Source organism: Cenococcum geophilum (genome assembly GCF_001692895.1).
Source record: "Cenococcum geophilum 1.58 unplaced genomic scaffold K441scaffold_32, whole genome shotgun sequence".
NCBI classification, from domain to species: domain Eukaryota; kingdom Fungi; phylum Ascomycota; class Dothideomycetes; order Gloniales; family Gloniaceae; genus Cenococcum; species Cenococcum geophilum.
Window position 1 is genome coordinate 1070328 of NW_027137590.1, and position 69686 is coordinate 1140013.

The 69686-nt window shown below is 42.2% G+C and overlaps 12 protein-coding genes across 12 annotated transcripts; 7 read left to right on the forward strand and 5 right to left on the reverse strand.

Annotated features, from left to right (window-relative positions):
- Positions 1–4490: 4490 nt before the first annotated feature.
- K441DRAFT_570287 (uncharacterized protein) lies at positions 4491–6173 on the reverse strand (the record flags this gene model as incomplete). The annotated part of the gene is made up of 3 exons (XM_067643910.1): positions 4491–5740; positions 5791–6087; positions 6146–6173. The coding sequence occupies 3 exons, from the start codon at positions 6171–6173 to the stop codon at positions 4491–4493; spliced, it is 1575 nt and encodes a 524-aa protein (XP_067501975.1).
- A 1782-nt stretch (positions 6174–7955) lies between these two features.
- K441DRAFT_697875 (WD40 repeat-like protein) lies at positions 7956–10906 on the forward strand. Its single transcript, XM_067653015.1, has 10 exons — positions 7956–8304; positions 8366–8387; positions 8460–8539; positions 8588–8662; positions 8726–8845; positions 8911–8931; positions 9017–9178; positions 9233–9292; positions 9353–9459; positions 9764–10906. The coding sequence occupies exons 1-10, from the start codon at positions 8254–8256 to the stop codon at positions 10665–10667; spliced, it is 1602 nt and encodes a 533-aa protein (XP_067501976.1). The 5' UTR covers positions 7956–8253; the 3' UTR covers positions 10668–10906.
- An 11591-nt stretch (positions 10907–22497) lies between these two features.
- K441DRAFT_663146 (uncharacterized protein) lies at positions 22498–23154 on the reverse strand. The gene is made up of 3 exons (XM_067649152.1): positions 22953–23154; positions 22774–22854; positions 22498–22708 (listed from the first exon to the last, which is right to left on the reverse strand). Exons 2-3 carry the CDS (start codon positions 22852–22854, stop codon positions 22586–22588), a joined length of 204 nt encoding a protein of 67 aa, XP_067501977.1. The 5' UTR covers positions 22953–23154; the 3' UTR covers positions 22498–22585.
- Positions 23155–25852: 2698 nt separating this feature from the next.
- Positions 25853–30570, forward strand: K441DRAFT_570253 (ankyrin; the record flags this gene model as incomplete). The annotated part of the gene is made up of 8 exons (XM_067643907.1): positions 25853–26275; positions 26432–26882; positions 26933–27006; positions 27118–28221; positions 28273–28479; positions 28519–29419; positions 29466–29564; positions 29624–30570. The coding sequence occupies 8 exons, from the start codon at positions 25853–25855 to the stop codon at positions 30568–30570; spliced, it is 4206 nt and encodes a 1401-aa protein (XP_067501978.1).
- A 777-nt stretch (positions 30571–31347) lies between these two features.
- K441DRAFT_663149 (uncharacterized protein) lies at positions 31348–32519 on the forward strand (the record flags this gene model as incomplete). Its single annotated transcript, XM_067649153.1, is given in 4 exon segments — positions 31348–31419; positions 31500–31566; positions 32330–32388; positions 32402–32519. Coding segments are annotated over 4 exon segments (228 nt in total), but the record flags the coding sequence as incomplete, so codon positions are not given.
- A 1674-nt stretch (positions 32520–34193) lies between these two features.
- Positions 34194–37517, forward strand: K441DRAFT_697877 (uncharacterized protein; the record flags this gene model as incomplete). The annotated part of the gene is made up of 5 exons (XM_067653016.1): positions 34194–34306; positions 34422–34999; positions 35056–35457; positions 35507–35801; positions 35855–37517. 5 exons carry the CDS (start codon positions 34194–34196, stop codon positions 37314–37316), a joined length of 2850 nt encoding a protein of 949 aa, XP_067501980.1. The 3' UTR covers positions 37317–37517.
- Positions 37518–37957: 440 nt separating this feature from the next.
- K441DRAFT_570524 (uncharacterized protein) lies at positions 37958–39212 on the reverse strand (the record flags this gene model as incomplete). Its single annotated transcript, XM_067643922.1, has 3 exons — positions 37958–38379; positions 38433–38860; positions 38911–39212. 3 exons carry the CDS (start codon positions 39210–39212, stop codon positions 37958–37960), a joined length of 1152 nt encoding a protein of 383 aa, XP_067501981.1.
- Positions 39213–41673: 2461 nt separating this feature from the next.
- Positions 41674–42216, forward strand: K441DRAFT_678997 (uncharacterized protein; the record flags this gene model as incomplete). The annotated part of the gene is made up of 1 exon (XM_067651211.1): positions 41674–42216. One exon carries the CDS (start codon positions 41674–41676, stop codon positions 42214–42216), a length of 543 nt encoding a protein of 180 aa, XP_067501982.1.
- Positions 42217–43048: 832 nt separating this feature from the next.
- Positions 43049–44418, reverse strand: K441DRAFT_697880 (uncharacterized protein; the record flags this gene model as incomplete). Its single annotated transcript, XM_067653017.1, has 3 exons — positions 44226–44418; positions 43940–44173; positions 43049–43856 (listed from the first exon to the last, which is right to left on the reverse strand). Exons 1-3 carry the CDS (start codon positions 44336–44338, stop codon positions 43049–43051), a joined length of 1155 nt encoding a protein of 384 aa, XP_067501983.1. The 5' UTR covers positions 44339–44418.
- A 163-nt stretch (positions 44419–44581) lies between these two features.
- K441DRAFT_570289 (eukaryotic type KH-domain (KH-domain type I)) lies at positions 44582–45737 on the forward strand (the record flags this gene model as incomplete). Its single annotated transcript, XM_067643912.1, has 2 exons — positions 44582–44641; positions 44775–45737. 2 exons carry the CDS (start codon positions 44582–44584, stop codon positions 45735–45737), a joined length of 1023 nt encoding a protein of 340 aa, XP_067501984.1.
- A 55-nt stretch (positions 45738–45792) lies between these two features.
- On the reverse strand, positions 45793–47425 carry K441DRAFT_614764 (NAD(P)-binding protein). The gene is made up of 3 exons (XM_067645696.1): positions 47224–47425; positions 46860–47171; positions 45793–46806 (listed from the first exon to the last, which is right to left on the reverse strand). The coding sequence occupies exons 2-3, from the start codon at positions 47031–47033 to the stop codon at positions 45946–45948; spliced, it is 1035 nt and encodes a 344-aa protein (XP_067501985.1). The 5' UTR covers positions 47034–47171; positions 47224–47425; the 3' UTR covers positions 45793–45945.
- Positions 47426–48257: 832 nt separating this feature from the next.
- K441DRAFT_679001 (uncharacterized protein) lies at positions 48258–48850 on the forward strand (the record flags this gene model as incomplete). Its single annotated transcript, XM_067651212.1, has 2 exons — positions 48258–48693; positions 48753–48850. The coding sequence occupies 2 exons, from the start codon at positions 48258–48260 to the stop codon at positions 48848–48850; spliced, it is 534 nt and encodes a 177-aa protein (XP_067501986.1).
- Between the last annotated feature and the right edge of the window lie 20836 nt (positions 48851–69686).

A 69686-nucleotide genomic window follows, 5' to 3' on the forward strand; every position in this document is an offset into this window, starting at 1 on the left:
GGCTAGATAAGCCGTTTACTCTATATATTAAGCTATAAGCCTAAATAGGCTAGCTATTTTCGCCTTAAGATTATATTTTAGCTACCTAGGTCTGTAATAAGGAAGGGGATATTATACTACCTTCGTCTGTTAATATGGAGGTAAATCCGCAAGATAGTTATAATAGGTGGCCCTATTTATCTATTATACCCACAAATAGAAATTAGTTTAGGTAGTTCTTTAATAGGTATATTTAGAAAGTTAGCTAGCTTTACGGCATACTAGGTGTCTATTAAGGTAAAGGTATTTACTTTAGAGTTAGCTAAAGTAGAGGTTAAAATTTAGTATCTATTGCGGAATAAAGTATAAGGGATAGTATAGCTTCTTTTACTAACTAGCTAACCTAGATTAATATCTAATATCTTAATCCCTTTTAACCCTAAAGAGAAGTCTTCCTCTAGGGTTTCTCTTTTTCTAACTCCGCGCTATTTTCCTAGATTAATAGAACCTTATCTACTTTTACGTTTATTAGGTAATCCTTTATATAGTAACCTTTCTAACTATAAGAGAAGTAAGCTCCTTAATTACTAAGGGCCTATATATAGGGGTTGCTATATATAGGCCGAGTATTCGCTAGACCTATAGTAGGACTAGCCATATAGCTAGCTATTAAATTAGTAGTAGGCTATACGGGTGGTGCTATAGGGGTTGCTAATTGTGCTAGGGTATTATAGGCTGTTTTTATATTGCTTATAGTCTAATTTAAAGGGTTTCTAGTTTTATACTATTTAGCACATACCTTAATTTAGTGAAGGCCTTAGTTAATAGCCAAGCACTAGTCCGTAAGTTCCTTTAGCGTCTATATAGTAGTAAAAACTAGTAGTACGGCTCGCTATAGGTCTAGGGTAAGCTTATTAAATAGGTCTAGCATTAAATTTTCTTAAGGAATTTAAGCTTAGCTAGCTAAGTATAAAAAGCAGGTCTAAAAGGCCGAGAAGGTCTCTGTCGTTTTTATATTTAGGCTTTTATAATTAAGTCAGGCGTTTTATACTTTAAAGGGGTCCTTAAAAATAGAAGATAGGTAAATAATTATCTCTTTTTTAGAGAGAAAGGGGTCTACTAAGTCCTATACATACCGCGGATGTAAGTACGTCTATATATCCCCGCCGGTACGGCTAAAGACGTAGGCTATTTTAGCCTAAGTAGTAGGGAAGTAGTCTATATTAACTTTAAGCTTATTTTATAATTAAAGCTTTCAATTATTAAATATAGGGTTAGTTCCGTCTATAAGCAATAGGGGGTTTATAACCTTTATAGACCGCAACAATGCTAATGCTATATATTAGGCTAGAGCCTTAAGGACTATAGTAAGTCTTTAGGTGTCTAATAATTCCTTATTAGGTGTAAGGGGTTCTCTAGCTTTAAGCAGCTCTTAAAGTTATTTAATTTTAGCATTAGCTACTCTAAGCTCTACCTAGGAATTTAAGTTAATTACTGTTTTACTATTAGAGGTATTTAAGGGTCCTATAGCTGCTTTACCGGCTATTATATTTCTTAGCATTATAGTACAGTTATTAGGGTAACTTTTAGTAGGATTCTATAGGGGTTCTAGTCTATGCGTATTTTATAGGTCTTATTCTTCTTTTTTATTCTTCTGGTTTTAGTAATATTCTTTAGGTCTAATTCTATATTCTATTCTAGTTTATAGTCCATAGATATATTTAAGTTCCTTTTTAGAAAAAAAGGGTAGTTAAGCTTTAGATAATATTAGCAACTTAATTAATTAAGGTATAAGTACGGCAAGAGGGACGCGCAAGCCTATATAATTGGTAGTTTATAAATAAGGATCTAAAGCTAGACAAAGAAAAGGAGACAGAGGGTAGCGCCGCTTAACGTTATATATAATCATCTGGTTACGTAACGGCAATTATCTAAAACTATATAAAACTGTCTGCGACTGTTTACAACTGTCCGCTATAATTTACCAATATCCACCAATATCTATTAGCCATAATCTACCAGTTTCCACTAGCGCCGTAACAATACTTATCTTTTATATTAATTTAGGTTTAAGAATTATATATTATTTTATAAGCGTATATTGCTTAGCGGCCTCTTCTATAAAGAGATATAGGTTATTTTAACTTTTATTAAATATTAGAAGATTAGGGAGCTTTTTAGATTTTATAATAAGTTAAGCTACTATTACTAGTTTACGGTTATTTTAATTATATCCCTAAGCGGTATTAATATTAAAGTCTTTAATATAAGCGCTTTAATATTATAGAGTTTTTTACGGATTACTTTAATTAATTACTAATATTAGCCTTCTAGTATAGCCTATTACTAGGCTAAAGTATCTATAAAAAACTATTATATTATGGCTAACTATTCCCTAACTAGGACTATAATACTCGTAGTTAACGCGGGAGATTTAAGTTTGTTTACTATTTTAATAGTAGTTAAATTAATATAATGTAATATAAGGGTGTGAAGAGGCTTTAGAGTAGATTTAAAGGAATAGTATAAACCCTATCTAAATCTAAGAATATAGCTCTTATTAAAAATAAGACGTTATATAAAGAAGAGAGAGGAATATTATTGTTAATTCTTAATTAACGTCTAATACGGTCCTAATTAAGGTCTTATAGACTAATTCCGCGAGGTAAGGTATAAAAAACCTCTTAGGGAGACGTAAGAGATAATACAGTATATACCTACAAGTTAGCACCTATACTATATTAACGGGAGGAAAAATACCATTAGGTTACTACTCTAAGACTCCTATCCCTTGCAACGTTGGGTCCTACTAGAGGTGGTCCGTGCGTGAATACTAGAATCAGAGCTACATAACTCCAAGATTCTTACGATTTGATTGGCTAGAGATTATTGATAAGAATAGGGTATATTTCAACGTTGTAAGGGATAAGGGAGTGTCCTAATCGCCTATCTTACCCTGTCTATTACTTATACCATACTTCTACTTAAATTAAGAATATCGTAAAATTAATATTATCCTACCCTTGCTCCCATTTAAATGCCCTATATATATATACACGTCTACGGTCTTTCTACTTGTAGTATAATTTCTACCCTAAAGGAATAGCGGGATAAATATAAGAACTAGGTATCTTTTCCTAGGGCCCTAACCTAGGTCCCCTATATATCCCTAGCTAAAAATATAGAGGAAGACAGAATACCGCGCGGTAAGTCTAGGCTATTAGGTAGGATAGGGAATAAGAGGCTTATTATAGACTTCCCGGGGCGTATACGGTTCGCGTAGTTACCGTGCCGTATAGGTGCCGTATAAATAATTATATACCGTATGGGAGGAAGGGAGGACGCCGAATATAGATGCCGTGACTCAAGTCGTAGTTTCGATGTATAGACGTAATAACCGTTTTTGAAGCTTCCGTTAGGGCTCATCCTCCCAGCGAAAAAATTCTCCACGCCACCACCACGTCGCAGCGCCAGCTGTACACACATCTCTGCATTTTGCTCTGGTAGTCTATTAACACGATCCTAATGGAACGCCAATGTAACTGCCGGGTTCCCGGGCTCCACCGCGTGGAGGTGCAGAGGCCGATTTTTGTGGAGCCCAGAGAAAGGAATATAGGAATCTTATAATTAAGTAGTTAGGGGTCTTAGCTAAGGGCAAAGGAGCTAAAGTTAAGGCCTTAAAGGGTATTAGGTAGAAAGGCCAAGGCCGGTATATTAAGTAGCACATAGAGGGAGAGGATTAATTTGGTTTGATCAAGCGTAGATTGCTTCAAAAGCGGTGGATTGGGTTAAGTGGCCGAGCTCTAGGGGCCCGAGTTTATATAAACTGTAGGCCAGATAACGAAAGAAGCGCGATGATGGCCCTCAATAACAATTGACCTCTGAGTTGGGGCAACGCAATTCCCAATGCACACGAATCCATGCATTTGAGCTACATATAAGAGCTTTAAGTAAGCTGGAAAAGCTCACCAAGGGAAAAGCTCTACTGAAGGAATCGACAAAATATAGCCAGCATTGGTCCAGTGCGTCCAACAGAAAAATGTCTCAAATCCAAGCGTCGTGAGAGCCGTCCAGCGCCGTCAAAAGGTACGCATCAGCTCGCGAACTAGTGTATGCAGTTTATGTAATCCCATAGCGTTGTCAGATTGTCGTGACTGAGGAACTCGGTTAAGGCAGGCAAATTCAAGTAGTCTGACGTGCGGGTGTTTGAGAAAGACAGCTTTAAAGTTCTGTTTATTATCTTTTCCTTCGCAGGTTGAAAGAGGCCCATTCTCTCCAGTCCTTCCTTCCCCCCCGTATCATCACATTCGTTAATCTCCCAATAAAACCCAATCCCACCGAGAATCCGGTCAATCGCCCTCGCGCCTTGCTGAATCGCTTCCATACTTCATCGTCACAACAGCAGTCAACAGCAAAGCCGACCACCCAAGCTCAAGAGTCCGTGTGACAGTCATGAATAACGCACGGGCGGCGTTCCACGTCCTTGTCCCTTTCCAGGGAATATTCACGCATCACGAGTACCGCGGCACGCCGGCGCTGCCACTCGAGCTGGATCCGGCCCCCAGGCCCGGGTCGCCGAAGGGATCGCGTCCGCTCGGCGAGAACTGGTTGACGCTGCCGGAGCCCGACACGTGGCTCGACGGTGCCGCCGAATGGTAGTCGCCGAGCTCAGGTTGCCAGATGGGGAAGCCATCGAGTGGCTGGCTCTCCCCGATCGGCTTGCCGCGAGAGTAGTCGGCAAGGCTGCCGTTGATGCCGGTGAGGGCCCATGCGAAGACGGCGACGTCGCGGATACTGTTCATGAAGTCGACCTGCGACGGGCCGGCCTGGGCGTGGCCTTGTTGCGGACCGCCGTAGCCCGCAGGCATGGCGGGATGCACGGCACCCAGAGGAAAGGGCGGAGGTTGAGGCAATGGTGGGAGGAACATAGGCTCTGGAGCCCAGGGTGCCGCGAATGTCCCGTTGCGGTATTGTGGTTGCGCGACGGGAATCTGAGGCTGCGCTGTTGGTGGGATCATCGGACGCGCCCGGCGGAGACAAACCACGAGTCCGTCCGAGGTGCACGAAACCACTGCTTCGAGTTCGATGGGCTCGTTATGGTCTGATGCTGCGGATTCTGGGGACGACGTCGACGAGTGCGGGTTGCTGGCGTTCCCTAAAACACCCTCGTGCGAGTCCGAGGGATTGATGCTGTCGCCCCAGTTTGTTCGCGATGCAGAGAGGCCTTCGTCACTACCGACATCAATACTGTTAGAAGGATTGCCATGGGAATTCGGTTCATCAGATGATGTTCCCGACAGGCCTCTTAGGTCAATTCCACCCTCGTCTTCATCATCGTCAGATATGACGTCGGTCATGGTCTCGTCCTCACTCTCCGATGTGTTAGTATCGGTGTCGGACGTGTCGTCTTGCCGCGGATCGCGAAAAAAGAAGCGGAGATAGGCAATGGAATCATTACCCTTGGCCGTCTCCAGGCATCTGACGGCATCTTCCAAGCAGTTCTCTTGAATACAGTAATAGAAGCTTCGGCCTTTCATGACCTCGCCAGAGATGCCAATAATCTGTTCAATGCCATTTGTGGCGTACATAACAGTCAAGGTCCGGGTAAATCGATTAAGGAAAAGCGCGGCACGAGGCTCGTGGGTCTGTTCCTGCGGGCCGAGGGTGAATTTGCTGGACAGGTGAGATAGCATATGGTATCGAGGGTCCTTCGGAGAGGAAGAGAACAAGCGCCGCACCATTGGCGCCTCGACAGCCCTCTCTGTGGCCAAGATTAATGAGTGAAGTAGAAACGGGACGGGATTTGCATACTTTGGCTGCTCATTCCACGTCGATAGACGCTGGTGCAGCACACCATCACGTCGTAGACGACCGAGAAGCAACACTCGCAACCAATCCACTGGCCTTGGCGGTTCTTGATTTGGCAATAGGCGAGGACAGCAGCTTTGTCGAGCTTCACACCTCGACTGTGGAGCTGCCTCGCGAGAGGAATCTCATCGGGGTGGAAAAACTCCCAGCAAGACCTGTTGACGACTTCGTCAGGAGTGTGTCCGAGAATGTCCACAACAGAGTCGGAGCAATAGAGGATTCGTGCATCGTGGGTGAGGTCTGCAGTCGCGCGAATCAGCAACCTTTCTGATATCTCGCTAACCGAGTGCTAACTAACCGTGAATTGTGATGAAGGTGGTGTCCATTTTTTCTAAAGTGTACCCGTCGAGCTGGTTGGGCTGGTCGAGGTGTGGCGTACGGGACGAATTCCGCGAAAGACTTCAAAGACTTCAAAGGCTTCCAGGCTTCCAGGCTTCACTCCAGACACTTCACGACTCCAGGCTTCACGACGCCAGGCTTCACAACTCCAGAGCTGCTGTTGTCCAGAGGTCGAATCTAATAATTCGCGCAGGACCAGCGGTGTGAAAAAAGGGACAGATGTGTCCGGTTGATGTATCTATAAAGGTACCACGAGGGATCGATCATGTAGTGGTCGTGTTCTACAGTCGCGGTATGCTGTATGCACCGTCCGTTCGCAAAGTGTCAGGATAAGGTTGTTGGTGTGACGGGAGACAGCGTAGTACTGGTGGAGGGTTGGACCCGTTTCCACAGTTGAGTTGGTCAAGGGGACTCGGGGTCACTGCCTGGCCGCCGTCGGAGGTCGGAACTGTCGAGACATACATAGTCGGATTTCAAGTGTTATACAGGTTATGAGGATCTGAGCAGGGATTGGACGGGAAACTGTGATAACTAGATTATCTCGACGAGGCGTCCATAGACGTATGAAAATTGAGAAATTGGCGTGGCCTCGTTGGTCGCTAGAGTTTGGGTTGCAATGCCTGTCAGATGGATGCGCATTGCAGGCCGAGTCCTTGCTCCTCGGACGAGTCCATGGGTGGTGGGCGAATGGGATGGCGGGGTGCCTGTGGAGTGCTTGCCCTACTCTAGAACGCAAACGGGCAGAAGTTGCCGGGGGGAATTTGGGGGGGGGAACTTGAAGGGGATTTGGGGAGGGCGCAGGGTGCAGCAAGGCGTGCGACAGTTCTGCAAAGTGCCAATTGAGCAATTGAGCGGAAGAGAGCTCTAGGCCGGCTCATGGCGTGCAGTTCATACTGGTGCGTGATGAGGCAGGGCGAGAACTCGCTTCTACCAAGCCGCCAAACCAGGAATTTGGGGGACTTTGGAGCAGCTTCACTGACGGCGAGCAAGCCCGCCCGCACGCGCTTAAAATATATCTTGGCGCAGATCATAATGCAGCCGTTGCGCCTTGTCAACGCCTCAGTGTCAGCTCACATGGTGGACAAGATGGCCGTCGCAGGTGCCCATTGCCGTTCTAGCCTGACGGCTTCGCGCGGCACGGCTGCGGAAGTCGTGCCAGGTAGTCCAGCGTGCCAGTAGTCCAACGTGCCAGTAGTCCAACGTGCCACAAAGCCCAAAAGCGTGGGAGACAGAGCCAAACGCCTGGGGTTTGCCGGTGAGCCCAGCAGCCGGCTAGTGGCATACTGTAGTCTTTCTTCGCTCTAACCCAGCACTTTCCGCTCACGTGTACCTAAGATAACTACGTAGAGAGTCTAGCCCCGACAGGTGGTATCAAGACGCCAGGGAACAAACCGTAAGCAGAAGTAAATAAATGAAACGCCTCTAGCTCGTACAAGCAGTGAAGCCAACGCTCTGGCCACAGGCTGTCGTAATTCGGACGTCGGAAGAGCGCTGGGTTGTGGTGGGTTGCGGTGAGTTGCGCCCGGTTGCGGCCGGTTTAGGTAGCTGGTGTGTACCGCAAGTCGCAGTGACATGCAAAGTTGAATCGCCGATGAGACGAGAATGATCGACAGATCCGCCTCCAGCATTTCGGCGCTAACCCCCAAAATCGCCTCGGCGAACGTCCACAATAGCCAAAGCCAACAACCACCCGGAGCCTATCGTGCCCAACACACACACACAGACACGCAAAACAACCTGCCCGCTACCAAGTAAACAGGATAATTCTCAATTCCCAATTGGACATGCTTTGACCCATCCGTTGTGGCTTGGGGCGAACATTGCTTCCTCTTACACTTTTCGCCACCCTCGCTCTGCACAACCCCCTCCCCCCAAAGATACTGGTTATACTCCCAAAGTGCCCTCTTCTCCGCCCCGCCACTGCAATTCGCTCGTATTCGTCTGCAATATTGGCCAGGTGCAGGCTTTTCCACCTCACCATCCTCTTCAAGACCCAACTGGCTTTCTGCACCCTGCATTAGTGACCACACATCTGCAAAAGGCCCAAGCAGACGGCGCTATAACGAGATGCATACACAAGGCGACTTGCCCTCGCTTAGAGCGTCAGTGAGGCTGGGTGTACGTACCCACAATCTTCCCCTCCGATAGGTAGAGTCTCTAACATTGTATTACCTGATAGGGTAAGGATTCGAAAATCGCAAGTCAGTCGCTATATCGTTTTTATTTTTATTTTTATTTTTTACTTCTTGTCAATGCGTACTCATTCTATTAAGCTCCTTGGTATGACGTCAAATTTTATCCCTATACATCGGCTGGCGTTGGTCCGGTCTTTGCCGTCGTAGGGGATCGAGATGTTCGTCCACTTTCTCCTCCTCTCCGTGTATAATCTTATACTGTCTAGACCGTCGTATGTCGCTGTGTCTTTGAAAAGGGTAAAGCCATCGAAGTCATTCGTTGGTTCAAAGATGACGATGAGGTAAAACTTTGCCTTCTTCATACCTGGAGGAGATCGCAAACTAAATCAATTCTCCGGAGCTAGAACGCCTCGTTGAATAGTGTCGAGTGGTCGCAAAGCCACAGTGGAGACCCGTTGGTATGCATTGCTGGCGGTGTTCCGAAAATTAAGATCCTGAATGTCAAGACTGGTGAGCTGGTTACGGTATGTCCGACAGTGAATTCACTGAGATCTTCTTCCTGTCGAGGAATGGGCTGATGGGAAGGTAGACTCTTACTGGACATGGCGCTGTGAGTATTTCCATTCCATTGATCTAGTTTACAAAGAGTCAATCTTCTGTTTCGTCTTCGTTCTTCTGTTTTAACATGATTCTAGTTAATCAATGATCTGGCTATTTCGCCAGTTTCCCCTCGAATACTTGCATCTGGGTCTATGGACCATTCGATACGAATATGGAGTCTAGATCCTGCTCATGCGAAGAGTCCTACCGCCGTGAAATGTGGTGGAGAAGGACACAAGGAAGGCGTGTTGACTGTGGTATGTTATGGAAATCAAACAACTTCTTAAGCAGCGACAGCTTACCTTCATCAGGCGTTTCATCGTACAGGTCGATATCTCCTTTCTGGTGGTATGGACACCATCGTCAATCTTGTCAGTTCATATTCATGGATCATACCCAGGAATCTAGAACTCGGTCACTAATTCAGACAGTGGGTAATACCTGAATTACCAGACGGGAACACTGGAACAGACAAACCAACCCTCATCCACTATCCACACTTCTCAACAACAGAAATTCATACAGATTTTGTTGATTGGTGAGTGGTAGTTAGAGCACTCTTCTATTCCTTCAACAATGCTGTTTTTCGTAGAGAGAATCTCTTGTCCTTTTCTTTCGCAATCACTGTTATAAACCACACCCGCTTATCCCGAGCAAAACATGTCGCTCTAAAGATACGATTCCACCATCACCGCTCTCACAAGCCCTTCAGCACCCAAACGCCATTCCCCACCAACCCTCCAAACCCACCCAATACCCCCCTTCCTCTCTCACCACAAAAAACCCCCCAAACCCCAAACCCCACCCTCTCAACCCAACTAACCATCTCCACCCACCCGCAGCGCTCGCTTCTACAACGACCTAATCCTTTCCCGCTCCGCCAAAGAAAACAAGCTCCTCCTCTGGCGCATCGACCATTTCACCAGCTCCACGCCTCCCCCCCCGCCCTCCGCAGCCCCGATCCCCTCCTCCGCCACCGCCACCTCCACCGCCAACGACTCTAGCGGCACCCGCTCCGCCTGGGGCGGCCGCTTCCAGCGCCTGCTGCAGTTCGACGCCCCGCACACGAACCTGTTCTACATGCGCTTCGGGCTGTTTCATGAGCACGGGCAGAGGCCCGCGCTGGGGCTGGGGAACGAGCGGAGTCGGGTTTTCTGGTGGGATCTGCAGCGGCTGGAGGAGGGGCCGGCGGAGGGCGAAGGCGGGTTTAAGGTGCCGGGGAAGAAGGGGAGGAGGGATGGGCCTGGGGGGGGAGCCGGCGGAGGGCTGTTGGGGCTGGGAGTGGGTGGGGGGAGCAGGCCCGGCCTGGGGCGCGAGGAGAGCATTGCGAGTAACGTGTCGCATGCGAGTTCGGCGGCTGTGTCGTCGGCGGCGGCGTCGGCGGCGTCGTCGGTGTCGGCGGATAATGGTCAGGCGGCGGCCGCAACCGCGGCTGCTTCGGTTGGTAATCCGGCTGCTGCGCCTGCGACTGGGTTGGGTGATTTGGCTAGAGAGAAAGAAAGGGAGAAGGAGAAGGAAAAGGAGGTGGCGGCGAAGGAGGGCAGAGTCGTGAAAGCGAGTGTTGGCGTTGGCGATCCGTTCCATCCCATCCCTGCGCATAAGAGTGTTGTGGTGGGGAAGGTGACGTTTGCGACAAGGCAGATTAGTTGGAGTCGTGGTGGGGAGTGGGCGGTGGCTGTTGGGGATCAGGGCATGGTGTGTCTGTTTCGGCGGTTGGAGGATGGGGCTGGTGGGAGTGCTTCATAAAGGAGAGGAAGTGGGGAATAGGTGGGAAGGGGGGAAAGAAGGAGAACAGGAGAGAAAGGGTAAAGGAGGGGGGTTGGGATGGGTCACGTTGAGTCAGGAGAGTATTGGTGGTCTTGGTTAAGTCTGGAGATGGCTTGACATTCTCAATCTAGACCCGCGCTTTTCAGGCCGAGAGAACATGCCAGCTAGATATCCCTCCCTTTCATCTGATATGTCTGACTCGTCTATCCAGCCCAAATTTCACCCTTCCATCCTCTTTCCCCACTCTAACCTCTTCGTCGTCCCAGATGCAGTGCCGATTTCCAAGGAGAGTAACCATTCACATATGTAACCAAATGCGGAAGTTAAGAGACAGCTGTGAAAACAATTCCCGGAATTTAGAAACCGAATCCCATGATGATGTCCCCCCTCTCTAAAAGATAAAAATACCAGAACGAAAACGCATGTGACTGCCTGGAAGATGCTGTGTCCTTGCCAATCGCAAGCACACCGCCTCTCTACACCTCTTCGTGAGAGCGCGCCGAGCTATAAAGAGGTGGTGTACTTACTTGTAGGTGTTAGGTTAGCTTACACTGACCATCATTGCCGGAATCGTTCTTGATGCTCTTCTTGATTACTGCATGGTCCATTTTCCACAAATTTTTATCCAGCTCAATCTCATCAGGATCTACTTTCTCGAGAAAGTATATCATGATATCGGAAACATTCTTGACGTCTTCCCAATGTTTGTTCACGTAAATTGAATCGTCTATCAAAAATACCTGAATACAGTGTGTTCGACAGGCAAGCCGCTCAACGAGCGCGCCTGCGATTGATTGATTAATAATCAATTAATCGCAACCAGGAATTGTCATTAAGTAATTAATTGCAACTATGAATTCTCATTAAGCGCCTGCGATTGATTGATATAAAATCTCACTAACAGAGGTGGTTCGTGATAGACTTTTGGTGTTGAGGTGTCTGATTTTGATGAGGTGTGCAGCAATTAAATACGCCAAGATTAACAGGTTTAGCGTAGTCTGCCACTAGAACGCGTTTTATTAGCTGTATTTGCTTGCGCCTATCCCCATAGAGTTTTCTTAATTGTCTTCCAACCTCCATTACCTTAACTACCTCTAATACTATGTCTCTTAACCCCTTTCAACGAGCTAAACGAAGGCCTAGAACCTCGCCCTTACCCTTACTATCTTTATCATCATCAAATTTGACACCGTTAACGCGTAATTCCCCTATTCTAATTAACGACGCGCCTAAATCGCAGGGTAGTGAGGCACCTAAAATACCTACTTTACCTTAACCAACTCTATTAAATACACGACTGGGCAACGCTATAGCTTCTTATATCTTTACAATTAAGTAGGACGAGCTTCGCTATGATTTAAATCTATTAAAAGAACCTTGCTATTAAGCCAGGCACAAGCGGCACGTTAATACTGGTTTTACACCCTCACTAATCTATAGGCATGGTGCAGATATTAAGGATAAAAAGGGTAGGCGCTGGTGGGTTTATAAGCTCTGCTATATCTCTAAACAATACTAGGAGGGCGTATATCTATTAAAAAGTACTACCAAAGCAGCAAGGCATATAAGAAAACGGTATAACATCACTACCACATAAGACAGCGGAAATATTAAATTATTAACGTCTCTACCAGGCAGCCCTTTTAAAGTTGCTATTACCGCAACTCTAAAGCCTACTACTAAATCTAAAGCAGCGAACTCTTAAATACTATTTAACAGCGAGAAATATAATTAAAATTATGTGGATTGGATTATTGCTAATAATATAACCTTTTAGCAGGTATGTAGCTTACGGCTTAAGAAGCTACTTACTATACCTTATTTAGCTACTACCTTAACTGGCACTATTAGTGAATAGGTGTAAGGGATATTATTGCGGACACCTTAGGTTGCCCTTAGGACAACCCCTAGACGCCCCTTAGATAGTCGCCGGTCACGTGCCGGAGGCACGTGCCTATAGTATATAGTCTCCACGATTCTAGAGGCCTTACCTCCTTAAGGATTCGTCTCTCTCACTAATCTATTTTATTCCAATCGTGTCCTTATAGCCCCCTGTCTATAAGATCCCCTTATATTCGAATTCTTTTTACTCTTTTTTAAAAGGGTAGTCGGCTTTAAGGACCAGATTGTTTATTTATATTATTTATTTATAACTACTATTTTCCCTTAAAATCTCGCGATAACCTAAACGGAAACTCTACGGATACCTTATAGAAAGCCATCGCGTAAAGGTAGGAAGGTCCCTCTAATAGCGAGAGATTGCGATAATATAACCCTCTAGGTAAGACGGCTGAACGAGCCCTAATACCTAGATGCTCCAGGAGCTTAAAGACTCTTATACACCTACGGTTACCGGCAACGCTAAGGAAAATATAGATACCCTCTACAACGGTTATAATACTGCTAGAAAGCAGCTAGAACCCCTCTGGCCCTACCTAGGCTAATTAGAAGATTAAGCGCTAGAGGCAACTCTAAAATCTTTCCCTAAGCCAAAAATGCTAGAGGAATATACTAATATATTTAACTAGGGAACTAACTGGAACCCTCCCGGAAGATTACCGGCCTATAATTAGTATAGTGGTGGTGTATAGACTGCTTACGAGCTAAGTGGGCCTACCCCTTTAGATAATCTAAGCCAATTACTAACTTAAGACCCGAGCCCCGTTAGGAAGCCTATACTAGCTACTAGTACTAACACTACCTCTATAGCAGGAGCCTCCCTAGGCCCGAGTTTAGAAGGTTAAGAGCCCTATACCAATCTCCTTTAAGATAAATATTAGGAAGCTGTCGCAAGGCTCTTAGAAGCTATGTGGGAGGAAGCCACTAATAAATATATTAGAACCCTCTAAGGGCAAATCTAGATCTAGTAGGGTCTAATCTAAGCTAGATAAATTCTTTTATAACCTAGTTAAGGTTAAGGGCTTTTTAGGGGCTACCTAGTACTTACCTAAAAAGGTATAGAAGACTTAAAGAGGCACTTATATAATAAATGGAAAAAGGATATAAACTAACTAGCTAAGGCCTCTAATAGTCTAGAACTTCATTATAGACCTAATGCTTAATAGCTAGACGATTGGGTTCGCAAGGTAGATAACTTCTTTAAGATGCTAATAATATAAGATAATACTAAAGAGCGTATATGCTGGATTATTAGCAAGATTAAAGACCGATTGCTAAACCAGATCGCGCTTAATTAACTCAATAAAGAGTAAATTATAATATGGCTATAGCTATAGACCTTCCTAAAGGGTTAGACCTAAGATCCGTATATTATATAATATAATAATGCAGAATAATTCTAGAATGGTACGCAGCTAGACCATTAAGACTTCCGCTAGTTTATAAACTTCGTAGAAACTTATACTCAATAGATAGATCTAGAGCCCTTTAAAAACAAAAACGGCAGCGTCCGTAAGAAGAAGAAGATTAGATTTATCTAGGCTAGAATTAAGCTAGTAATTCGTGATAAAATAAAGCGCGTAGGAGCCCTACCGCAGATTACCGTATATGCGGATTTTAAATGAGCGGTTCTAAACGCTAAGGATGCGGTAAGGAACCAGACCTCTTCCAGTAGGAAGCTAGGGGGTTACTAGAAGCGCGGGCACTCTAGCAGTAACATAGGGTAGATTTAATCTTTAAAGAAGCCGTTCTTAAAGAGAATTTTAGAAGGGTTAAAGTTAGGAACCTTAAATAACGGGAAAGACTCCTAGGGCCAACCCGATACCCGTCTAGCACCTTTATAGGAACACTCTAAGAAGTTAAGAGAAAACTCTAGAGGTAGATCTTATTGGAAAAACAAGCAGGGTAATAACCGCACTAATAATCTAAAAAAAGAAAAGCCCTAGTTACGGACCTCTCCCGGCTATAACTAGGGCAAGATATAGAAGGAGAGACTCTCCGTATTGCTATTAAGCTAGAAATAACACTCCCTATAAGTAAGGTATAATAGTTCTAAGTACTATATAACAGCGGCGCCGAAATTAATCTTATATAATATGATTTGGTAAAAGAGCATAAACTTATCCTATTGTAAAGGTAGCGGAAACCTATTATAGGCTTCCTAGATAAGTATCGGATTAAACTATATAGTGCCTATAAGCTTATAGTATTAGTGGCTAATATACATAACTGCACTAAGGTAGTTGGCCCGCAACCCTTTTAGGTAGCTAACTTTGTAGGTTATAACCTTATCCTTAGATACCCTTAGCTAGCGGAAGCAGATCCTAAGATACGCTTTAAGACTAGAGCCTTTAAATGGTGGAACGATAAAGATTTAGAAGGGCGTATATTACTAATAAGCCTAAAGGACATTCTAGAGAATGTAGCCCTAGGTGAAATAGTATACGCTTTATACCTAAAGGAGTATCAGATCTAACCCCTATTTGGTAGCAAGATGGGTATAGAGCTTAGTATAGGTAATAACCCCTTTATAATGGAGACCCTACGGGGAACTGCCGGATAGGTCGCGGAGATATTATAGGGAGGCGGCGATCTTAAGGATCTTACGAGATACTTTAACCGCTATAAATTACTCTAGCTTAAGTAATATACGGAGAGTATGCTACGGCACCTCAAACGCTGCGTTAAGGAGTTCCCTACCCTCTACTAGCTACCGCATAAAACGGTTTAATATACGGTGGCAACTATATATAAGCAACCACTATAGCGTATAACGCTGCCTATAAGTATTTTAAGGGAGCTCTAGGACCTACCTAATAATAACACAAAGGACAAACGCGACCCCGATTTGTTAAATATCCTAGCAGGCCTAAGGGACTTACTAAGGGTATTTTCGGGTAGGAGAGTAAAAGTCCTACTATAGAACTTGGAGTACGATTATGTAATTAATTTAGAAGAAGGCAAATAACCGCCGAACCTTCCTATCTATAACCTCTCGCGTAAAGAGCTTAAGATCCTACGGGAGTACCTTAATAGGTCACTGGAAAAGGGGTGGATCCGGCCTAGTAAGTTGCCATTAGGTGTATTAATCCTCTTCGTCCTAAAACTAGATAGAACTATAAGGCTATGCGTAGACTATCGCGGTCTTAATAAGATTATAATTAAGAACCGTTACCTACTACTACTGGTTAGTGAAATGCTGGATCAACTATTTAGGGCGAAGATCTTTATAAAGCTAGATCTATAAGACGCCTACTATAGGCTCCGTATTAAAGAAGGGGATAAGTAGAAGACCGCTTTTAAGACCTAATACGGCTACTTTAAGTATCTAATAATGCCTTTTAGGCTAGCTAATGCGCCTATAATATTCCAATCGTATATTTACAGAGCCTTAGGGGGACTAGTCGACCATATATATGTCGTCTATTTAGATAACATCTTAATCTATTTAGAAGATGAGGATTAACACAAATAATACGTCCGCGAAGTGCTGGAACGTTTAGATAATTAGGGCCTCTACGCTAAGGCGTTAAAGTATGTCTTTAATACCAAGCAGGTTAAGTTCCTGGGTTATATTATAACGCCTATAGGTATAGTTATAGACCTAGTATAGGTATAGACAATTTAGGAGTAGCTAGAGCCAGAGAGCTACTAGGATATTTAAGTGTTCCTAGGCTTTGCCAATTTCTATAGGCGCTTTATCTATAACTACTCGGATATCGCCTAATACCTATCTAACTATATTATAAAAGCTTCCCAAGACCTAACCTAAGGAGTAAAAAGCTTAAAGGCGGTAAGGAAGAAAACTAAGAAGGGACTAACTAAATAGTATAAGCTATGGTTATGGCCTAAAAAGGTTTAGAAGGCCTTTTAGGAACTTTACGCAAAGTTTACGGAAGCTTTATTGCTGCGGCATTTTAACCCAGATTAGCTATTAATAATAATCACTAATATATTGAATTTTGCCCTTACTGGTATCCTATTATAACCTAATAGGCATCCGGATGCTACCTAGCTCTATTAGAGACCAGTAGTATTTTATAGCAGAAAATTCTAGGGACCTAAAGTTAGGTATTATACCCACGATAAGGAACTACTGGCTATAGTTAACTGCTTTAAACAGTGGCGACACTACCTTGAGTACGCGAGCTATACCACTCGTATACTCTTAGATTACTATAATCTATACTACTTTATAACTATAAAGGAGCTTATACTTTAATAAGCCAAATAGGCAGAGGAGCTTACGTAATTTAATTTTGAGATTAAATATAAGCTAGGGGAAAACAACCCTATTAATGGACCGTCACGACGGCTAGATTATACTAAAGGCTTTAAAACGGGAGAAGGAAAACAGATAATAAATATCTTACTCCCTATATTGTAGAACAAGCTCTAGGTATAGGATGCTTAAACACCCATAGCTCTATATACCGAGTCTCAGGCGGTGTAAGCCCTATTGGTTTCTACTAACGTTCCAGCTGGTACCTGGTCTGTTACTAATAAGGGTCCGAATATACCTAGATAGGACGTCCCTAATATATTCTTAGAACCTAGTAATATATTATCTCTAATTGCTAAGCTATCCCCTTAAATAAATAGCGAAGCTATAGAGCAATTGGAACTCGGAGCCCTATAATAACTAAAGGACTTTAACCTTGTAGCGGCCTTCCTAATATACGCGTATTGAAGAGTTGCAAGATCTATAATACTATCTAGTCTTGTACTTAGAGTAGTATGGGATAAAATAGCTTTTACCTAGGAACCATTTAAAGGGTTAACGGATCTCATCCGTAAGGTATAATAGAGGGACGCTTCCTATACCATTCTTAATACGGAAGTAGACCGGAAACGTGACGGAAAGGAAGCTACTAGGCGTTACTATTAGGAACTAGACCCGATGGGCCTACTACGTAGAGGTAGTAAGGTTTGGGTGCTATAAGAAGTAAATCTATAACAGAAGATTCTTATAAAGAATTATAATAATCCTCTAGGCGGCCACTATGGTTAAGTAAATATAGTAGAATTACTTTAGCGCAAATACTATTAGTTAAGGCTTAATTAGGAAGCAAAGGAGTATATCAGCTATTACGAGAAGTGTTAAGTATATAAGATCCGTAGGTATAAGCCATAGGGTCTACTTAAATTAGTTCCCCCCGCTAGTAAGCTATAGCAATATTACGCTATGGACTTTATTACGAATCTCCCACTATTTAAAGATAGCTAAGGATGAACATATAATTCGGTCCTTGTACTTATTAATAGGTTTTTAAAGTACGTCTAATACCTTCCTGTTAATAAGACGATTAACGTATAAGAGCTCGCCAACCTAATTAAGGAGAAATGCTTTCTTAAAGTAGATTAGCCGCACTCTATTATTACTAATAGGGGCAGCGTCTTTATAAGTTAGTACTAGTCGGATCTATGCTTCCATTTAAAGATAGACTACTAGTATAGTATAGCTTTCTACCTGTAGACGGATGGGTAAACGGAACGCTAGAATTAGGAACTGGAGTCTTACCTATAGATGTATTTAAACTACTAGTAAGATAACTAGTGCGAGCTACTTCCGTACGCGGAGTACGCTTATAATTTAAAGTAATATATATTGTATAAGTATGCACTAATCCAGATTGCCTATAGCGTTTAACTATTTAGGTTTAATAGTATACCTAATGATTACTAGCTAAGGCTGTATAATTAGTTATAGGATCCTACCGGGAAGTCTAAGGATATTTACTAGAGAGTATAAGGATACCTCTAGGAATGGGAGGAGTAATAGAAGCATGCGAAGTAGAGCCTATAAAATGCTCAAGAGTAGTAAAGACTTTAGTATAACCGTAAGCACTAGAATAAGCATTTCGGAGTAGGCGATGAGGTTCTATTATGTTTAATAAATATTAAGACCCGTCGACTATTAAAGAAGCTTAATATAAGATACCTAGGTCCCTTTTAAGTTAAGGAATGAATTAGTAAGCTAGCCTATCGTCTCTAGCTACCCCTATCTATGGCCTATGTATATTTAGTGTTTTATATAAACCTACTAGAGCTATAGTATAGACCACCGCTAGAAAAGAACTTTTGTCTAAGTCTAATTAAACACCCTAAAGTAGTGGGCGAGTGGTACGAGGTTAAAGCTATACTATGCTATAAGTCTGTTAAGAATAAGCTTTAATTTAAAGTTAAATGGCTAGGCTGGCCCGCTAAGGACTCTATATAGGAACCAGAGGATTACCTTAATTATTGCGAAGATATTCTAAAAGAATATTGGGACTAAGGTCTATAATCTGTAAGTTATAGAAAGCGCTCTAATAATATGGTGTTATTGCGACCTATAAAGAAAGCTTATAAAAAGAGTAAATAGGTTAAATTGGATATAGAACGGATAGGCTCCGGAAACTATAGGGATAGGGCTACGGCCTAAGGCAGGACGGGTCCTTAGCCTTTTTATATATATAGCATAGAGTTAATAGGGCATTTTGCTAGAATTGCATTCCTATTCATTAATCTATACTAGGAATATTATTCCTAGGGCTTCTAAGCCCTTTCTAAAAGCCTTATAAGGCCTTCCTAAGTACCTAATTAAGGTCCTTAATTGCTACTATATATAAGAATAAATCCTAAAAGTCTAAACCACAAATGCCTAATTTGAAAAGCCACTACGCCTTATTATTAGGAGTAGGATTAGTATCTATTAGGCCACTAAGTGATGGCTAATAAGAATGGGATCTAGATGCCTTAGTAGGCGTACGAGTAGGCATGAAAATAGGGGTAGGATAATGAGGTGTAGCTAGAGCAGAGACTCTTAAACGCTTAATACTAATATTAGGTCTAAACTAATACTAATAAAGCTCTTGCGGCGTAAGCTTATAGTTAATAAAGATACGCTTAAGCCTAGAATAAACAGAGACATTAGCTGGCTAGTATAGTCTAGAACCACCGAGACCTTACTACAGTAACTGTTAGTTACCTATCTAGTAGGTATCCGAAGGGTAACCTACCTAATAACGTATTATATTATGCTCTTTTAAAACTTAACGCGTATACGCGAACTCCTTCCTATAGTAGACAGCAACCTTCTTCTTATCACCCCCATCCCTTACCCTATCCTTAGTATACTAACCTTACTTTTGCATTAAGCGTTGCTGGCTAGCTTGCTGGGAATTATAGGTAGTGTAAATAGCTGTGGTATAGTCTTAAATTCGGCTAAGTTGTTTAGCATTTATGCTAGAATAAGAGAGAGCCTGGGCGATGTAGTAGTTAAGGACATTAAAGGAACGTTGCCACTTAGGCCCAGGCTATTAAAGCTTAAAGTTAGTAATAGAAATCTATTAAGAATAGAAAAGCTTACCTTAACGTAACTGCCGCTCTTAGTACGTATGCATTAATTATAAGGACTAAAGGTATTAGATCTGACGTAGTGCGTCTTATTATAAGCCTTTAGAATCCTATTATTAGATTTCTAGTCTTTTAAAGACGTATAGGCAAAATTATTTAGGTAGGACTAGCACTAGTTGCGAGTTAGTAGAGGTTAGGGTTCTATGTGCAAAGGTAGGGCTAGGATATACTGTGGAATCTACTTAGAAAAGTAGTTAGTAGGAGAATAAAGAGGTATATTGAATTATTAATGGAAAAGAAGAAAATCTTAATAATATATTAAAGATACGTCCAAAATTGGACGAAGGTTAATAATGGGAAAGTGAGGTATTAAGGAAAAGGAGCTGCTTAATAAGCAAAGGTGTCCTTATACTTTACCGTCTAATACCCTTCTGGTAAATAGCCGCAACCTTACCAATATAACTTCGTTATAATAGCGCTATTTAGAAGAAAGGAAACACGCGTATAAGTTATTTGACTATTACTTCCTTATAAAAACTGACTACGCGGCCGGGGGAAGGCAATTAAGACGTTAAATTAAAGATATATATGGGTTAAATTAGACCTAAAACGATACTATAGTATTAAAGAATAATGTTATAGACGTTCTTGATAATCGTATAATAGCTATAATTGCTATTACGAAATGTCCCTATTTGCTAGGTAGTAGAGCTACGCCAAATATATAGTATAGGACCACTAGATTTAAAACCATATGCACTAAATCTTAAGAGATAAGTCTCTTTAACTAACTAATTAATACCTTAACCGCATCTAATAGCCTAAGGGCAAATATGGGAGCAATGCGTTAGTGACATAGAGGATTATAAGAAAAGGATTATAAGAAAGAATTATAGACTATATCTTAGTAGTTAAAGACGACGGTAAGCTAAGGCTCTGTACGTTAAATCCCATACTAAAAGGTTCTATAGAACTATATTGGAACATTAAATTACTTATAATACTCGTAATTAATTATAGACTGGTATAAAGGCTTAGAAGTAGAGTTGCATAAAAATCCCTATATTAGCCTAGGTAGTTACTAGTATACTTCTAGTAGACTTCTAATAGGTCTTCTAGTAATCCTTACGTCTTTTCTTTAGTTACGTTTTTCCCTTATTAAGGTTTTTTAGGAGTTTAAAGNAGGGGTTAGATAGATAGATAATATACAGCGGCATGCCAATACCTCTCCGATATCTCTCCGAACCTCTTCCGGGACGAGCCCTTATAATCTCCCTACCGTAAGGTAATAGCGATCGGGGGCCGACCGTAAGAAGGGGGGGGGCAATGTAAGGGATATTATTGCGGATACCTCGGGTTGCCCTTAGGATAACCCCCGGACGCCCCTTAGATGGTCGCCGGTCACATGCCGGAGGCACGTGCCCGTAGTATATAGTCTCCATAATTCTAGAGGCCTTACCTCCTTAAGGATTCATCTCTTTTACCAATCTATCTTGTTCTAATCGTGTCCTTATAGCCCCCTGTCTACAAGATCCCCTTATAATAGGTGCTTAAAGCTCTACCTAAGCAATAACTTATAATTAAAGGCCTTTTAAGGGAGAGTATTAGCAAGGTTAATATTAGTAGCGACCTTTAGACGGGAGGAAATAAGCGTAATTACGTTAGCGTTATTGCTTACTAGATTAGTAAGTTTAACTTCTATATTAATAAGTTATCGCTTACCTAAATTAACTACTAAAGATAACCTTTCTACCGCCCTTATTGGCCTCCCTTAATTAATCGGCTCCTATACTAGCTTTAACGTCGCGCGATTAATTATAGACGTAATTATAAAATATTATATAGAGGAAAATATTAGCGCCTTTATAATAGATAACGCTAAAGATAATAATAAGCTTATAGAAATAATTGTAATAATTTTTCTAACTATTAATCTAAAATAGGCTTGACTTTGGTGCGCTGGATATATTATTAACCTTATTATTTAAGCCGCGCTCTTTGGCAAAGGTGTAAGCAAGCTTTAAAAGTAAATTACTAGTATAGGTGCCGATAATATCTTCTAAATCTAAAGTAGGATAGGGCTAATTAGTAGAGTAAAGATAATTATTGTCACAGTACGTGCGGACTGTCAAGGTACGATGTACGAGGTGACTGTATATGATTGACAAACGATGTCGTGTGAGGATCTATGTAGGAGGTGAGGTGGTATATATACACGTCGCTTAGGGGTCAGGTCCGTGCTCGTGTTATGACAACACTGAATTATAACAACGTGTTAGGTTAGTGCCGTGACAGTACATCCCTCCTAATAAGGCGAGCTCCTGTGAGCTAAGTAACGGCAGTAAAAACACGGAAGTAAAAAAAATAGACCACATATCCTTATCCTTCCAGTCCTTAAAGGTTCTCGTCCTTCTAGTCCTTAAAGGTCCTCGTCCTTACAGTCCTCGGACCCTTCTACCTATATCCCTACTACATCGCTCTCCGCTAGTGCTTGTCTTGAGCACTAAATAAAGCCGAAGGCGAAGGGGTAAAACAGAGGAGACGAAAAAAATTGTAACCGCGGGGCGTAATTTTGCGGATATTGACACTCGAAAGGCTCGGTTACGGAGATCGAGGTTAAGGCGTAGACTTGAAAGGCTCGGGGGTTATGGAGATTGAGGTTAAGGCGTAGACTTGAAAGGCTTAGGGGTTACGGAGATCGAGGTTATTGCGTAGACTCGAAAGGCTCGGGGTGCGGAGATTGAGGTTAAAACGTAGATTCTTGTCGCGGTAAACTTGAAGTACTATCTGTGCGAATTTGAAGACGGAGATGGAGACGGGGACGAGATCGTAACCCATAGTCTTACACTGTAATTAAGACACAAGGAATATAGCCCGTAGGGTGTCTCCCTGCAGCCGGCTTAGAAACTTGGATGTGAAGTAGTAGCATGGCTAGATACGGAGACTCGGAGACTGAGATAGAGAAACCATAGCCCGCAGGGTGTCTCCCTGCTGCCAGCCTAGGAAACTCAGACTGAGAAGAGAAACTATAGCCCGCAGGGTGTCTCCCTGCTGCCAGCTTAGAAACTCGGGTGGACGGAGAGGAGATCGGCTCGGGTACTCGAATAGATTTGACAGAGATTTTACTAGGTCGCATTGACGTGGAATGAGGGTAAGAATTCCGCCCGGGGTAGGGTCGTAGCTTTGGAATGTAGCTTTGGAACGGTGGAAACAAAGCCCTACCGGGGGCGTATAAGATGACACGACATACTGTCACAGTACGTGCGGACTGTCAAGGTACGATGTACGAGGTGACTGTATATGATTGACAAACGATGTCGTGTGAGGATCTATGTAGGAGGTGAGGTGGTATATATACACGTCGCTCAGGGGTCAGGTCCGTGCTCGTGTCATGACAACACTGAATCATAACAACGTGTCAGGTCAGTGCCGTGACAATTATAGTATATATTGGACGAACTAATTAGCGGTAAATGGCCTTTTAGAATTACTAGACTAACTATAAGGAAGGCAATAAGAAAGTCTTCTATCTAGAACTCTTAAAAGATAGTAGAGTACGCTAGAACGCTATATATATAATAATTAAGAGAGGTACGTTCTAATGCAATTGCTTCCTTTTAGGTGGGGCTCTATATAGAGTTCGGTCGTTGCTAAATATTCTACTTAACTTCTACCATTCTCTACTACCTTATTATATCGTTAAACTGCCTTTAACGCGCGTAAATATAGCCTATAGCTTACCCCTCTGCCGGTAGATTTAATGGAATTTAATGGCGATAACGCTCTACCTCTTATTATTAAATTGCTTAAAAATAGACTTTTACTAACTTTGTACGTCTAATAGTGCTTAAACTTCAGAATCCTATTAAACTCTACTAAACCCGCTGGGTTAAGCCTGCCGATAAAGATGCGTATAATCTCTCGCAGGACTTCCTTATAAATGAGGACTTTAAAATACTAAAGAAGTTTAAACGACTTCTTAAGCCTTTTAAAACTCTTACTAATAAACTATAAGGCAACACAAACACTAGAGGCTTTAAGGGCTCTTATAGTGCTGTTTGGGGGGTTCTTTAAAGCATAAACTATATATTTAAGGTCCTACAGCGAGCTGATAATAAGATTAAGGCGTTACTGGCGGAGTACTTAGAGTACTATAAAGCAGGAGTTTATTACGCGTATATAAAGCTTATTAAATATTTTAGCCTTACTAACTAAACACCTATTTACTAAGTAGCAATTGTCCTCTACCTGGCCTATAAGTTTAACTACTTTAAATAGGAGTGGGCTAGTAAGGCTGTATGGTAATTATAATGTAAGAAAGACGTTACCGCGTTGTATAAGCAGTATAAGGAGAAGTATACGCGGTTAGAGGATAAGGAGGATAATAAACTGGTTACTCCTTAGCGGCTTATATATAAGAAGCGTTGTAATTTAGATTTGTCGTTATTAGGCGAAGAAGGCTTTAACTTTTATGGTATGCTTATAAGTGAATATAGAGCTCGCAAGCGTTAAAGGCTTAAATCCGAACTTAAGCGCTTTATTAAAGATACCCCTACTAAAGCTAAATAATATATTGTTAACCCACTAGCTTATTAGTAAGGTATTAAGCACGTCTATCCAATCCTTTATCGAATGGTAATGGACCTCTTTTCTATACCGGCGATGAGCTCTAAGTGCGAGCGTGAGTTTAGCTCTACTAACGACGTAATTACTAATAACCGGAACCGCCTAGCTAACGAGACAATTAAGGCGCTAGAGCTTTAGAAGAGCTGGTTGAATAAAGGGCATATAGAAAAGAATAAGGGTGAATAAGGAGTATAGGGAGGACTTATTTTTGGAGTGTACATTTACTATATAAGGCGAAGCTCTGCCAAAAAATCTAGTACCTAGATTCTCTATCACGGACTACCCAATTGGGTAATTCTTTGTAATTAATCGCAATCATTTCAATTAAGTAGCTAATTCTCATTAGTCGATCAATCGCAACCAGGATTTTGGCCAATCAATCGCAACCGGGGGTCCCTGCCTGCGATTGATTGCCTGTCGAACACACTGGCTGAATAGGTTAGAATGGAGATAAGGAACAGAAGAAGTTACGTACACGATTTCGTCTTTTCAACTTCGGCAGATAGCCTTCGTAAGTAAGTTGCGTTGTTGCTGCTCTTGCTTTGCAAGGGCTATCTAGTCCAAAGTTTTGGAAACGGACACCTGGGGCGGATGAGCACATGGGAGCCTTGTGTTGCGAATGATCCGGCCAGATTCCAGAAAGTGATTCCAGAAAGTGGTTCTTGGGTAGCGAGACAGCATGGGAGCGATTATTCCCATCCGATGCAAAGAGATCGTTTACTGGGGGAATGTTTCAAATGGTGATATCGGAGTTTCTTTCCCGCATCTTGGAGAATGCGCCTTGACTGGATCCAGAATTGTTCACGCAGCAGGTGTTTCGACGATCCTCATTTTCTCGAAAAACCGCTCTAATAATATGGCTGGCAAGTGTCGACTGAGATGATTAGATTTTCGGAGCAGAACCTGGTCGAGATGCCATTCACATGACGAATAATAAGCTTTCAAGCCACACCCCATCGCGCCAAGGCTTAGCATCGGCAACAGCTGTGGTTCCTGAACTGACGTGTTCTAATTTATCAGTTGTAAGCTTCCAGCTTTCAGCTCGGGGTACAGCTGGTCGTGGTCTCGGAAAAGTTGAACGTCACCGATAAAGGTCAGCTGTACCCCGCACATTCTCGAATGCCTTGTCCTAGTCACTTGGACAGTTGTCTTATGGGGGCCAAAACGCCCCTCAATATCCCCCTCTTCCTCGAAAAGCCCGAACACTTTCAAGTTTTAGTTCTGATGCCGTTAGTGTTAGTCTTTTCTATTCGCACGCTCGCAACCCACACAGCTGTTCGCACGCGAGCCTTTTGTAAATAATGACTGCTCCAGCTACACACGAAAAAAACTTTAATTTTGAACAGTTAAATTGGGACAAAGCAAGGAAAATCTTCAAAGATGGCCGAAAGGGCAAGACTGACGAGAAGAAATTGGATGAGTTTCTTAAGGAAAGAGCCAGCCTTCAGGATGCCAAAGAAGCATGCAAAGCCACGCAGAAGGCTGCTGGCGAAGAATATGCGCCAGCATTAGGTGGTATTCTCGAAAAGATTGACATCGCCATGTCAGTAGGTGACTTGGCCATTAAGAGTGCTCCTGAGAGTGTTGGACTAGTGTGGATGGGAATTAGACTGTGTCTTCACTCTGTTGCTGACGATTTTAGTACCTTCAACATATTCGGAGCTGCATGTTCTGATATTATTGGAATTCTTATTTCTTGTGCAGTTTATGGACGGATGTATGGGGTTCCTCGGGGTCCTGAGAGTTTTCAAGAAATCCATGGCCAAGTCTGCGATCGGATACCCAAGATCTACGCCGAAATTCTGGATTTTTCCTTCTCAGTGAAGAAACATATGGGCAGGAACAAGGTCATTCGGATCGGAAAGGGGATGATTACTCAGTCATCAGCGAACTTCTCTAGCAAAATCAAATCTATTCGCGAGCACGAAACTGTCATGAGCGAGTTTGCTCGTAAAGCGCACGAACAACTTTCGGGCTACTATCTCAAATCAGGTCAGGAACATCAAGCTTCAATTATAGGATCCCTTTCCGATATGAAAAACAAAATGGAGCTTTCTCTAAAAGTCAACCAAGATTGCTTGGCTCAGATCCATTTCCTAATTGAAGAGCGAAAGTCAATGAAGAAAATGAGTCCGCTTAAGATTGCAAAGAAAAACTTCGAAGAGAATATCAAGCAACTTAATGCTTCCAGCGATCAAAAGGAAGCGTTTGCTACCAAGATTGCAAAACGGTCTCCCCCCCAGACCTGCACCTGGATCTTCAAACAAAAAGAGTACGAAAACTGGTTGGCATCTAAGGAGAGCCGACTTCTATGGATTTCAGGTGGTGGTGGTATGTATCGCACGCCTTACTCGGTCTCGTTATATTGATGTGTATACCAGGCTTCGGCAAGTCAATCTTGATGTCTGCCATTATTGAAGAACTCCAGAAACAATCCACCGACAATGGATCTACCGTCAATTACTTCTTCTGCAATGCCGGAGACGAAGCCACTAAGATGACCATACGTATATTAAAGCACCTGCTTTTCCAACTGTACCAGCTTGTGGAAAGCCAACCCCTTGAGATGGTCGAAAAGGCAAACAAGATTATGTCCGGTTTTCTTGGGGGAAAAGCCGGGGCTAGTAAGTCCCAGACCAGCTCTGCTGGGAAAGATCATGAAGGCAAAAAAGGCGAGGTTGGCTTCGGTGAAGCATATTGTGGACTAGCGGAACTCTTTGGAAAGCCTGTGTTCGTTGTCATTGATGCTCTTGACGAGTGTTCTGACAGGCAGTCAGAGGGTTTGGTGAGGTCAATACGGGATATGATCAATGAGCCCGAGCTAGGGATTAAGGCCCTAGTTTGTAGCCGTCCAGACCTCGCAAGTGAATTGGATGGCGTTCCGACAGTTAAAGTTGAGGATAACAATGGCCCTGACATCAGACTGAATGCGGAAACAGAACTGAAAAAGTTGCCAGGCTGGACTTCCAGGGAGCGAGAAATAGCCAGCAAGAAGATTGTAGAGAAAGCTGGCAGCTTCTTTCGATATGTCGAGTTAGCCGTCGAGTTTTTGAAACAACCGTGGCAGCGCCCAATAGAGAAGTATCTCGAGCAACTTCCTGAAGGACTGCAAGCGTTCTATGAGCAAATCATACGGAACACTGATCCTCTCTATATGGGATTACTGAACACCTGCCTCACATGGACGATCCTTGCGAACGGTCAGATTAAGGTGGCTGAAATTGTAGATGCTTACAGTCGTACTTATACTGAAGGCGACGACTATACCATTGAAGATTGCACTCCTCAATCTTTTGATGCAGGAGAAGATCTCCATGTCAAACAGATCCGAATTGCCGGCTCAGCCTTACTTGAAGTGGATGCTAAGTCAAGAGTCATCAAACTTCGACACAACACAGTGGCACATTACTTCCTAACAGCGAAGTTGAAGACTAAGCCATCAGCGGCGGAGTACGCATGCGAATGCGAGAATTGCAATGTTAAACGACAAACTAGTAACGTCTTCGAATTATCGGAAAAGCAGGGCCATCTGGCCATTTCAACGACTATCTGTGAGTGTTCAGTCCGCGAAAATAACGCAGAGTTTCGATCATTAATGCTTCAGCTAGTACGACATCTCACTAGCGAGCCGTTCCGCAAGAAGTATTTGGTGCCATTCGAGAAGACAGAAGTACTAGGAACTTATACTGGAGATGACACAGAGTCCGACGTTGAGCCTGAGAATCCAGAGAACCCAGATATCAAAGATTCCGATCCTCAATCGAATACGACGTCCTCGGTAGAACAGCCTGCAATCGAGGAAGCAAACACTTCAAATGGCGCAGGAGTCAGTTCTGGGGATGGCGATGCCCAAACAGCCATGGCCGTTGAATCTTCCACTGATCCTTCAGATGTTGTCGTGTCGGGCATTAGTGAACTTGAACTCCAAGTCAATGGCATAGAACCACCCTTATTGCCGGAGCAGAAGGCAGAAGACGCTACTACTGAAGAGACTGACAACAAAGCTTCAGTAGAAGACGACGCAGCTTCTAAAGATGGGTCAGACGATGACAGTGATGCAGGAGTCGAAGATCGGGAAGACCGATATTCTTGGGAGGAGCCAGCTGACCCATCTGTTAAGTTTAGGTATGAGGTTAATCATTGTCACTATCACCTCAGAAAGGTGGAGGAGCTGTGGGAACCCGAAGACCGCCAGGGCCCTGACTGGGCTGAGTTCGAACAGTTGCGCGATTCCTTCTTCCAAGACGACTCATTAGCTTTCCGGTCATGGGTAAACTTAAGATGTCAAGCGAGGCGTTCGGAGATATCATGGGTCGACGATGCCACTACAGTTAAACCTATCCATCTAGCTGCTGCGTATGGACTGACTAGCATTGTAACTAAATTGATAGAGCACAACGTAAACCTGCACGCCAAAACTGATGAGGGATACTCGCCGCTCCAATTTGCGGCAGAATATTATGGATCCTCGGAGGAGCCGAGAACGCGCGGCATCGAGCTTCTGGAATTACTACTCAAGAACAAAGCGGATCCGAATCAGAAGGCTAGAACTTGTCCAGCACTCTGTGTTCTTATCTTCCAAAACCCCAAGGTTGACGCAATAAAACTCTTCCTGAAATACAAAACCGACGCTACCTGGAAACATCGCAACTGGAAGCAGGGCATATTACATTACTTCGTTATGTGTTGTAGCAATATAGAGGTTCTCCATGCTCTCATTACGGCTGGGGCTGATCCGAATGCGAAAGACTTGTGGGGAGAAACGCCGCTCCATACGTCGATGAAGGAGCAAGACCCTTCCACCGAAATCCTAGAGGCTTTAATTGCAGCAGGCGCTGATGTCAATGCTGAGGACAGCAGCTCTCAGCGTAGGTAGTCTCCTACCTTCTACACTGCTTTACTCAACATTTCTAGGTCCTTTGTACGAAGCCTCGGTGCACGGCAACGTTAAGGCAGCATGTGTTTTGATCGAAAATGGCGCAGATATAATGGACGATGATGTAAGGAAACACTGTCCTTCACTTTCATCGCACGAGGTGTCCGAGCTAATCACGCTTCTATGGTTGCAGCAGATAAGATGACGGCATTACATATGGCTTGCCAATTCGGTCACCGAGAATTCACATGGCTTTTGTTGGATAAAGGCGCTAGAATTGCGGAGCTTGATGCGCGTGGTCGAACGCCGTTTTATCTAGCTTGCGAAGCTGAATCTGATGAAACGGCACTCTCTTTGATCGAAGGGTTAGATCCAAAGGATCATGCGATTTTTACTTTGGCAAATTCAGATGGAAAAACTCCCTTGCGAAAAGCTGCTGCTAGAGGGCACAAGAAAGTAGTGGAGATGCTTTTCGAAAAATTAGACTACGATCTTACGAGTCTCAGCACTCAGGACACGAAGTTTGGGCAAACTCCCTTACACGCTGCTGCTTACAATGGCCAAAAGTCTATTGTGGAATTCCTGATAGGCAACCAAGCCCCGACCAAAATCAAAGACAAGCACGGGAACACGCCATTGAAATCTTGCTTTGACGGATGGACGGAGGATAAATCCGAAGACTACGAGGCAATCTGTCTTCGTTTGATGGAAATTGATCCGAAGGTGGCAGTCCAGGATCCGGAAATTCTCAGAGCCGCAGCGATGAGGGGAAGCATACCAGTAATTAAGAAGCTTCTCGAAGCGGGCGCGGATCCTATGAAACAAGACGAGCACGGCTGGACGTCAGTCCAGCTGGCTCAGCAATATGCGCGCATCGCAGCAGTCGAAGTGCTTTCGAACCATCGTGCCGTAGTTGGACTTCAACCTAGCAGGTTTAGGAGCACTCTCCCGAAGACGTTTCGTATGTCCGAGGATGGAAACGAGGTTGAATTCATATCGACTAGTGAGTGGCGTCTGTTTCCCCCGTTCTTTAATCTTGGCACCTATCCGCTAATGTTGTGGCCAAGAGGAACATATCGCCGCAAGCGTCCTCAGCGACCATCCGATCCCGGCTGGGGTTCGTGGCCACTACTACGAAATTGAGGTTCTTGACCCCGGTCAGAAAGAACCTGGGTGAATGGGCAACCTCCTTGCCACCCCTTAGTCTTTAATGCGGTTCCATGCTAACTTTCTGTTTAGTGAGGTTGCCTTTGGATTTTGTCACAGGCCTGCGCGTCTCTGGAAATGGCTGCCCGGCTGGTCTGAGCCTAACCCCAACATATCCAGCTGGGCTTATCACGGTGATGATGCGGGTCTGTGGATGCATCCCAGGAAGGGATACACTGCTGTGTACCTTGAAAAATACGGCCATGGCGATATAATGGCGGACAGGATCCGGACAGTAACTTTTGGCAGTAACTTTACTGTCCGAATCTTTTGATCGACGGCGGCTCAGCAGGCGGTAAAGGAAGCTAAGACACTACTCAGGGCCTATTTTAGCCTTCCCGTCATCTATTTTTACTCTTTCTTGTGCTGTACATATCTCCCCTTACGCGTCTCCTTCTACGCGTCTCTCTACACGTCTCTCTACGCGTCTCTCTACGCGTCTCCTTCTACGTGTCTCTCTACGCGTCTCCCTTTGTAAGAGAGGTACGGGTAAGGCACGGGCAGAGACGCGAGCAGAGGTACGAGCAAAGCCACAAGCAGAGCCACAAGCAGAGCCACAAGCAGAGCCACAAGCAGAGCCACAAGCAGAGCCACAAGCAGAGCCACAGGCAGGGCTGCAAGCAGAGCCACGAGCAGAGCTACAAGCAGAGCCACGAGCAGAGCCACGAGCAGAGCCACGAGCAGGGCCATGAGCAGGCCACGAGCAGAGAGAGGGGAGCAGAGGGGGGCAAAGGGAGAAGTAAAGGGGCAGCCTAGATAGGAAGGTGGGTCGGTAGGGGATGGGAGGTAGGGTCTAGATGAACAGTGCTTAATTAGTTGATCTACAGGGGTAAATTAAGGCTGAGCTTTGATATTCCCTTTCTAGGACACCCCTTTCTACCTCTACACCTCGCACCTCTATACCTCTACACTTCTCTACGTCTCTGCTTGTGGGCTCTGCTCGTGGCTCCACTCGTGGTCTCCGGCTCGTGATACCACTCGTGTCTCTTGGCTCGTGTCTCTGCGCTCGTGGGCTCTGCTTATTGGCTCTGCTTGTGGCTCTGCTCGTGCCTCTACTTATGTCTCTGCCCGTGTCTCTACCCGGTGTCTCCTTGCGTCTCCTTATGCGTCTCTTTGCACGTCTTATGGGGGGTTTGGGCAGAGAGGTGTAGAGACAGACGTAGAGATATAAGGTGCAGAGGCGTAGAGGCGTAGGGGTGTAGAGGTGTAGAGGCGCAGGAGGAGGGCGCCTCTCTCCCCTTACGCGTCTCTCCTTACGCGTTTCTTTCTACGCGTTTCTCTCTACGCGTCTATGCGTCTCTCGCCACGCGTCTCCCTTTGTAAGAGAGGCACGGGCAAGGCACAGGCAGAGACGCGGAGCAGAGAGAGAGGTACGAGCAGAGCCACAAGCAGAGCCATAAAGCAGAGCCACAAGCAGAGCCACAAGTAGAGCCACGAGTAAGAGCCACGAGTACAGCTAAACGCAGCAGGCCACGAGCAGGGCCACAAGCAGAGGAGCAGAGGGGGCAAAGGGAGAAGCAAAGGGAGCAGCCTAGATAGGGAGGTGGGTCGGTGGGGATGGGAAAATGGATCTAGGATGAACAGTGCTTAGTTGATCTACAGGGGTAAATTAAGCTAAGCTTTGATATTCCCTTTCCAGACAACCATTTCTACCTCCACCGCCTTATACCTTCTATACCTCTATACCTCTCTACGTCTCTACTTGTGGCTCTGCTTATGGCTCCACTTATGTCTCTGCTCGTGGCTCTGCTTGTAGCTCTGCCTTGTGGCTCTGCTCGTGCGTCTACTCGTGTCCCTGTCCGTGTCTCTACCCGTGTCTCCTTGCGTCTCTTTATGCGTCTCTTTGCACGTCTTATGGGGTGTCAGGTAGAGAGGTGTAGAGACATACGTAGAGATATAAAGGTGCAGAGGCGTAAAGGCGCGGAGGCGTAGAGGCGTAGAGGCGCAGGGGGAGGCGCCTCTGGGGGTAAGCCGTGCTAAATTAAGCTACGACTCTAATAAATAAGCTCTAAGCCACTAATTTTGCACCGGCAGAATGAAACTTGGCAAAAGATTCGGACAGTAAAGTTACTGCCAAGAGTTACTGTCCGGATCCTGTCCGATATAATGGGCTGTGGTATCGACTTCGAGAAGAACACCATCTTCTATACACGTAACGGGGAGCTAATTCTCGTTACCCGGCAAGGCCAAACACCAGAGAAATGTATACAGATTCTACCACAAAATTTAAATAGTTCATTGCTTACATGTGTAATGCTGCAGCATACTACGCATACACCAAAGTCACTGGTCGTCTGCATGCCGTCTTGGGTACGTCTTACAAGACTATTATCCGTGTCAACTTCGGCAACAACCTGGAGGTGCGGCCTTTCAAATGGGAATCCGCGAATGGCACTAATTTCGAGGATGGTGGGTTCGTGGATGCTGTAACGTCTGCGGAAGAAGAGTTTGCGAAAACTTCGGCAGACAAACCGCTGGTCGAAAATGGGAAAGCCGCAGAGGGAGAAGAGAAGAAGGTGGTAATTATGTCAAATCCTCTAGGAGCTTAGTTATTTGTGATATTAAATGTTTATATGCACACGTTAGAAACATAAAATATAAGTTTATTGCCGGATTTACTATTATTTAAGCCGTATTTAAAAGAGTAAAAACTAGTATTTTATCTCTATAATATAATTTGCTAATAAAGCTAGTTTAAAAATGCTATATTGGAATTAACTAAATTTAATAGATATAGTTAAAAAGCAATTGTAATGGTTGTAACTCTTTTTACTATAGTTGTGACGGGCTCGTATAAATGCCTCTGAGACGAAGCTTGTAGATTGCTACCATATAAAGATACTAAGTGGAGAGAAGAAGAAAGGAAGGCCGCTAGGGGTCAACGCAAATACAAAGGGGTCGCCAAGGCGCCAGTGGTAAGCGAGCCAATGGCGATTTTCCATCCCGGGGATGGAAAATTCTAATTGGCTGATAGAAGTGTACCGATCTAACACAAATTATGTACCTTTTCGCCCAAAATCGCGTGCGAAAGTACTCGGGGGCGGTCGCTGCGCGACCTCGTGCGGGGTTCGCGCGCGTTATCAGCAGGGGTGGCCCTAACCTCGACCCAGGTCGTAACCGCGCCAAATCAGCCCCCCCAATATGTGATAGCTATTAGGAATAGCTCAGGGAGCTATGGAAGTTGAGATAATTTGGCTCAAAGTAGATGTATATGGGCCTAAATACCCCGCGCAGGACTAACAAAAATCCAAACCGTGTACCAGACCTTCGTTAGAAGGTCTTGCCAAAAGCGGCTAGCGGCTTGGCAAGGTAAGTCTTGGCAAGAAAGTCTAGGAACGAGACAAATCAGTGGCTTAATAGTATAAGCCGATTAATCAGTTATGTAAGCAGCTTATGATTGGATTATCGTCTGGGACCAAGATAAGCAATCTTGGTTAATATGGTAAATTAGTAATACTAAGACTAACTCTTGAAGATAAAATCGACTTCAAGTTGGTAATTCTGTTTTTTTAACAACCCTTTCATCGTACGTGTAGCATGTTGCTTACGCCGGCGTGAATATGCCTAGGCTTCTTAATAGAATACTTCGTCGCCCCGATAGGGGAGTTACACCAGAGCAGAATCTGCTTGCTTCGCCGCAACTCGCCTCTCCTTCAAGAACCGGAAACGAAGGGTACGCAGCACCGAAGTTAAAAATCTTTCTGCCCACTCAGCTGCTTGAATCATTTGGAGATTGATAAGTAATGCTCTATGTTGTAAAACCAACATTAACCCAGCAAAATCTCTAGTCGTTCCGTTTCGGAGCTTCCCGCAACCCCAACAATAACAACACCACAGACGTCGCACGCAGACATCTTCAAGACTGGGGGCGATGAACTTACCCAAAATGGAGACTACAATGGTGCCGTTGTGATGTACACTAAAGCCCTTAAATATGCACCATCCGACATAACTCTTCTTCTAAGTCGTTCTTTGGCCTTTTCGTTGTCTAATCCTCCAAGGTTAGATCTCGCACTCCAGGATACGGATGCCGCAATCCAACTTAGTCACACACACTGGCAGGGATGGCAGCAAAAAGGCGAGATACTTCAAAGGATGGGCGATTTTCAAGGGGCAGATGAGGCTTTAGTGAGGGCGGTTGGATTCGCCGATGGAGTTGATAAACCCACAGCCCGTAGGTTGCTCGTAGATTTCCGCGCGCGCCGGAACCAGCCACCCGCCGTAATGGAGCTTCCGACTGAGGTACCAACCTTACCTCCAAATCTTCCAATAGACGCTGCATCTAGTACGCCTCCAACGGTGCCCTTAGATACGCCTTCTGTATCACGTACGTCAGTACCGACACAATCCCTGTCGCAACCTTCAGGTGAGCTTAGGCCGTTAGAAAATGTTGTAGCCCTAGAACCAACTAGATGTTCGTAGGTGATTCTCGAAGTACAAATGGCCCTCAAACAGCACCAACAATCCCGGTCACACATACTCACAACACGTGGACAGTAAACCAGGCACCATCCTCAGGCGTTAGTGGAACGCCTAACGACTTGCTCAGTCCGGCGGATACTCTAGCCGATGCTCCACCCATTTACACTCCAAGTGCTAACCCGCGAGAGCCCACAATGCCGACAATATCTAGGCAAGAACTTGGCACTAGATTAGGACAACTGCAGAGATCCTTGGCAGCCAAGAATAAAGGCAGTCTCTCTATTAGACCGTACACAACGACGGGAACAATAGATGCGATACAGCTGCTTTATGTGGGCATGACACAGCTAGAACTGACCAGCAGAGAGTTGGGCACCCCAATATATCTACATTCGACTTTCCGTACGATATACACCTCAAAGCTTATATGTATTTAGCTGACCGGACGCAGGCGCCATGGCGGTTGATTCAATCAATTATCCTGGAAATACGTTCATTGACATGGACTGCGAAAGCTCGGGATACTATGAAGGCAAACTGCCCGGCACGGTGTCAATATCTGGTTACTCTGAGGAGTATAGGGCCCACCAACTTCTTACTGCGCCCATCCTGAGCATCGCTCTGGAGGGGGCTACCTGCCTCCCCACAATACAGTTGGACAAAATTGTGGACCGGCTACAAAGGCTGCGATTGCAACCTACACTCGAGGATAATGAAGGTCTCAAAGAGTTATTGGGCTTCTCACAGTACTTCATCTCTGTCACTGATCTCTATACCTGCGCTGACTCCACCAATATAGATTGAACGCCTTGCAATCTGGTTTATTCGGCGGCGGCTCAAGACAAAGACAAATTGATTCCATATGCTTGCTACTAACCCGCAGCCTGTACGATGCTCCAAACCGGTTCATCGACTTCTCTAAAGCCCGGAACTTTAGTAATAATACTCTAGGCTCAACTGCGCAAGGCATTGGTTTGCATAATTTCCTTTATCAGATTCTTCTTGGGGCGGAGCTTCTGATCCGCCTCCGAAATGAACCAGTCGCAACTGGCTACGCTGGCATCATCACAGACAATATATCTGCATTAATTGTGTTGAGCGCTTTATGGATGCAGAACGTTACCATTCAAGGCCCCAGAGCGATAGCCACAACCGCAACACCTACTGCAACAACTGCCACTCTGCTGAGACCTGAGCCGCAATACACGCTGTATTCTGTAAACCATGCAAATCAAGCCGAAGGTCTAATCCGTTTCGGAGAAGCTATGTCCTGGCCGTACATGGATGAGGCTCGACAATATATTGAGACTGCGTATCAGGACTTATCTTCTGGGCGAGGCACAGTCGGCTTTGACATGTGCGACTGGCTCTTCGGGCTTGTCCTTCCCGGCAAGATCTTCCGCCATCGAATCATGAGCTGCCTGGTTTATGCATCACCTTCTATTCGATCCTTCAAACCAGCGCCTTACTGGGAGAACAGTATAGTGGTGAATAACAAAAGCTACTGGCCTAAGCGCACTGTCCTTGGGAGGGTGCTAGGCGGCCTTAGGAACCCTCGAAGCGTTTGTGGCTGGATAGGCCCGCTTCCAGCTCCATCAGGGGGTAATTTTGCGGGATGGATTCGACTGAGCGCTCGTCGGGTTGATATTCCTGTGCCCGTTACTGCTCTTCAAACCTCGCTGGAGAGCCTTGGTTTTGAAGAGGACAGTGCGTCGGAAACATCGGAGTCCATCCTCGCAAGCATTACCGACCTTAATGAATGGATTCAACCTGCTCCACCCTCCAGTACGGCAGGTTTGGCGGGTTGTGTAATATTCAAGGGTATCCATCTCACGGAGGTACCTCTCACCACAACAGTAGCCGGAGCCACGCTATCGGATCTGCCGAAAGAAGAATATCGTGCTTCGCTAGACTTCGAGATCAACGGCACCCCTACCCGCTACACCCTCTTCTCAAACCCAGTCTTTGTCTCCGCCCCACCCTGCGTTGGCACACATACCATGCACAGACGTCAAGCTGCGAAGTGTCTCAGACACATTATAAAGGCTGCAGATCTCAAGGAAGCATATCCGGCAGGTGATCAGCTGGTGATTATCGACGCGCAAGGGGACGGCGAAGAGGTCGTGGCGCGCGCGTGGTGTGCAGAAAGGGCGAGGCATGCGGTTATCAGGAGGGGGAGGGATTGTTGTTTTGTTTGCGCAATAACCTTGGCGGAGAGTAGAACAGGATTGGGTATTAACGTGCTAATATTAAGTTCATAATCGTTCTGGATATCTTAATCGGCAGGATATGCCTGCCCGTAGAAGTGCAGTGCGGTATTGTATTATTTATGATGGATACGGTTGTTTTTACTTTAGTTGTGCAGGTTAAAGTGTTGGAATTCTACCCAGCTATTAGGGGCGTTGTATCTATCGCAAGTTCAAGTCAGACAAATTTGCCTAATGTGAGCAGCGGATGTGCTCATCACCTGAATATGGCGGCAACGCGGTTCCGCCAAGGGGAGTTTTGATCTGTGACTACCCCCCTTTCCGTCTAAGTGCGCAAGGCACACACGCGTAGTTATCCTAGACATTTCAAAGACGCAACATACCCCCAACATAGCACAAGCATGATCAGAATCGAGGTCAAAGTTTGGCATCAGTGAACGTAAATAAGCATTATCTCTCTCATTCGACTAGAAATGATTGTCCTGTTTCTTCCGAGTCATCCAGCATTTTTCTCCTACCAAAACCACACGAAGAGCACTTTGGAAAAAAAAATTACCAATACAAATTGCCTCAAGTAACACCATTATCGCCATTATACCTGTAACATGGTTCCGCCCCCTTCCCCTTCCCCCCAACCCAAGATCATTGTCAACGTTCGAGTAATGACTAAGGAAATGGCCAGAGCCGTGGATCACTTAGGTGTGTCCCGGGTCGGGCGTAGTGAGTGCGTAAGTGTACGAGTTAGAGACGGTGTAGTGGGTGGTGCCGGAGTAGTATCCGGTGTTGGTGGCGTAGGACGCGTCCCACGTGCGCGAGTAGAAGGAGCAGTAGGTGCCCTGCGGGATGTTGTTCTTGCTGAGGACATACGCGTTGAAGAAGTTGCACGGCATGTAGGTGCGGTCGGTGGCCGGGTGGCGCGTGTTGTAGGCGGTCTGGGCCTGGCACGCGGCGGCGCACTGCGAGGGGTCGAAGGGGCCGCTGTTATACAGCTTCATGCCCAAGTATGTGTTCTTGTTGGTCGTGGGGTCGTATGGGGCGTTGATGGCGCCGGGGAGGAGAGCGCTCGGGCCGGTGAAGTTGGTCAGGGCTGGTGGAGCTGGTGGGGACCTGATGTAGCCTGGATATGGAATTAGTGTTTTGTTGTGGTGGTTGGAGTTGAGGTCGACTTACCATTGGAGCCAGCGATCACGACATGGAAAGCCTGGTTATTGGAATCGACGGGACCACGCCATTGACCCGTGTTCGTAGCGGCTGCAGCAGCGACTGGGTAGCCGTAGAGAGTGCACTTGACATTAGTGAAAGGAGCAGGGTTGGGGCAAGCAGCAGCGGGAGTAATGCTGGGATCACGCTCAAAGTAAATATCGAAGCCGAGGCAAGTGCAGACTTGGTCGCACTTGGCTGAGCAGAGAGATGGGTCGTATTGGGCGAACGTGTAAAGACCAATGTATCCGATTTGTGAAAGACTGCCCTTCAGATTTTGGAAACCGGGAGCCAAGTAATAGCCTGCTGGGGCTACAGCGTTGTTTGCGTAGTTTGCAAGAATGGGGGAGTTAAGGAATCCAGTATCGCTTGTGTCATAGCCAGGAGAGGGGCCTTTGCTGCAGGTTGTTAAATATATTCCAAACTCAGCTACCTGTAGAATGCTTACCCATCTGGCTCGGGTCCACAGTCAGTGCGCTTGGCAAGCTGACCCCGCCTGAGGCCACGCTTAGACGAGGACGAGGGGGTAGGAGTATAAATGGGAGCAGTTGAGATCTCTTGGGCAGCGTCGCTGGCAGCAGCGGAGGCGTCGTATGTTGGAGTCGCTGAGACTTGCTCGACGGCAGGGCCAAGACCTGTGGTAGGAGTGGGGAGCGAATCGACATAATCGAGCTCAATCTCCTGAGGCATTGCTTTAGGAGCAGCAGCCGCCAGTCCAAAGACTGCGGAAAACAATAGCGCGGAACGCATATTCGGTGAATGAGAGTGTTGTTGAGAGTTAAAGTTTGAAACGACAGAAAATGAAGTGAGTGACAATTGCACCGAAGATTGACTCAGACTTGGACTGATGGATAGAAATTTGTAGTGGAGAAGTAGACAGTCTTATATACCTTTTGGCACTTACGGCGGAGAAACCCCTTGTTTGGGTGTGGGACAGTGGTTGACAGCCGCATAAGCCTCCACGATACGGCAATGCCGCGTGAATTTGGCGGGGCGCTTGCTTGGTGCTGATCGATAGCCCATGGAGGCTTCGGCCAGATTTGTGTTCCACGCTCTTTTGGGAAAGGCAGAACGACGGTAGAGGTCCTTGGATGTTCCTGTCGTGATGTTTCCACGGCCCCGGTTATCCGCCATGTTTTGTTTGGGGGGAGCTCCAGCCCGCCGTGGGCGAGTCTAGACGTGATGAGCTGGAGCCATGGATTTTCTCTCTGGGACACAAGGCATGGCTAGACGAGAGCTAGTGGTGAGGTTGTGGAGATATTGGCGGACCTAAAAATGCGCCTTGGAGGTTCAGCCCTGCTCTAGAAGACGGACGCGTGCCATGTGGTGGCTCGATTTGGACGTTGGATGAGAGAATTGGGTCGAAAATAGCAGCTGGGGATCACCGCTAAACTTCAGATGCCTGCTAGCGATCTTTACGTTCCTGACGCCAATCCCTTTTCGACCTTTTTCGACCAATCCAATCCCTCTCTGGCGTTCGCTGTGGCTTGAGAGCTATGGAAATGTTCCTTGGCTTCACCCCTTGGCTTGGGGTCGACGAAGGATAGATGCGCCCACTCAAGCTACTAACCCCTAGCCACGGCCTTCTCCGCTCCCGTTTACTCTCTCGCAATATGACACGTCAAGTCTCGTTGTGGTCTATCTTGGCCTATGGGGGATGCTGAGTCTTTGTTGAACCAGCAAAACACTTCCGAATTAGGTCGAATGGCAGTCTTTGGCGCGGTGGGACTGACAGCTCTAGACTTGTCGTGAGTATTGCCAGCTCGCTTCCCTGCAAGCGCGCGGCGTCAAGGATTCGGTGACAGCTGGACCAAGGGAGAGTGTAGGTTGCGATGTCATGACCCACAGCACCAGGCCGAAAGCTTCTGCGGCCCACCAGGGTTGGTCGATGCCGTGCGACTCCTGTGGGTTGGCTCCCTTTTGCACAGCGACTGTCTGCCCTGTTCCTCCCTGTTCATTTCCCTCTAACTTTAAATGCCCTCAGCCAATCCCGGCTAAGCTGATTCTACCGTCAGCTATCAGATGGACGGGAGTCCCCACGTGGCTGGCACTATCGGCATTTTGTGGCATTCCCCTGGGCGGCTGCATGACTGACAGCCTGCTGCATAACACCCGACCAAAAAAGCCACGGCTTGGCGCTAATATCAATGCGCCAGTGGCTGGCCAAGAGCCGCTGGTTGCTGCTTCTCCTGACTTGACTATTTCGTCCATCGTATTGTCCATGTCTTACCCCTGCCAAGTGGGCCTTCACGACGGCCTCCCTCGCTTGGAGGCAGGAAGGCGGTCTCGCCGAATTATCTCGTTGCTGCTCATCCTCGGACGGCTGTTTTTAAGTTTCGACGGCAGAGAACAGCGAATGAATACGCGCAAAATGTTGCCTCGAATGGTCTGCATTTTCTTTGTTTATGGTGTCTTAGCTAATTATAAGTATTTGTCGCCTTCATGTAGGAAGCGCTCGCTTCGAAGGTGGGAAGGCGGTATTTACTCCTTTTCGTCCTTTTCCACAGCTGCCGATGATGCTGACCATTCACGTACATACCTTTCCCAACGTCCTTAATATCTAGAAACATCGCACTATTATCTTCTTTCGACAACTCGCAGCCAAGCGAGAAAAGTTGTTTCTAGACCCTCAGGACCCGCTTTCTCCATCAAGTATCTTGCGGAATGACGGAACTGGTCCGGTGTCTCGATGCCAGGGTCAATTCAATATCCGTACAATTCATGCCTCATTTCTAATCACCCTACAACCGCGGAACACGGCAACTCTTCAGTGCTTTCGGGAGAGCCAAATCCATGATGCTTCCCTCTAGATAATGCTTCTCATGAATCTAACTACCCCAAATTATTGACATGGTTTTCTGGAAAGAACACCAAATGCGAGTTGTGGAACCTCGACCTCCTACAAATGCATTTAGTTTTTTGTCAGGCTGCTCTACAAAGGGTAATATAACAAGTGGCCTCAAGCGCTCAACTTTATTTCTTTGTCTATAAAGAGTTGCGTTGAAGAATCTCCTTGTTCAAAATTCACCATGTTTTCTTTGAGGTCACAAATACTCCATTTCCACAATATCTTTCTCACGCACTCTGCAATGCTTCAAATAAACACCTATACGCTACCCTCAATTCGTTTTTTAAGGCTACCCATTCAATTCAAACTAAAAAATCTACCAAGTATCCACCACACCACATAAAAACACCTCACACCACTCCCATGCCCACCCTACCAAACTCCGTCCCCACAAGAGCCAACACCTCAGAGGTAAGCCCCCAAGCCCCAGCCACCCAACCCTCAAGCTGCCTCATCTGCACCCTCCCCTACTCCACCACGCCACCCCTTACCGTCTTCAACGACACTACCCACGAATCCCCCATCCGTCTCCCCTGCGGCCACACCTTCGGCCAACACTGCCTCCGCCGCTGGGTCGACCCCACGCTGTCACACGGCGCCACGCGCGGCTGCCCGCTCTGCAGAGCCCCGCTGCCGCCTCTAGCCGCGCCGGTAGAAGCGCCGCAGCGCGCCAGCGGCCTGTTCTACTTCCCGGTCTTCGACGAGGATGCGGGTGGTGCGGAGTCGGGTTTTGCGGCGGACCTGGCTGAGGAGGTGGTGGGGTTGCTGCGGGAGACGGATGCGATAGATGAGCTCTATGAGTTTTTGCTGGTGTGGCTGGGAGGGGGTGGTGAGGAGAGTGGTGAGAAGGGGAGGGCATATGCTACGCCAGTTGTATTGTCTCGAGTTGGAGGATGGGCAGGGTGAGAAAGGGGTGTGCAGTTGGGGAGGAGACTGGTGTAGACAGGACGGCGTGCAGACGCGTAGAGGATGAGCTTATATAAACTAGAAGGGTAGGCTCACTGGAAATAAATATTAGACTTGGACTGGGGTTTGACTCCTTAATAAAACCTTTCAGCGTTATTTTTCTTGAAAGTTTTTCTTGCTTGCTTATAAGATGGACAGTCGAGGCCTTCTGAAATTAGGCATTTTGTCTCAACACCCAACAGCACTTGCCTAACCGTCATTACCACGTATATCTTCGGTCTATTTAATAAAATTCTTGTCATTCGCAGTCTGCTCTTTTCTTACCCATCTATTCAATTTTCTTGATTCCTTCGTCACAAACCCGCATACCATGCTTGTGCCTCAGATCCCAGCTATCTTCTCAGCCCCCTAACCATCCTCAAAAACAACACTAAGAGATATGCACTATCCGCAGCATAAAAAGATTTCCTTCTCCCACTTAAACCGTGTTTTTTTGAGCCAGCACCACACATCCTAATGTCACGAAGTACCGACTTTCCATCACTCGCACTCACTCCACTAACGCAAGATAGCAATGCCGCTCCCAGCCAAGCGCAACACACCCGAACGCCAAATCCATCGCAGAAGACAAGGGTATCAAAGAAACGGACCAACCCCCCAAAAGCACTCTCCCTAAAAAGCACCTTTCACAATTTGCGCACTCCTCCCTAAACCAGGCCGTCAAGTCATCCCACCACGCCCTCCCAACCCAACCCCTCACCACCTCCTCCGCTCTTTATACTTCATGCTCCCCCTTCCTTTATAAACCACCCCTTCCATCGCCCCACCCGTATCACCACCAGCAGCATACCCACCCCCTGATCCTCCTCCCCCCTCGCCCCTCAAACCTCCCCTCGCCCCCTCCCTCGCCCATCCCCCTCCTCAACACCGCCTCATCATCCCGCTCCCCCCTTCTCCCGCCCTGGCGCCCATACCCATCGTCATAATACTGATTCGGCAAGCTCCGCTGCCTCCTCTGCCGCGGACTCCCCTCGACACTGCCGCGCCTGCTCCGCGACGGCGGAGGCGACCGCTGCCTCCGGTGGCGCGGCGCGGGACTCATGTTCTCGGGCAGCGGCGAGCGCGTGCGGGAGCGGGAGCGCTGGCGCGGGCGCCCGCGGAGCGTGTGTCGGGCGAGGCGTCGCTGCGGCGGCGGCTGCGCGCGTTGGTTTTGGGCGGGTGCAGGGACGCGGAGGTGGAGGAGGAGGAGCGGCGGTGGTGGGGTGGCGGCGGCGGTGCTGATGGTGCTGGGTGGGTGTGCGGCTGGCGGTGGCGGCTGGCGGAGCGGCGGGAGGGCCGCGGGAGGGGGAGGGGGAGGCGTGAGGGGAGTGGGAGGCCCCGCCCGCCGGCGGGCGACGGCCGCGGGGTTCGGAGGAGAGGTGCGGGAGGGGGGAGGGCGTGGAGGAGGGGGTGTGAGGGGCGTTTTGGTGCGGCGCTCGAGTTCGCCGCTGTTCGAGATTAGGACGGGGGTGAGGGGGCGGTCGTCCTTGTCGGTTTGGAGGGAGGCGAGCTGCTCGAGGATGGGCTGGCCGGAGACGAGGTGTCCGAAAACTGTGTGTTTGGCGTTGAGGTGGGTGCAGGGTGCGAGGGTTATGAAGAATCTAGTGCGAGGTGGGGTTAGTAGTTGTACCTGTACTAGGATCTGCGGGGGATGAGATAGAGAGTGGGAGATGGTGTATCGTACTGACTACCGTTTGTGTTTCTTCCTCTGTTAGCCATGCAGACGAGGCCAGCCGCGTCGATCTCTCTCCAGCCGATGTTCTCGTCCTCAAATTGTTCGCCGTATATCGAGGTGCCCCCGGTACCATCGCCCTTCGTAATGTCGCCGCCTTGGATCATGAACTCGTCGATGATGCGGTGGAATGGTGACATTTTGTAGGTTAGAGGAGGATTTGATCCAGTACATAGAGTACGGAAGCTGAAGAGGCGTTAGCAAGATAGGCCAAGCTGTTGTGATATAGCATTCGTACTTCTCGCAAGTTTTGGGGGCTTTATCAACAAAGAGTTCTATAACCAGCCTTCCGATAGGTTCCGTTCCCACACTGACGTCAAGAAAGACGCGCGGACGAGTAATACTCGCCATGGTGGTTCTGCCTGCTCTACAAGCAGAGGATCAGTCGTTGCCAAAAGAAAAGAAGAGGAAAGTCGAAGGTGAGGTGGACGATTTGCTCGTGTGACGATGCATGCTTGACTCAAGCATTATGACGCTAGTGATATTCTGCCGCATGACACCGTCCTGTGTATTTTCAGAAGCTGCCAAGACGTCGAAATAATTTCTCTAGCCTTTCGCTCGAGCTTAACACTATACTGCTATATAACCGCCACAATGCCTTCGACGTACAAAAAGGACAAGCCATGGGATACCGATGACATTGATAAGTGGAAGGTAATCTCATACTCTCCCTCAAATTAAAAGAGCCCGGTTCCAAGCTCATTCCACTCTCGCTCTCACCGTTCCTTTCTGCATACCCACCTCCGCACTCGCCTGAAACGTCGTCCTCGCTAATACCACCTCCCAGATCGAAACCTTCAAGCCCGAAGACAACTTCGGTGGGACCTTCGCCGAAGAATCTTCCTTCGCGACCCTCTTCCCCAAATACCGCGAAGTCTACCTCCGCTCCGCATGGCCGCTGATCACGCGCTCGCTCGAAAAGCACGGCATAGCCTGCACGCTCGATCTCGTCGAAGGCAGCATGACCGTCAAAACTACTCGCAAAACCTACGACCCAGCCGCGATCCTAAACGCACGCGACCTGATCAAGCTGCTCGCCCGCTCCGTGCCGGCGCCGCAGGCGGTCAAGATCCTGGACGACGGCGTGGCGGCCGACATCATCAAGATCCGCAACCTAGTGCGGAACAAGGAGCGCTTTGTCAAGCGGCGGCAGCGGATCCTCGGGCCGAACGGGTCGACGCTGAAGGCGCTCGAGCTGCTGACCGAGTGCTACATCCTGGTGCAGGGCAACACGGTCGCGGCCATGGGGTCGTTCAAGGGGTTGAAGACCGTGCGGAGGATTGTCGAGGACACTATGGCCAATATACATCCTATTTATGCTATCAAGGAGCTTATGATTAAGCGCGAGCTGGCAAAGGATCCCGAGCTAGTTAATGAGAATTGGGACCGTTTCTTGCCGCACTTCAAGAAGCGCAACTTGAGTAAGAGGCAGGTGCCGTTCAAGGTCACGGATAAGAGCAAGAAGGTTTATACGCCGTTCCCGCCGCCGCAGGAGAAGAGCAAGGTGGATCTGCAGATCGAGAGTGGCGAGTTCTTTTTGGGGAAGCAGGCCAAGGAAAGGAAAGCCAAGGAGGAGAGGGAGGAGAAGATGAGGGAAAAGCAGGAAAAGAAGAAGAGAGAGAGAGAAAAGGAATTTGTGCCGCCGAAAGAAGAGGATGCAGCAAAGGAGAAGAAACGGAAGCGGAAGGATGGGGAGGAGGGAGGGAAGAAGAAAAAGAAAAAGGTCGCAGTGGATGGCGAGGAGTCGTAACTCGGATGGGATTCCAGGTTGTTTGCCATTGCATTGCATGGGTTCAGGCGTTTTAAACGGCTTAGGAGCATTGGTTTTTTATGCTTCATAGCATTGAATGTTACATTTGTTGTATATCCCATTGAAATACCTTGATCGTACACGGGCATGGCTTCATCCCCAACTGCACACCGCCATACTCCAATTAAGCCCAGCTCTAGCCTCCCACTTACGCGACCTTCTTCTCCTCCCTCTGCATCTTCTTCAACGCCCTCTTCCTAATTGACTCGTGCATCCCGCGGTTCCAGTCAACCACAAACTTATTCATCGTCCCCAAAAACGTTAACAATCCCCAATGCATAAGCCCATGCGCCCAATACGGCGTGCTGGTATACGCAATGCCCTGCGCACCTCCACTCCGCCCAATCCTGCCCAGCGCAGCCCGCACGAACTGCTTCGACGTCGGCACCATGGCGCTCGCGCGACGGATCTTCGACATGGCCGATGTGACGAGGTACGACTGCACGAGCTGCACACGCACGCCGTGCGGAGCGAGCTCTGAACCCAGCGCCGTCGACCACTGCTGCAGGAACGCTTTGCTGCCGGAGTAGGTGGCCAGGAGCGGAGTCGGGAGGATGCCGCCGAAGGACGCCATGGTGATGATGAGACCGCGCTTGCGCGAGATCATGCCCGGCGCGATCAGTTGGGTGATGCGGAGCGTGCCGAGGCAGTTTATCATGATTATGTCCGTCATCTCCTTGTGCGGGGTCTGGACGAAAGGGACGGGGATCGAGTGGCTCAGTCCCACGTTGTTCACTAGTATAGAGACATCGATGTCGGTCAATAGCGCTTTGAGACGTCCGTAGTCAATGTCGTCGTTGCGGGCAAAGTCCATGACTAGGACTTTGGTCTTAATGCCTGCATTCTTGGTTTCGATTTCGGAGGCAAGCGCATCTAGTTTGGATTGCGTGCGAGAGATGAGGACGATGTTGAAGCCTTTGCGGGCGAGCTGGAGGGCGTATTCTTTGCCAATGCCGTCGGAGGCGCCGGTTACGACTGCCCAGGAGCCTTTGGGACCGAATTTGGAGATCTGATATCATTCATGAGAAAGCTGGAGATGAAGTTGGGAGGATAAGAACTTACGGGAATGCCAGGTAGGACGAACAAACTCAGGAGCACGCGGAAATAGCTAATAATGGGTTTACTAATGGTATAGAGCGCGATTGAGAAAGTTGAGATTAGAATTGTTTTTGCCAAAATAGAATTCGTAGAGATATGAATCCCTAAAGGCTCCAGAATCCCTTCAACAGAAGCCATGTTGGTTGCTGGTTGCTTGTTGAGTTCGTGGGGATGTTTGAGATTTCGGTAGGCGAATATCGGCTTTTAATGCTCCTTTACAAGCTTGTCTGAACTTCCCCGACGTGCCCGACAATTTCGACAATTTCGACTCGGTGTCTATGCTCTTTGTTAGCAAATGAGATGCTTTTTTCATTTAGGGGAGAATTGCCTAGTCATGGCTTGTTATATCAAAAATTGATTTTCAAAGTACGAAATATTCACACCCAGGGGCTAACGATGCATTTTATCTCATATGGACATACCGAGCTAGGCCTGGTTAAGTTCAAGAAGAGTTAGATTGGATCGAACTGAAAGTCAAGCAGAAGGTCGCGTTCATGGCTGCGCGCAGGGGTTCACATTGACATTTCTAGAGCTTCAAATGGGTCTCAAATTTAAGCTAGTGCTCAAGGCTCGAGGTTCAACCAAAGGCCTCAGAAAGCCAGTTGTCACCAGGATTATACGAAATTAGCGCTAAAAACCGGGTGGTAAAATGCACACCAAGACTGCGTGGCTGTGGTCCAATAATCAAATGATCGCCTTCAGATATGTTTCAGAATCATTCGAAGGCTCCAGAATCGAGTTAATTTATTTGGCTGCTAAGAGAACTATCTAAGCATTTCTGCCGCATTGTACGGAGCATCGAGGGGTCTTTAATACTGACTGTTGTCGGCTAGAAACACGAGAAGTTCGTTTACGACTATTTCGCAGCCTAACAAGCACAATGCAGGGCTGTTGCGCTGCCTCCCGCTGCGCCACTTGTGTGGCCAAACAAGCCAAAAATAGCGGTACTACACGTATATCCTAGTCCTTGCTTCGAAATTATATATCCAAAGATCAGCGGGAGCCTACTTAGATATTTCCACGCTGCTTTCCTCGGCCGGTTCAGTCAAGCTAATACGAATGAAAATCATCTAGAATGAAGATAAATATAAGTTATTATTATATGCCTAAGCTTTTACATTTCTTTCGCGAGCACATGGCATAGGAGGTAGACTAAACGTGGGAGAGTCTTGGTTTAGTCTGCCACATTTTATTTCAACCTACCCTCCGCAGCTATTTTCACATTGGCTATATGTATGTGGAGAAGTTACCTTCAATCACCAGGCTCTTTAACTAACTAGCTGACTGACATTCTACTAGATTTAAAGCTATTATCCATCATCCAGCCGGCCCAGCGCTCCTTGCTGCCTATCGATTAGTCTCATGGCTGTAAAGTGTGGAACAATCGGCATTGTGAAGAAGGATCCACTCAGTAATGGCGAGGTCCACGTTCCGTTTAGCATTATTGTGAATGAGTCCAATAGTGTTGACCTCATCAGTTTTGACGTAGTCAACAAATTAGGGATCGCAGACGAAATCAAAACTTCCGATATTACTAGCCTTGAAGAAGCAGCTCCAGGAATAAAAGGAGGCGTAAAGGGTACCGTGAAGATAAAATTTCATTTTCTGGAGGATGCCCAGGGTATTTCCCCTGTCTACGTGAAGCATTACTGGCGCACACTCTATGTTCCTGAGGAGACCGACTGCAATTTTGATGTCTCACTGTGTAGGCCGACCGCAACTATACTTGGATGGGACATTCCGAAGCACCTCGATACGGAGGAAGGATATAAGGTAGCATCAGCGGTGCCAAGTCTAGGTAAGCAGTGCTCTTGGATGAGTTTTCCAGCTGCTAAACTGACACCGAATACCTGGCAGGCTCGACTTCCAGACGTTCTTTACCATATACCATATACGGTTCAATGGCTACTACTTACTTCACCCGAGCTTCCACCATTCGTAACCTTAGAAGATGAAAAGGAAAAGAAAAGAATAAATTTTTGAAGGGGGGATATTGGAGGTACAGTTGAAGCTTAGATCAGGGTTGTTCCGGAAGCTGAAGGCTCAACTGAAGCTTTCTTTTTCCTGAACTCTTCCTTCTTTTGCAGCATGATGCATAATCGTCCATATATCGTCACTAGTATTGCAAAATATATCTTAAGCTCATTGCAGCATTATGTCACCACAGTCACAGGAATAATTGGCATCAATCGTGTGTATCTCAGAATGTCATTAAACTGTTCAACGATTTTACAGCCCAGCCCGCATTATTCAATTTTCCAGTAGACTTTCCACCTCTTGAAATGAAGGTTTGATTAACGAACCACGTACAGGAGGCCACCAGACCACGTTTTCCAGGGCTTTTCGCTGGCGAGCAACAGGAGCATACCCTCTGAAGATAAAATATGTTTAGAACTACGTTATATATTTAGTTACTAATATCTTCTATTCTACTACTAGTATTACTTTTAGGTCTCTATATATTTATATAAGTCTACTTATAAAGCTATCCTAGCTTAAGAATATATACTAAACCTCTAGGTTAGTAGTTATTATATTATTTACCTATATCTCTATAAGGTAAGGTTTAAACTATTTAAGCGCCCTACTAGTTAGAAATAATCCTATATATAATACCTAATCTATAGGTATTACTAGCTTAGCTCCTTATATTACCTTAAATTATATTTACAATAAAAATCCTTTAAGTTTTATCTTCTTTTCTATAAATCTTTTAATTAATAGTGTCTTAACCTTTATTATAGATAATTCTTAAATTATATTCTTAAGTATCGCGTTACTTTTGTTTATTTATCCTATTACATCCTTTAGGTTAGCTATAGTAATTACCTATAAGTTATCGCTGTCTACAATATTAGTATCTCCTCCTTCTAAGGTTATTGCCGCTATTAATAACGTTATTATAAGTTATACTAATATCTTAGGTGCTATATTAACTATAACTATAGTAGTAATTATATTATAAGGCCTTATAGGAGTACTATAGTAGACCTATAAACAGGTTAGGTATATAGATAGATATAACTTAATAATACTTTAATAGTAGAGTACTACCTAATAGATTAACTCTAGTATGTTCTAAAAATTACTATAAAGAGAGAACTATCTATAATATAACGTACGTATTATATATATATAGTAAAATCTCCTTAATACAATATAGGGTATATAATAATAACCTCTACATTACAATCTACACCCCTTAATTAAGCCTTTTTTGGTATAATATTACGATAATCTAACTTTTGGCAATATTATTAAGCACTTACTACTAATAACGTGTTCTATCAGTCATCTGGTAATATCAGTCATCCAGTAGCCCCAAAAACTACTAAAAATTGGAAAAACTGCACCTTAATATCTCGATAACGGCTTAATAATAAATACCAAAATTCTATAATTAGCCTTTTATACCTATTTTAAACCTCTTATTAGATTTAAAAAATAATCTATTAAGTAGCTCTGGAGATATCACGGATATTGTAATTTAGCTTAAAATTGGGGGCTAAAACCCAATATCTAAATATTGGCCCGACTTATTATACTAGAACTTTATTAGGGGTCTTAATATAGGCGTAAAAGGCTAATTATAAAATTTCAGAATTTATTATTAAGCCGTTGTCAAGATATTAAGGTGCAGTTTTTCTAATTTTTGGTGGTTTTTGGGGCTACTAGATAACTGATATTACTGGATAACTGATAGAATACGTTATTGGTATTGTAGCTAGAATATATTGCATTGCAATAGGAGGCAAATTGCCGCCACGTGTGGCAAGTTGCCGTTACGTAAGGCAAGTTGCCGTCACGTGTTACCGCGGCACTAGCGTGGTAAGGAACCTTAAGTTTCTTACCCTTCTTTGTATTAAAAGATAATATCCATCTATAACACCGCATAGTATATATTATTGTGATATATATATTCTGCATGTTGTTAAAGTATACTAACACTGATTAGTAAGCGCGCACAGATTAGGAAACATGTAGATAGCTTAAAAGACAGTTATACTGTCTACCTTGCAGCAGATTGGAAGATAGTTGTACTTATCCACCTTTTATATTAGCCTATTTTAGTTAAAGAGAAGAAGAGAAACTACCTAGGAGTACTTATTTAGTATCTATAACGACTTCTAGACATCTCATTCTATTTATTTCAGAAGACTACTACGCAGAGCACTTTACCCTACTTAATTAACTCGAACTATCCCCTTAACCGTCTCCTTAACCGCCTCCTTAACCGCCTCCTTAACCGCCTCCTTAACTGTTCCCTTACCTTTACCTTTTAAATACCCTTACCTTTACCCTTACTTACCTAAATAATATATAATAAACAAGATGTTAGGAACAGAGAAAGACTAGGAGGAAGAAGCAGCTAAATAGGAAAATGGGATTAACCTAATAGAAGCCTCTAAAGATGAACTAACTAACTACCTATAATGCAAGATGTACCTATACACAGAGATATATAACTAGCTTAACTTAACACTCTAGAAATCGTTTTAGGGAGATTTTAAGGACTTTACGGTTAATATCTTTACGCGAATCCCCTTATACTGGCTTTAGTAACTATATAACTGCCTAAATATTAGAGGAGTATAGGTTAATGTTAACTATAAACGAAACAAAACACTTCCTTAGTCTTTATACGATATAGTATAAGAAGAAGACTAAACTAAATAGAGTAGAGAGATGATTAAATTAGCTAATAATAAGTACGGACCGATGTTATTAAGATTAATTAAGGTATATATAACAGAGGGTACCTTAGAGGAGTAATAATAAGCTAAAGCTACCGCAACCTAACTAACCGGTATACTAACTACCTCTACCTTTATACTAGCTATTATACCTTAATCTATAACTACGTCCACTTTTACACTATCTGCTACGCCTTAACCCGTAATAATAACATAGTAACTCTACGTATAATCTATAGATGAGGAGAACCACCCTATTACTGTGACCGGCTATAGTAAGGAAATTGTAAATATAGCTAAGATATATATAGAGGAGTAGAAATACGGTAGCACGAACGAAAGCCTTGACTATAAATTATTAATATTCTACAACATCTGCAATTAAGCGGATGTACCCTAAAAAGCCTACCTTAAGGCATTCCCTACTATGCTAAAAGGACTAGCTTTAGACCACTTCTATATAAACTAACTGTCCCGCCTACTATTTGCTAAAGCTTATAAGCACCTTTGGAATTTCTTTAAAGGACTAGGATTTTAACGTAAGAACCTAGACGAGTGGAATACTATTACACTTATAACAGTAATAGTAGGAAATATAGATAAGTCGATAAGCGAATGTCTCCAATTATTAATCTATAGACTTCGTTAACTATAGTATAGCCTTAGACCTACTTTGTAAACCATAGACTTCCTTTATAATAAAATCGTTACTTCTTGCTAGGGAATACTAGTATATAGATATATAGTCTCTGACCCACCGGACAACCTTAGAGCCCTTTCTTAACAAACTTTAATTGTCTATTATAGTATACGAGAAAGAATATACGGAGAAGACATAAGCCTTCTTTACAGACTGACGGTTCTATAAAAGAGATAATAACTATAACCGCAGTAACTATAATAACCCTCCATACAACCGCAACCGAAAGAAACTATGTTGCTTCGTATATAATAGGGAAGGATGTCGCTTATAGAGACATACTAAGGAGGAGTAAGAAGAGTCTAAAGCTAAGTTTAGAACTGCTAATAGAGACAGGTTTAGTAAATTCGACAACTAATTTAAGAAACGACTTAACTAATATATTATAGATTACGAGAATAATAATACCGACTTAGAAGAAGAGCTTAAGGAAGCTTTTTAAGTACTAACTATTAATGCAAGTTATGAGGCAACTAACAAGAACTTATAACTAAATATTAATTACTACTATACCTCCCTCGGCCAAGTGGAACAGTAGAAAGTAATTTCTATAGCCGTTACCCTAGCTAATAAAGCCTTTGGCTATTTGGTCATAACTATAGACAATATAGTACCTCTTATAACTAACTAGGACCCCTTTACCTACAATACAACTATATCTACGTCCCGCTATACTATAGACAAGTTTATAGGTATAATAATTGACATAGGAGTATCTAAACAATCCATAGTAGGATATGGCCAATTCTTGGCATTCTAGAGACTCGATACTAATTATAGCTTAATACCACCACATAAGGCATAGTTAATGTACAGTTTGGCATTAGATTAACCTTATTAATTAGATTAGCTAAAGTAATTACCCTAATTGGCATAATCGAGTTTTATATTGTTAAGGTCGACACCCTATTTTTGCTTTGCTTGGCAGATATGGATTACCTATAAGTATACTACAACAACCTAAAAAATATAATAATTACCCCTTAGAGCAAAGTACCTGTCGTACGTCGCTTTAGCTACCCTTTCCTACTTTAGAACATATCCCTATATACTTATTTAACTAAGTTATTTAAATAAAACCCCTGCTACCTTACCAACGTAGAATTAAAGCGACTGTATCGCCGTTTTAGCCACCCTTTAGCTAAGCGTTTTATATAAATACTTAAACGCTTAGGGTATAATGTTAACAGCAAGACCTTAGATCATCTTACACGCTACTGCTACTATTGTTAAAAATATGGAAAGTTGCCTGGTAGATTCAGATTTACCTTATATAATAATATTAATTTTAACTATTTAATCGTGGTTGATATTATGTATATTAATGGCGCACCCCTTTTATATATTATTAATAAAGGAACACGATTTTAAGCTGGTAGATAGCTGTAAAATATTAGCGCTAAGCATATATGGGATATATTACGAATGTGCTAGATTAATATATACCTAGGACCTCCTAATATTATTACACATAATATAGGTAAGAATTTTATAAGCAAGGAATTTAAATAATATGCTATAATATTTGGAACAGTTATAAGAAGTGTACCTGTCGAAGCCTATAATTTAGTCGGAATGGTAGAACGCTACTATGGCCCCCTCCGTTATATATACTATATTATTACTATAGAACTGCTAGATATTAGTAAGGATATAGCCCTACAAATGGCTTTTAAAGCAATTAACGATTCCGCAGGCCCTAACGGTTTTATATCCACCTTACTAGTATTCGGAGCTTACCTATATATGGTGGAATCCGACGTACCTAACCCTACAGTTATATAACGAACAGCAGCTCTTAAAAAGGTTATGGAAGAAGTTAAGAAGCTTAGAGCTGAGCGCTAAGTAGCAGATGCCCTTAACATGCGCAACGGACCTAAAACAACTATAATCTATAACCTACCACTTAACTTACCCGTATTAGTATAGAGAGAAGGACCTATAGGCCAACCTAGCTACTAGTCTGGTCCGTATAACCTACTTAGCATTAAAAATAAGACCTGTACTATATAACTTCCCTATAGACCAACTAACTTCCGCAGCACGGTTGTGAAATTATATCTAGTAGACCCTAAGATTATAGAGGATATGTAACTAGAAGACGATAAAAGTAAACCACCTTAAACTAAACCTAAACCCCTACCTCAAACTAAACCTAAACCCCTACCTTAAACTAAGCCTAGACCTTAACCCGTTAAGCATAGAAGAGGTAGACCACATAAGTACCCTATTAAAGCTAATACCGCGAACATTTTAATATATCTATAAGATAAGAATAATAATCAACTTATAAAGTCTAATTAGTTTATAGTATTACGCCAGAAGGAAATTAAGGGATTACTTAAGAAAGGAGTTTTTGAACTAGTTAACCCTAAAGATATACCATAAAGTAATAGAGTATTTAACTCTAGATTTGTTAACGAGATTAAGAACCCCAGTTCTAATAAAGCCTTTAAGAAGTTAAGACTAGTTATATAGGTATATAATGACCTAGAAAAAGACCTCGTATTAACCCAATTACCTACGATCCAACGAGTTAGCTAACGCCTTATTCTCTGTATTACGGCCATAACTTAGAACAATAGTATATATCTCTACTTACGAGATATTTTATAGGCCTATATATAATTAGCTATAAGACTAAATTAAGACTTCTATATTAGGGCACCTCTCGAACTTAGTACGGCACTTAGAGTCTTATAAGGCACAATTCTAAAGGTTATTAGACCTTTATACGGCATTCCTAAGGCAGGCAATTATTAGTTTAAGACTTACTATAACCACTATATTAAAGAACTAAACATAAGCCAATCTACTTATGACCCCTACTTACTCCACCTTAATAACCCTATAAATTTTAAAATAGTTGGTTTATAGACTGATAATACCCTCCTACTAGCTAACTTAGTCTTTACAGCTTTAGAACAGGAGAAGATTAAAAAAGCTAAGTTCCTAACTAAGGAACGCGAACAACTTACGCCGGAATACCTAATTAAGTTTAACGGAGGCATTATCCAATAATAGGATTATATAATTACGCTTATATAGGAGCGCTAATGCTAGAACTTAATCCTTATTAATATTAAGGAAGCTATTATAATAACTAGTTCCAGAGGTACTATTCGCACAGCACTTATACTTAAGGACTAATACATTACCTAATAAGCAAGAGGAGCTTATATTGCGTCCGTATACTAGCCTAAAGCTTCTTTTAATTTATCCTACGCTGCCTAGGTAATTAACCCTAACGAGAAAGACGCAAAACTGCTTAATAAGAGGATTTAGTAGTAAATTAAGAACCTAATAAGAGGTTTAAACTTTGTTAAACTCGATATAGAGATATTATAACTACTTATATTTACTAATTCCTTATTTATAAATAATAAGGATCTCTTATTATAGATTAGATATATCCTAGTACTAGTAAACTTATTAAATAAGGCGAATATCGTCTACTGGTCCTTAGTTAAGTGTAAGAGAATCACTAGAAGTGTACTAGCCTCCGAATTATATGCTATGGCCTATAGTTTTGACATCGGCGCTATAATTAAGGCCACAGTCGAATTATAACTTAACATTAGCCTACCGCTTATCCTTTGCACCGATTTAAAGTCGATCTATAAATGCCTCGTTAAACTAGGAACTACATAGGAGAAGAGACTTATAATTAATGTTATGTGCCTACGTTAGTTATATAAAAGACGCGAAATAGCTAAAGTTAAGTGGATTAATAGAGACAGTAACCCTATAGACGCTATAACTAAAAGCAAACCGTTATTAGCTCTTAAGTAACTTATTAACATAAACCAAATCGAGTTAAAGACAGTAGAATGGGTAGAACGTGCTATTAATAATAGCACTGATATAAAGGCATAAGGAAGGAAGGAAGGAAAGAAGGAAGAAAAGAAAGAGAAGTGTATATATGGATTTTCGAACTGCACAGTTGTAGGATACTAGTCCTCTGTATTTTCTAAAGTACTCCTAGTGTAGCTAGAATATATTGCATTGCAATAGGAGGCAAATTGCCGCCACGTGTGGCAAGTTGCCGTTACGTGAGGCAAGTTGCCGTCATGTGTTACCGCGGCACTAGCGTGGTAAGGAACCTTAAGTTCCTCACCCTTCTTCGTATTGAAAGACAACATCTATCTACAACACCGTATAGTATATATCATTGTGATATATGTATTCTGCACGTTGTTAAAGCATACCAATAGGTATAACTAGTTGTAATAGGACTAGCTTAGTTACAGTAGGAACGTCTTAGTAAAACACTTAACAGATAAATTCCAACGCTTTAACTAAATTCTACTAAATTCTGCTAGCTTAATTAACTTCTGCTAAGTTCTACTAGATTAATTAAATTCTACTAAAGTCTATTAAAGACCACGTGCATATATGCGTATGTATTAACCACTAAGACCCCTAACTATTTAGTTATAATATTCTCTCGTTATTCTTTTCTTTTCTTTACGCAATGTCTTGTTCTCTATAAGAGCTATATCCTTAAATTTAAATAGAATATATTTTATTCCTTTAAATCTACTCTAAAGCCTCTTTAAACCCTTATACTATATTATATTAAAACAACTACTATTAAAATAGTAAATGAACTTAAACCTCCTATATTAACCGTAAGTATTATAGCCCTAGTTAGGGAATAGTTAACTATAATATAATAGTCTTTTATAGATGCCCTATCTTAGTAACGGACTATATTAGAAGCTTAGCACTAGTAATTAATAGAAGCAATCCGCGAAGAACTTTATAATATAAAAGCACTTATAATAGAGACTTTAATACTACCTATAAATAAGATTAATATAACTGTATTTAAACCTAGCCCGTTAAATACGAACCTTAAACTAATAATAGGAGCTTAATCTATATCTATAATAAATCTAATGCCTATTATAAAATCTAAAAAACTCCCTAACCTTATAATATTTAATAGAAACTAAAATAATTTGCGTTCTTTTATAAATAAGCTCCGTTTTAAGCTTTTAATAAACTATAACTAATAGCTTATTAAAGCTAGTAAGGTTAGCTATAGAATGTCTTATTTAAGCAAAGATGCTATATAAACTATAGACCTATTCTTCTGTAACGGCACCTATATTAATTTTAAAATATTTATTTCTTTACTAGAACGAATATATAATAACACTAGCTATAAATATACCGCTATTGCTAAACTTAAAAATCTATAATAACGGAACCAAGACTTTACTAGCCTATTTTTAGAATTTCTAGGCCTAGTTAGTAAACTAGATTAAAATAAAGTCGCTAGAGTTACTACTCTCTATTAAGCTGTTTTAGATAAAATTAGAGCCTAGTTAGTAGGTAGGAAACTACTAAAAGATCTACCCGAATTTGCTATAATATATTAATAAATTAATAAAGACCTTTAATATAACAAATAGACTTTTTCTCTAAAGCTAACTACGCCTTATATTTAAAGCTCTATATAACTGGTATATACCTTAAAACGTAATCCCTTTCTAAAACTAAAAGGCACTATATATAACCTTATAGACCTTAATACCACTTAACTCTATACACCCTTAGAAACTAATAAATAATAAACTTAAGCTGTAAACGGGGAATACTTTAGATATAGTAAAAAAGGATATATTTAAAGAAATTACTAAACTTATCCTTTTAAAAAGGTCCCCTAAAGTTTCTCCTAGTCCTTAAATTATATCTATTTTATAAATTATACTTAGTTGCTATAAAGTACATCGTCTTTAGATAACTTAGAAAACAAATTATCTTAGGGCTAAGTTGCGACTTAAGATAGAAAGTATAAGAGTATAAGTACCTAGGCTCTTTTAGCGCTAATATGTAATATAACTCCCTTGATATACTTAGCGAAATTTAAACATTTAAAAAATAGAAGGAAGTATAAATCCTAATAAATAGCAGAGCTACTAGTATAGGCTTTATTAATATAAACTACGCGAAAACTTAATGTTTAAACTTTAAAGAAACTTAATAAGCCCTAAGGCCTATACGGCTTTAATAGTAAACCTTAATATATAGTAAACTAATATATTGGTTAATAGGCTAACGCTTAAGTCCTAATTAATATAGGAGCTAGCGGTATAGGATTTATTAATAAGATCTTTATATAAGATAATAGGTTTACCCTAATAACCCTAAATAAAGCTATATAAGGTAACTATTAATTAAGATAACCTTGGGCTTTTATTTACCGCCTCCTATTATAAGTAAAATGTAAAGCATATTGCCTAGATATATAGTAGGGAGCAGGCAAGCCGAGCATAAGTTATAAGGAGAGTCGATAGAAGAGGACGATATAGTAATAAGGGTAGGTAATAGCCCGAGTATAGAGACGAACTAATAAGAAGGGAGAGGGCTATAAACCAGAGGTGCTTATAAGGAGGTGCTAAGCCTAGCCTTCGGCTAGGCCTTAGCTACCCCTAAGCGGCCCTTAGGCGATGCACCCAAGTAAGGGTTAAAATAACCCTTATACAAAAGTACCTTATAACTTGCTATTTAGACTTTAAACTAAAATCTAAAAAATCTACTAAAATCCACTAGTATAAAATTTCTATATATATCTCTACTTTATACTTAAGAAGTCTACCTAATTTTACCTACTTAAGAATTCTTGTAAGCTTTGCAGTGTGGGAAAAGAACGAGCGACTTGATTGTAAATCTATGGGAATCAAGTGGTATAAATACATGAAAGTAGACCCCGAACTCCGAAGCCCATGACTTATTTCCAACGTATCTGAGACATACGAGGTAGTGCTGACGCAGGTGAAACAGGGTAATATGCAAGGTCCGGTAGTCGGTTACAATTCTACTAAATTCTACTAATATAAGATTTCTGCTAATATCTACTAGGGACCTAAAAATCCCACTAACTCATATAAAGCGATTAGGGCTACTACGTTACTCTAAACTAAGTAGAAGCTTAAGCTTAATATATAAAAGTATTAGATAAACTAGTATTTTACTATAAAAAGGATACTTAAAGAACCTAAGTCTAAATCTAATACTAACTCTATACCTAACATTAAACCTAAAGCTAAGTAAGAAACTATATAAGAAACTAAAAATAATCTAAGCTTACTTAATTCTCTAAATATCTATATAATTAGAGCTATCCTACTAGTATAACTTGGTAGAAAACTCAAATATATAATCTTTACTGTTATAACAGCTAATATTAAAAAGGCCTTAGCGCTAAAAAAGTACACTAACCCTACTATAAAGATACTAGTAGAGTACTATAAATGCTTAAATATGTTCTTATAAATAGAAGCTAATAAGCTACTAAAATACCAATTATATAACTATAAGATTATACTTAAAGAAGGAAAATATTTTAAATTTAGACCTTTATACAGAATATCCTAAAATAAACTTTAAGTGTTATAAAAGTATTTAAACAAAAACCTAAGTAAAGAATTTATTAGAGTCGGCTTTTCGCCTATAGCTATATTAATAATCTTTATTAAAAAACCTAGGGGTGGTTTATACTTCTGTATAGACTACTAAGCCCTTAATACTGTTACTGTTAAGAATTAATATCTAATCCTATTAATATAAAAATGCTAAATTAACTAAATAAGGCTCGCTTTTATATAAAGCTTAATATTATCTTTATATTTAATCGCCTCTATATTATAAAGGGAGATAAATAGCTTACTATATTCTACACCTAGTATAAATTATTTAAGTACTTAATAATACTATTTAGCCTTATAAATGCCCAAAGCTTATTTTAGTATTATATAAATAATACCCTATATTTCTACCTAGATATCTTCTATATTACTTATATTACTAATATTTTAATATATAGTAATAATCTAACTAAATACTTAAAATATAGTAATAACCTAACTAAATACTAAAATATATTTTATTTTATTTTATAAGCCCTATAAAGAGCTAGCCTATAATTAAATATAGATAAATACAAATTCTATAAAATAGAAGTCTTATACCTTAGGCTTCTTATTTTATAAATGGTATATAAATAGACCTAAAGAAAGTTAAAGTAATTATAAACTAATAAGAACTTAAGAACATTAAGGATATAAAAGCCTTTATAGGATTTACTAATTTCTACTAATAGTTTATTAATAATTTCTTTACCCTAGTTTTATACCTTATAGCTTTAACCTAAAAGGATAAAGCCTTTATCTTTAATAAGAAATATAAAAAGGCCTTTACTTATTTAAAGGTTATATTTACTACCGCGCCTATACTTTAATACTTTAACTTAAACTAAATAAGTATTATAGAAGCTAATTAATTTAACTATATTATTTGTAACGGAACCTTATAGTAGGTACTACGGTAGGTCCTATTAATGGGCTAGGTGTGTAGGTATTGCAAGTAAGTTAACAACGTAATAATAACTAGTGGAGTGGTTGCCTAATAGATTAACTCTAATTGTATTCTGAGAATTATTATAAGGAAGGAAATATCTAGGTAGGGACTAAGGGTCCTTAAATACACAACTGTACTCCTATAAAATCCTTCTTATATATAATATACGTGTGCTCTATCTACTCTGTTATAGATCCTATAGATCCTATAAATTACACAGATTACCTTACGTAACTTATACTACCATTCCTCGTTATATAGTTCTACTGGTTCCATCCTAGACCGTGCTTTTATTAACTAACTAGTTTCTTCTAACTTTTCTTTAAGTAGTTATAATATTATACTTAAAGCGTCCGTAATACTATCTCCCTCCTCTTTATTTTCGTCCTTAAAGATTCTAAATATCTCTAAGTTATTTATTAGAGGTGTAATATCCGTCTAATTAATTTAGTTAATATTATTACTTATTATACCTAAAGTAACCTCTTTTTTTTTTATAGCCCATTAGTCTCGTACCGTTACTGTAATATTATCGCTAGGTGAGATTATACTATCTCTATGTTCTTATTATGCAAAAGAGGGGTTAGTTTATATTACATTAGCAAGTCCTTTATTCTGGCAACCCTCTTTATATTTAGAGTGCACTAAAGCAAATATTTATTCGTCCTATAACGTTTACTCTATCTTTAACGCTAAGTATACGCGTTCTATTACCCTTAATAGTTACTAAGTTCCCTAAGTAATTTAGCGTAGGGTTTTATTGTCGGTATCACCCAAGTGCACTTATATAGCCTATTAATCGTTGATTTGTTCGTTGTCTAATAGGTAGAGAAAGCAGAGGATCGTAAGGATCGCGGTGCCTAAGTAGGGGGTTGATAAGTCATCATAAGGATGACTAATTAAAGATCTACGACCACAACTACGACCACGTAACCTCTGTCCATATATTCCGACACTGGCAGTTCTTTCTTTCTACTTATGGCGCTGCAGGAAGGCAGCAAGGCAGTAAGGTGTCTGTTTAGCTAGAGGTAGAAGCAGTAAAGGTCTATTCGGGTAGTAGTATGGTACCAGCGGCGGTAGTAATAGTGGTTAAGTATGGAGCTTGTCTATCAGTCGGTCGGTTAATCGTAGGCGTATAGGCACGATCATTTAGTTGGTAGATCGCAGGCGTATTAGCGCGATTAGTGTCGTAATAGCAGGCATAGCGGCGCTATCAGTTTGTCGGTGGTATGTGGCAGTACGGTACTAGCGTTAGACGGATTGTAGGCGTAACGGCACAATCGTTTAGTCGGTAGACTGTAGGCGTTTAGGGTACGCTGTTGACGTAATTTTAACAGACATGTGACCACGTAAGCTCTGTCTATACATTCTAATACTAGTAGTTCTTTCTTTATGCGTAAAATAGCTATCCTAATAAAGCTTAGACCGTATCCAAATTCCTATTTACATCTTTTAGATGACGACATCCCCGAATATGCTTATGGAGAGTAGTATTTAAGGGGAATGTGGATCCATACTTAGTATATTAAAATAGTTAACAATCTAGCAAATGTTTAAAGAGAGCTTAACCCAAAGGGAACGTAGTAGAGTACTTCTCGCAGGCTCGAGGTTGCGGGGGTTTGTACAAGCTTGGCTGCCGTAGCTCCTTAGCTTTGGTTAACGAAGAGGGTAAAGCTAGCGGAGCTTGCGCGGGCGGAGCTTGCGCTAGTGTAGCTTGTTGCTGTAATTACTAAACTATGCTTTATAACTCCTTAATCTCTTCTTTTTGTTCTTAATATGCCTTCTGGACTTTTTCGTACTGTTATTAACGTAGGTCTAAGATACCTTACTATTGGCGTAATTTCGTTTTAAAAGTCTGCTCTTATTATTAAACTATATTTTATATATCCTTAATCTGTTTTTAATAAGCGGTTATAGTTAAAAACTCCTATTGGGCTTTGTTATTGTAGATGTTAATATAGCAAGGCCGCCTAGTGGCCGTATAGCTCTCGCTTTTATATCCTTTGGGAAGTTAAAGTAGTGCTATTAAGGGTTTATAGCTGCCGCAAATGCTAGCGGATTTAGGGGGGGGGGGTAGATTTAAGAGGGTAGAGGATGGGGAGCGCGTTGGCATTATAGGCGCGTGCTAGCAGGTCTCACTTCCTCTAGCAGTTCTTTCTTTATACGTAAAACTACCAATATATAAACTCTATTAATGTAGTATTTGTGGCTTATAAGGGCCGTAAAGGGGGGAGGGGGACGCGCTAGTGTTTAGGGCGCGCTGTTAACGTGATTTTCGACGTGGCAGATCTATAAGGAAGCAGACGGTATTAGGATTATAGGGGGTAGCTACTAGGTTACGTTGCTACGCTAGGGTACTGCATAAAGCTATTAGGTAGTTGGGTATTAGATACTGCTAACGCTGCTAGGTTATAGGATGCTACTAAGGTAGCTGCTAGATTATTGGGTATTAGGTGCCGCTAACGCTGCTAGGTTATAGGATGCTGCTAAGGTAGCTGCTAGATTGTTAGGTATTGGGTACTACGCGAGGCTGTTGAGTTGCTGTAATGCTAGAGTACTGTGCGAGGCTGTTAGGCGTTAATTTGTATGCTAAGACGCGTACTAGGGGGTGGTTTGCTACTAAGTTGCGTAGCTATGCTAGGGTACTACGTAAAGCAGTTAGGTAGTTGGATGTTGGGTGCTGTAAAAGCTGGTATGCTGTGTACGGCTAGAGCGCTGCCGTAGTACTGCTGAGGTAGCTGCTGCTAGGGTACTGCCCGAGGGCTGTTGGATATTGGGTGCTGTTAAAAGCTGGGGGTACTAGCACTTAGTAAAGAGGCCGTACTGGGGGTTAATTTGCGTGCTATAGAATGTCTTATACGTTGCGTATTTATTATATATTCTAAGCTAGCTGGGGTTAGATTGCTGCCGGAGGTTTTACTGCTGGGTGCTAGATTACTGCTTATAATTAAACGAAGCTGCTAGGGAGGTAGTAAACCTTGTTGCTCTATAGCCAACCGGTAAGGTTAACCATTGATTAATGTCGGTATTACCTAAGTGCACTTGTATGGCCTATTAATCGTTGATTTATTTGTTGTCTAATAGGTAGAGAAAGCAGAGGATCGTAAGGATCGCGGTGCCTAAGTAGGGGGTTAATGAGTTATTATAAGGATGACTAATTAAAGATCCACGACCACAACCATGACTATGTAACCTCTGTCCATATATTCCGACATTTATATTTAATCTGCTACTACGAAGCTTAATAATAAGCTTTTAGTAGCCCTAGCTAAACTTTATCGTTCCTATAACGCTAAAAAAGAGGCTGCTAATGCTTAATAGCGTGCTCTTAACTCTTGTCTTGCCGCGTTTACTTAGTTAATCCGTCTTAAGAAGGTGCGTAAGAAGGTCCGTTTTAAGAAGTAAAAACTTATAGAATAAGGTCTGCAGAAACTTAGTAATAAGAGAACCAACTCTTTTTCTGTAAAGGAAATAACTCTAAGTAGTTTAGCAGTCGCTCTTCCTAGGTCCCCCTTAGGTAACTTATTCTTTAGCAATCCTTCTTTATTAATATTACCTAACCTATTTTCCTTTAATACTCCTATACCTTTCCTATAGCATTCTTTAAATTTTTTAGTGGTTCCTAGGTAGTCTTAGTATAGCCTATCCACTTTACTTTGTACTATATTTTATTATCTATATCCTTATAACTAATAATCTTTAAAACTTACTATTTATCCTCTTCTTGCCCTCTATACGTGTCTGCTTTATAAACTAGTGGTTTAATATCTCTATATACTAGTTCTAGTATTATAATATGCTATATAGGGTAGATCTTTATTTTAGCTAGTAGATTTAACTTAAATATAACTAGTAAAATTCTCTAAATAATTTTAAAAGGTCCTAGTCTAACGTGGTCTAACTTCTTACTTAGTCGTTAACTCTTAAAATTTTTGTGTAGTAGCCATACTTTATCTCCCTCCTTAAGATCTGGTCCCTTAGATCTCTTAGCATTATAGTATCTTTTTATTCTTTACTATACTTCCTTAGCTATTTTTATAAGGTTTATATAAAGATTTATTAAAGTCTCTATTCTTTACTTAGCTATACTACTTATTTTCTTTACTTATTATAGCAATAACGATATTCTTAGCTTATATCTGTAATTCGCCTTAAATAGTAATATACCTATTCCTTCTTATAGTGTTATATTATATATAAACTATATAACTAGTAACAATAATACCTAATTATTCTATGCATAATTAATATAGTGCCTTAAATATTGCTCTAGTGTTTAATTTAATCTTTTTATTTAATTATCTATCTGCGGATAATATATAGTAGAAGTTACTACTTAAACTCCTTATTCTGCTAAGAATACCTCCTAAAATGCTGCTATAAATCTTAGATCTCTGTCTAATATAATTTTACTTAGTGCTTTATATCTTATAAATACTTCTTTAATATAGATTTTAGTAACATCTTCTACTAATATTTCTTCTACATATGCTATAAAGTATCCCCACTTTATAAGCTTGTTTACTATTACTAAGATTACATTATAATCTTATCCAGTAATAGGGTCTCTTAACTTTAGTAACTTAATAATAAAGTCCTATAATATGACCTCCTATAGTCTCCCTAGTATTTTAATAGGTTATAGCCCTCTATACAGCTTATACCTTATTAGTTTATTTCTTTAGTAATCTAGACACTCTTTAATAACCTTTTTAGCTATCCTCTAGATTTTGTTAATAATATACTCCTTCTAGAGTCTTATTACTAAGCCTATAGCTCCGTTATATCCTTAAGTTAATCCCCTATAGAAATCTCCCATAAAGTGCTCTGCTATACTTCTTAGGATGTACTTTACTTAGTTTTTATATATATCTATCTATAGATCTTCTAGTTACGCCTTTAGAATTCTCTATACCTAAAAGCTTTCTGGTATCTTATAGACTTTTTTTTAGCTTATCCTTCTAAGTTACTATAATCTTTAGATAATTATACCTAATTAATCTATCTGTATCCTTTTATAGTAAAGCCCCTAATAGCTTTTTATTATTTTATAGTTTAGCCTTTTAACTTAACGTATCGGCTTACGTGTTATCTATACCCTTATATACTAAATCTTAAAATGGTATTCTATAAGCATCTCTACCTATCTAACCTATCTTTAATTAAGTTCCTTTATTATTAGGAACCCTATTAGGTTCTTATAATCCGTCTTAACTATAAATAGTTTTTCTATACCTTATAAGAATACTCTCTATTTCTTTAGTGCTATAACTATACCTAGTAACTTCTTATTATAGATATTATAGTTTAGTTCTAGTAGTGTTATCTTCTAACTATAGTATACTACTAGGTGCTATCTATCTAGATGCTTTTATATAAAGTATACCCCTAGTATAAAGTCTAATATATCTATTTTTACAACTATCTCTAGTCCTGGTTAATAGATCTTAAGAACTAGCTCCTAGGTAAACAACCTTTTAACTTCTTAGAATAGTTTTTATTACTCTTTTCCCTATATCTATAGTTCTTCTTTTTTTATTAATTGCATAAATAGCTTAATGTCCTTTAACCATTGCGCTATAAACCTTCTATAGTAATTGCAAAACCCTAAAAATAATCTTAACTGCGTAACGTTCTCTAGTTCTTACCAATTAACTATAGCTTTAATCTTCTTTAGATCTATACTAAGTTGGCCTAGTTTAATAATAAATCCGATGAAATCGGTCTTCCTAGTAAAGAACTCGTATTTCTTAATTACTACTGGCATCTATTCTTCTTATAGTCTCTTTAAAACCCATTTAACGTATTCTCCATATTCTTCCTTAGTTATTAAGTAGATAATAATATCGTTAAGGTATACCATAATAAATTCATTAAGGTGTTTTCCTAATATATTGTTAATTCGCTTTTAGAACATTGCTAGTGCGTTTATAAGCCCGAATTATATAACTAATAGTTTATATAGTCCTTCCTTTGACCTAAAGGCTGCTTTCTATTTATTGCCTTCCTTAATCCTAATCTAATAGTACGCCCATCTTAGATCTATCTTTGTAAAGATTTGCGTATTACCTATCCTGTTTTAGATTTCGCTAATTAAGGGTAAAGGATACCTATCCTTCCTAGTAATGCTATTTAACTATCTATAGTTAATATATAGTCTTAATTTGCCGTTTTTCTTTAGTACAAATAGTACTAGATAACCCGCTAATAACTACAATAGTCTAATGTATCCCTTTTATAAGTTTTCCTAGACAAATTCTTTAAGTGCTCTACCTTCTTCTTTAGTAAGCTTATAGATTGGAAAGAACCTTAGACTTATTCCTAGTTCTAATTCTATCTTATAGTCCTATACTGCATACTTTAACAGCTTTTTACTTTTTAGTGACTATAGTTTCTTGCCGTACTTATAGTATCTCTTTAGTATATAGCCTAACCCTTTTTCGGTTTCTTCGTAGGTTGCCCCTACTTAGTACTATACTAACTTAGCTTATTGTTATATCTTACGTTATTAAGTATCTCTAATATCGACCTAACCTGTAATCTAATTAATTTTTAGATTATATTCCTATAACTAAGGCATTCCTAATACTGCCTTATTATTCCCTAATAGTAATATATTAAAAGACATCTTAACTTGTCTTCCTTTAATGGTTAACTAAATAGGTTCTATTTTAAGATTAATAATGCCTCCTCCGTAGGCTATCGGATCTCCTAAAATTATTACTAATAGGTAAGAATGCTCCTTTTATCTGTGTGGTAGCCCTATCCTTTTAACCGCTATTAATGATATATAGTTCCTTATTACTCTACTATCTACTAATACTTTAAACTATTAATCTTGCTAATTAACTTGTAAATTTAAGTGTTAACCTTATATTCCTTTAAGGGTCTAAGGCTCTACTACTAGCTCCCTCTAGTTCTGTAGGCCTCTACTTTTCCTAACTGCTAGCTACTAGATCCTATTTATACTTAGTTTAACTTTAGCTAATACTTAGTTCGCTTTTTGTCTTTAATATACTATAGATAGATATTCTCTAGACATTCCTACCATTATTATCTATTTAGGCATTCTTCCGTAAGGAATCTTCCTAGTTAAAGTATTAAGTCCCCTTATTCTTAAACTTCCGTTAGGTACTAACTATATATATACTTAACATTTCTGTACTTTACCTTATCTAGTGCCTAATATATCCTTACTAGGTACTTCCGGTTCTTATCTTTAGGTGTTCTATATATGTTATATATATTATCTACGCATACTATCCATAATAGTGTATAATATACTTGGTATTTTAGGTTAACTCTTAGCTCGTCTTTATCCTTAAGTTTAAACCTCTCCTATATTAATCTAAGCGTTGCGACTTTGTTTATAGGTACTAAGATTTACCTCTCGCTTCTCTAGTCCTCTAATTACTCCTTTAGATCCTTTAATATTATAATTAAGGCTCCTTTAATGTAAGTTATAGCCTTCTCTGTAATTAGGTAGTCTTAGATAACTTTCTCGTCTAACTATATATAGAAATCTTCCTATTCGTTATTATGTCGTTATCTATACCACTTTTGGTATAGTTCTTTAAGCGTATATAGTCTATCCGTAAAGAAGTATCTCTTTATTACTGCGTTATAATAGCCCTTTATATATCATTTCTCGAACCTAGTTAGAATCCCTAGATCCTCTTCTTATTCCAGTTTAATAAGCCACTTGGCTCTTAATATACCTACTCTTAGCCTATTAGTAATTTTTTATATTAGTACTCTGTCCCTTATATGTCCCAATATACTAGATCTCTTATCTAGTTTCTGTTTTTACTATACAGCAATTCTTACTTTAAATTCTGCTATAGTTTCTTTCCATTTACGCCTTATAAGTAGATCCTAGAAGTCTTCTTGCTTTTTAATCCTAGTATTAAACTTTCGATCTTTAGGCTAAATGCTACGTTCCCCTAGTAAGTCTTCTGGGTCTATATATCTATCTCCCATTCTAACTACTGCTTATACTGTAGATTCCCTAATCTATAGCGAAGCCCCTTACTTCTGTCTTATGGGTGTCCTTATTTATATTCCAAATTCCTAGTCCCTTAGATTCTTTAATCCTAAGCTAGCTTCTGTCTTAAGCTTTACTCCTACCTTAGTCTAATTAGGCTTAGGTGTTTTTATCTTGTTTTAAGAGTCTTAAATCTTACTTATCTTGTCTTAAGAATCTTATGCCTTAGGGAATCTCTATCCCAAGCTTATTTGTATATTCCTAAACTAAGCTACTGCCCTACTCCATCGGTTTTCGTCCGTTATAGGTCCTTAGGTGTGCCTTATTTCGTCTTAAAAATCTTAGTCCTCTCTTATCTTATCTTAAGAATCTTAAGCCTTTAGCCTTTTACCTTTATTAAGTGGTGAATTAGCACTAGCAGTTGTCTGCTTACTTAATCTCTATAAGATACTCTTTCTACCATCTTACAAAGCGATAGATGCCGTATTTAATGGTGTTATAATACCCATTACTAAACCTTGCTCTGTGGCGGTCTCAGTTTTTACTTCTATTGCGTTATTAAGGTTTAGATACCCCTAGTTAGTTCCTTTTTCTTCCTTATTGCTGCTAATTAATAAGTACTCTAACTCTATTATTATTGTTACTAATCTTTATCCGTATATTACTGTAATATCTTAATTTAGCTCGTAGAGTCGATCTTATTTTTTATCTAACTCTTAGGTTCCTTTAAGTCCTTTTAGCTCTAGCTCTTGTGGCTAATAGCTTACACTATACTTAGTGTCTTTATAAATTTAGTATGCGTTATTATAATAAAACGCGAAACTTCTAATTAAATATTTTTTTGTTCCTCGCAGTGCACTATTATCCCTCTATTTATGTATGCCTTCTACTAGTCTAGTTCCCTTTATTGCATAGTGACTCTAACTATCTTTATAATCCCTCGCAAAATGACCTTATTTCCCGCAATTTATATAAGCTCTGTCTCTAAACTACTAACTTTACTATAGAGTTCGCTTAAACGTCTTCTACTAATAAGATCCCTAGTT

Bases quoted from the DNA above. Each gene is read 5' to 3' on its own strand.
- K441DRAFT_697875 (XM_067653015.1), top strand. From the start codon at position 8,254: ATGCATACACAAGGCGACTTGCCCTCGCTTAGAGCGTCAGTGAGGCTG. The intron at 8,932-9,016 runs GTGAGTATTTCC...ACATGATTCTAG, and splicing joins CTCTTACTGGACATGGCGCT to TTAATCAATGATCTGGCTAT. The intron at 9,179-9,232 runs GTATGTTATGGA...TACCTTCATCAG, and splicing joins AGGAAGGCGTGTTGACTGTG to GCGTTTCATCGTACAGGTCG.
- K441DRAFT_663146 (XM_067649152.1), bottom strand. From the start codon at position 22,854: ATGCTACTACTTCACATCCAAGTTTCTAAGCCGGCTGCAGGGAGACAC. The intron at 22,709-22,773 runs GTGTAAGACTAT...TCGCACAGATAG, and splicing joins TTCCTTGTGTCTTAATTACA to TACTTCAAGTTTACCGCGAC.
- K441DRAFT_614764 (XM_067645696.1), bottom strand. From the start codon at position 47,033: ATGGCTTCTGTTGAAGGGATTCTGGAGCCTTTAGGGATTCATATCTCT. The intron at 46,807-46,859 runs GTAAGTTCTTAT...GAATGATATCAG, and splicing joins TCGTCCTACCTGGCATTCCC to ATCTCCAAATTCGGTCCCAA.